Source organism: Helianthus annuus, chromosome 17 (assembly GCF_002127325.2).
Source record: "Helianthus annuus cultivar XRQ/B chromosome 17, HanXRQr2.0-SUNRISE, whole genome shotgun sequence".
NCBI lineage: Eukaryota > Viridiplantae > Streptophyta > Magnoliopsida > Asterales > Asteraceae > Helianthus > Helianthus annuus.
In genome coordinates, this window is record NC_035449.2 from 189,968,296 (window position 1) to 190,019,799 (window position 51,504).

Genomic DNA, 51,504 nt, shown 5'->3' on the forward strand with positions numbered 1-51,504 from the left:
ACATGAAACAATGACTGTATTATTATATGAACCAAAACACATATATAGCACAATTAGAATATTGCAAAATTCCATGTTCATTACCCTACATGATTCGGGCGTATACAGTGACGGATTTAGAAAATTATTATAGGGGCAATGTTTCAAAGAAAAAGGGGTAACGAAATTGAAAAAACGTTAATTTTTTCCAAAATTTACACTAAATTTACATACCATCGGAATATCAAGGGGTAACGGAGGTTACCCCTTCTTGAAGGGTAGATCCGCCCCTGGGCGTATATAAGTTGAGTTCAGCTCACTAAAAACTTGAATCTTGCCGAGGTTCAGCTTCAGCTTATATATGTAAAACTATAATTAAATAGTTAAATAATATACGTTGTGTTATATATATAAATTTTAAATGATAAATATATACAATTAGAGGAAGTTTAAATGAAAAAGTCCTTTAATGTGCGAAGTGTACGCGACCACCAAATAACGTGCATAATTATGCATATAACGTCCCGGTTAAATTAGAAGGAATTTTAAGTGAAATTAAGGTTTTGAGTTTCTTGTGGTTTTCTAAACGGTCGAGGCATTAAGGGATAGACTGGAAAGAGGGTTTCATTTGTAAATATGTAAAGTTTGCTTGGTTTGTCGGCCCGGCTTGGGTCGTCGTTTGTTGTTAATGAAAGTTTACCTTTCAAAAAAAAAAATATAACATGCGTAATTAGGTTTTACTCATGTGCGTGAATTGTGTTTTTGTCTATGCGTGATTTTGTGTTTCAACCTACACGTGATTTTTTTTTACCACATGCGTAATTAGGGGTTACTCATGCGTGATTTCTGTGTTTTGTTCATGCATGATTTTGTGTTTAACTTATGGGTAATTAAGGTTTGAATTTTATAACGTAATTAATTTACAAATGAATATACGTATGCTTCGCACGTTAAGCGGCTATTGTTTTTTTTTTTTTTGAACGACAAATTTGGATCACTGACGGACCACTAGAGTATCATCGTGCCACCAGCAGAACCACCCGATTATATCCATCTCCACTAGGCAATAATGCCTATACACCAATTCAGGAGGAAACCCAATAGATCTGGGAAAAACCCCCTTTGTGGGAATCGAACACATGACCTAATATAATGCCATGGGTAATTAAACATTTCCCTATTTAATTAAACATTTAATTAATAATTAATGAGCTGAAAACAATAATTCCCACAAAATTTAAAATATAATTGATAGAAAACATAGTGTAAAAGGCGGCTCCAACGTGCTAATGCTGCACCCATTTAGTTCATAATTGCAACAAGTTCTTCCTTCTTATTACATAACATTTTTATTATTATCTTTTTTGTTGATATAACATTTTTATTATTATCCTTTATGTTGATATTAGGTTAGAACCCCTTGTATTACACGGGCTGAATAAATATAATTTTATATACTAAGTAATAAAAAAGTTACATCTTTAAAAACCCGTACATTGCAAGATTGAATAACCACGTGTATTACATGACTTAAATACGAATAATGTAATCAACTAACACACACAATTATCAATATATGTTTTTAGAAAAAAAAATGAACTTTGATGTAACACGTTACTTTATTTTTTATTTATTATTAAGTTAAATTAGATGCTTGTGTGTTACATAAGTTATAACATTTTACTTTATTTATTTTTTTATTAATAGGTTAGAAACTTGTGTGTTATACGTGGTTGAATCAATGTAATATTAAATAGTTATTAATAAGCAAAAAAAAAAAAATAAAAGACAGATTTAAGAAAAAAAATATTAAATATATAAGAGACAAGCAAAAAAAAAAGAAATAAAATAATTATAGAGCAATAATCATTGAAATTATTATTCATAACCCGTTATATTAATCAATATATTGATTGACAAAACGATCCATCTGTATTAATTATATAGATAGATTATTCAGATGTTTCTTAGCTAAAAGAACATACAAAAGTATGTAGGAATAATATATGTCATGTAAATAAGTGAGGTTGAGAGGGTTAAAAAAATTACATAGTTAGTCCAAATGTTACAAAATGAAAAGTTAATACCCTAGAAGGTGATTTTAAACTATTAGTACCTAAGTCTGTTATTTTGTGCAAACCACAGGGACTAACTATATAATTAACTCGTTAAAAAAAGTCGATGGAGAATACTGAAAATCACATGTATTAATATTTTATTTATATAAGAGTTAATTACATAGTTAGTCCATGTGGTTGCACAAAGTATGTAATTAACTCTTTATATAATTTAAAGATAATTTTATCTAAAGTGAATAGATTATTTTTATATATCTTTGAATTTTAGTCTTATCATTTATTAATATCTATATAATGAATATTTTTAATTATAAAAATAAGTATTTATAATTAAGTAGGAGATAATTAAGGAGGAGATAATGGATATATTTAATTATATAAAAATATGTATTTATAATTAAGTAGGAGATAATTAAGGAGGGAAAAGAGGCGGGAAAACAAAAAAATAGATAGTTCCAATGAATGACACATGTCCGCTACTGGTTTACTTTATTATATGTATTTATATAAGAGTTAATTACATAGTTAGTCCATGTGGTTGCACAAAGTATGTAATTAACTCTTTATATAATTTAAAGATAATTTTATCTAAAGTGAATAGTTATTTTTATATATCTTTGAATTTTAGTCTTATCATTTATTAATATCTATATAATGAATATAAAAATACGTATTTATAATTAAGTAGGAGATAATGGATATATTTAATTATATAAAAATATGTATTTATAATTAAGTAGAAGATAATTAAGGAGGGAAAAGAGGCGGGAAAACAAAAAAATAGATAGTTCCAATGAATGACACGTGTCCGCTATTGGTTTACTTTATTATATGTATAGATGATTAAATATAGACAAATTGCTCACAGTGTTTATCGTAAGTTAAACTGATTAATTTCAAATTACCAATTTTAAATGCATATTTTGAGGGTTAAATATTAAAATTTGGTTATTATATTAATTGTGATCTTAAATTCTTAAATCAACTGACAATAAGATATGGTGATAAAATAAAAGGTTATAAATATCTAAGCAAAAATATTAGACTATGTGTAGTAGAATAACTAAAAGTTGTAAAATTTTATGTCACAGTATCACATAGGTAGTGGAGTTTTAACTTATCAAACCCTTAAAAGCATGTAGTGGTCTAACCCAAAGTTATATAGAAGAAAAAAAGTATGATTGATTGATGAAACTAGTGGCCCTGTACCCTTATGCCCTCGCGCTCGTTAACGTGGTAACGCCTAAAGGGGTTGTGAGCCCTTGAGAGTGACACCCTTCCGTTTTGGTTTGGCGCTCTTATTTTAAGTAATGACCTCTTATAGAATTTCAGTTTTGGGCCAGGCCCATGATCACTATGCCATTTTAGCAAAGCCCGTTTCACTTGGACAGGTTTTCCAATTTACATTACCATTTTTAAACTCAAAGTACACATCACTCCACAGCATTCAACTTCTCTTTCTAATTTCCTATCAAAGCAACAGCAACAACTATACCTAGTAAATCTCATCAATAACTTACTGGTAGGGTCTAGAGAGGGTGGGATATAGACAAACATTACCTCTATTCATATGAATAAAGAGATTGCTTTCAAAAAGGCCCTGACTCGAAACCAAACTGCATGCAAATAATCTGAACTAGACATATAGCAATATAAATCTACTGGTCACAAAATACGTGGTGACATAGTAACATAGCTGAATAGAAACATATATAACACCCTAGAGCAACATATACATACACACACATGATAAGAAATCACAATGTAATTTCCTATCAAAACTACTTTTCTTAGAAACTTTGTTGAATAAGAGTGATTGAGCTAATTAATAGAGTACCGACAGCTTCTTAAAAGTGACCAGGCTAGTTGTTTACCGGTTCACTGGTCGGACCGGTTAAGCTGACTTGGCATGATCCAACGCGTGTAATTTGGTTCAACTCGGTCCATTAGTTTGTTAGTCCAACTCATTTGGACCGAAACAACGATGTGTTTGATTCCATGTCCAACCGACCCATGTTTTATATCATTGATAATTAGTATAAGTAAAACTAAAAACCACGTCAATATATGTTCACGTCATCACAAAAAGTTCAACTTAGCATCAACATCATAATGCACCCAACATTGATACTCAAATACACATGTTGTGTATTTCAAACCAAGTTGTAAGAGGTTTGTATTTAAAATTCTTGTTTGAAAAACTTTTAAATTATTTTTAACCTATATATAGACTATTTATAATATTTACGGTTATATTTTATAATGAAAATGTCACAAAAAGTAACAATAATACAAAAATGATATTATACAAGCATATCCCTTGAAGAGTTGAAGCTAACTTGCACCATACCATCTCCATGTGCATTAATGTCTCCTACTTGTTAGAGAGACCACCCAACTAGCTATCAATTCCATTAATACACTCACAATTGGTGCAAGTCAATATCATCACGACACCAACGATGACCAAAACCACAACCACAACCACAACCACAAAGTTTCCATAATCGAAGATAGAATCTTGATGCTATCTTCTTTTTCAAGTGAAATGAAATATACCCATCTAGATACGTAGTTGAACGAGTCATGTAATTGTATATATACGATGGTAAGGCATACGTGTGGTAGCGTATGAGGAGATTCAACGAAAATAACATGATGTGAAGCTATTAATCATTAAAGCTTGACGGATTCACGTGTATTTAATGAGAAGTGTTTATCGAGTTAATTACACATATAATAAAAGGTCATTGAAAAAAAAAAATGGGATTTTTTTCTAGGAATCAAACACATATTTGCCTTGAAACATAAGGTTCAATATGTATGAGACCGGTTAACGTACACGACTACCTTATCGTGCAAAGCATACGTGAGCATCTCAACCGTACATATGACCTACCCTAGATATTCAGTTGAACGCGGTGGCACAACAGTAATTACCTTGACATAATTACGCACATTATGGTGTAATTACGCATGGGTTGAGTTAAACCCTAATTACGCACGTTATTTGCATAATTACACACGTTATAATGCGCAATTATGCACGTTATAAAAAAATTAACACGCCACTAAATATGAAAATTACGCAGGTTAAACTCAAAATTACGCATGGGTTATTTCAAAACTCTAATTATGCACGTTATATACATAATCACGCACGTTATAAAACAAATAAGGAATGACACGCGTCTCAATCTCCTGCTCACATATCTTTGCACGACAAGGTACCATTGTATTCTATACTTTCTCCAGTATATATAATGTATCTAGACCGGATGTTACAAAGACGTAAAAGACACATAGGGATATTATGATACCATGACTTGATTGAAATAGTCCATGTACGCAATCCAAATTTCAACAAGTTTGAATGATTGGATATGTTTTTCTAGTTTTGGTTGTTTTTTTTAACGATGAGAATCTTTTAACTAAGCGTGACGGCTTTTATCTTGATAAAGTAGATAATATAGTGATCTTGGACTCTTATAATAGTGGTACTTCTTTTCCTCTTTGATAAAAGCTAGATAATGTGGCATGATTAGAGGACCTAGTGAATCGGGATATCAAGTTACGTCAACAAACATTTGTTCTTAGGTGGTCCTCGAATATTTGATCTACAAACTATAAAGTCTAAAATTTTTGTTTTTAAGATACTATATATATAGATTAAAATAACACACAATATGATTCATTTTAATTTAATTTTCCTAAAATTTTTGTTTTGTTAAATACTATTTATATATATAAATAATATACAACATGTTTCATTTTAATTCAATTCGCCTAAGATATTTTCTAAGATATTTTCGAATTAAATGCTTGGAAAATAGTTGAACACTATTTTAAGAATTGATTGCACGGTCACTATATGTGATTCATTCATTTTATTATTTTCATACCTATTTATTAAAAATTACATATTTTCATACCTATTTATTAAAAATTACATCATTGGTATCAACTTTTACAAATAGTTTCACATTAACCGTTTGTAAAAGTTGGAATCGATGGTCTGATAGTGTAATTTCCATTATATATGTATGAAAATAGGTAGGGCTATAAACGAACTGAACGTTCAGCGAACAGTTCGTTTGTGTTTCATTCGTTTAATAAATGAACGAACATGAACAAAAAAATTTCGTTTATTTAGCTAAATGAACGAACATGAACAGAGGCCGTGGTTGTTCATTTGTATTCGTGAACATTCGATAACCTGTTCGTTTGTATTCAATATTTCATTAATGTTTTTAGTTTTTATATTTTACTTAAATAACTAAAAGTATCATCAAATAAAATATTTAAGAAGTATCAGTGTATTATGTATTCGGTTTGTGAACGCTTGTTTGTGTTCATTCGGCGAGAAGTTCGTTTGTGTTCGTTCGTTTAATAAATGAACGAACACAAACAAGAGATTTCGTTTGTTTAGTTAAATCCGTTCGTTCGTTTGTATTTGTGAACATTCGATAACTTGTTCGTTTATGTTCTTGTGTTCAATTGTTCATTAATGTTTTTATTTTTACTTAAATAACTCAAAATTCCATCAAATAAAATATTTAAGAAGTATCAGTGTATTATATATTCGGTTCGTGAACGTTTGTTTGTGTTCATTTGTATTCATTTGTGTTCATGAGCATTAATTTGTGTTCATAAACGTTCGTTGCCTAAATTAAAAACGAACACAAACATAAAATCTCGTTCGGTAGGTGTTCATGAATAGTTCGTGAACACATATATTTCTATAACAAACAAACAGCAACAAGGTCTTATTTGTGTTCGCTCAGTTCCCTAAAAATGGGTAAACATTAACCGTATACTTAATTCTTATTTTAATGAAACCAAACCGAATTATGGTCCATTTATATAAAATTACCAATGAAGTTTTTTAGGAATTATTATATCATGATATGAGAAACTACTAGGAAGATGATGATGATGATAAAACAACGGTTAGTTTGTAATTAACTCTATGTTTGTTTTCAAAATTTTCAAAGGTTAAGCGTGTCGTAGGGGGTGGTGAATGGGTAGGTCCAAAGTTTGCCAACAACAGGTTTCTTGGGTTATCGGTCTATCCAACAAAGCGCGTTTACGAGGCTAAGTCTATTGCATGACTTTACCAAACTACCCTTTCTTTAGACTTTTTCCATTCTACAATATGACCAAACTACCCCTCACATCATGGGTTCATTTGAGCAAATATAGGCTATATATTAATCAAATATGTCATCCTTTTCTGAGAAAATATAGGCTATGTATTAATCAAATGTGTCATCCTTTAAGTAGGACTTGACTTGCTATGTACCAAAGCGCATTTGTTCCAATGTTATCCAGGTGTGTAAACGATGTCCTTTCCTTTTAGGTCGTGGGTTCAGGTCTTGTTGTAAACTGTACATCAGATTCGGTTGTTGTGTAAGTTGTTGTTTCGCGAAAAAAAAAAAGATACCACACTAAAAATACCAGTTTATAAAACAACGAACTTAGATACTGCACAATGCTTAGATTTGCTCGTAGTTTCACTAAAAACTGAATCGTATGTTTCTTTATAAACAACTTTTTTTATGGAACGTCAAACATATATCAAAAACTTTTAACCAATCTTGATAATTATTGAAAAAAACACATATGCTTGCTTAAAAAACGTCATATCCGACTTGTAATTCTTACGTAACTAAAACAAAACCAAAACCTAAGATTTTATCGAACAAATACTGGTATTCAATTGGATGGCCTAACTCAATTAGATCCAAAAGGTTAAACCTTTTGCTTTTTGATGCCTAAACTACGAAACTAATTTGCCTAAAATATCTCAAATACCAAACCTAACACATTACATTACATTTCGGTTAGATCAAACTAAAAAAGTAAAAATACACAATATCATTAAAGAGTAGAGGATCATCTTCATAATATAGAAACCAAAATCAACAATAAAGCAGAATATAGCGGGTTAACGCCCATTTACACTTCAGCAATCTTTGGGCGCTAAACATCGCATGGTGGGCGCCAAGGGCGAGGCATGAGTGATATAACAGACGTGAATGTGAGATGCCTGGATATATGTGTGGATTTTTCTTACAGCTAATCATTTCAAAACTCTACATTTGAAGAGGAGCATCAACCCGCTAGCACTAATAAATAATATAATTTACTTTGAGTAATCCGTGTAACACACATGTATTTAAACTTACACCGTATACAATAAAAACCAATTTGCATAAAAATAAATAGCAAGAAATATTCAAACTTTAATAATAGAAATAGAAATGGAAGACATGAACAACAAGGGCAATTTGGTCAATTCAAAATATTATTCTTTTATCAACATCCATGTATATATACAACCATACATTACCTTCAAAATGTATATATTCACATTCATTCATTGATAGAGTAATTTACAGGATACAAAAGAAGAGGTAGAAGACAAGACAATCAGCCACCCAAAACACCCATTTCATCATTCTTCATTTTTCTTTAATTTCTGCACTCAATTTCTTCAATTTTTATCTGCTTCAAAATCTTTATAAAAAAAAAAGATAATTTAAAAATTGAATTTTGGGTCACCCTCTAATTGGTTATTAATTTGGGGGTGATCTGGTTGTTCATTTGATCGAGAATTTAGGGTTTGAATGGCGCTTAATTCGTCGAATTTTCTAGAGAAAGTTTATATTATGGCAGAAGGCGGATCTCGTTATTGTTCTAAGAAATCAGATGATATTTGCAGCAATATTTGCAATGAGGTAATTTTATATTTTGTTTAAATTAGTTTTAATTTTTGGGTTCTCCATTTGCTAATTGCATTGTTGATTTTAATGAAATTCCCCTGTTTTTTGTTTGATTTTTCCCCAATTTTTTTAGGGATTTGATCATTGATATATATGCTTTTTTTTTTATTTAAAAAAAATGGTATTTATCTCAATTTTGTTGAAAAATCTGCAAAATTTAGTTGGTTTTTATCTGCAAATTTCTAGGGTTTTATCATTTTATGTTCATTTTACACATTAAAAGTTTCTAATTAGAACCAAAATTTTGTTATAGAATCATAGTTTTAGGAATTATTGGTCATTAATTTGTTATGAGTTAAATGCCATTTTAGTCCCTGTGGTTTGGGTCATTTTGCTAGTTTAGTCCAAAGGTTTCATTTTTAACCTGTGGGTCCAAAAAGGTTTCACAGTTGCCATTTTAGTCCACTAGGTTAACTTCATCCATTTTTTCTGTTAACGAGAAGGCCAATTCGGTTATTTTATATGGCTGAATTGCCTTTTTAGTTAACAGAATTACATACAAAATGACCAAATTTGCCTTCTCGTTAACAGAAAATATGGATGAAGTTAACCAAGTGGACTAAAATGGCAACTGTGAAACCTTTTTGGACCCATAGGTTAAAAATGAAACCTTTGGACTAAACTGGCAAAATGGCCCAAACCACAGGGACTAAAATGGCATTTAACTCATTTGTTATTTGCAATAAAAAAAAAATCTTGATTTTCATTCAAAAATTTCAGTGTTATTTGCAATGAAAAAAATCTTGATTTTGATCCAAAAATTTCAGTGTCATTCAATGGATTCACATCTATCATGAAAACCGAATTCTTCGATTCGGTTTTAAACAGTTTCGGTTAGGTTTTCGGCTTAATCCGTTTGAAACCGAATATTGAACACCCTTATAGGCTGCAAATGAAAAAAAAAAAAAAAAAAAAAACCATTCTTTGAGTTTTTGATGATTAAAAGTGTACATTTTGATTTGCAGGATTCGGGTCAATCTTCAACTATATCGAGAGTAAAATGCATTCTTCGCGGGTTAGATTTAAAAGCCCTGATCTTTATATTCGTGTTGGTACCATCGGTTATCTTTGCGCTATACGTTCACGGTCAAAAGATATCGTACTTCTTACGCCCGTTATGGGAAAACCCGCCAAAGCCGTTCCACGAAATCCCACATTACTATCACGAAAACGTCTCGATGCAACATCTCTGTAAACTTCACGGATGGAAAACTCGTGAATTTCCACGACGTGTTTTTGATGCGGTTTTGTTTAGTAACGAGGTTGATCTGCTTACGGTAAGATGGCACGAGTTATACCCGTACGTAACTGAATTTGTACTGCTGGAGTCGAACTCGACGTTCACCGGAATCCCAAAACCGCTAGTGTTTTCCAGCCATCGTGATCGGTTTAAATTTGTCGAACCGAGGTTAACTTACGGGATGATTCCTGGAAGATTTCAGAAGGGGGAGAATCCGTTTGTTGAAGAGGCGTATCAACGGTTAGCGTTGGATTATCTTATAAAAAAAGCTGGGATTGAAGACGATGATCTGTTAATCATGTCGGATGTTGACGAAATCCCGAGTCGACACACGATTAACCTTTTAAGATGGTGTGATGATATCCCGCCCGCTTTACATCTTCGGTTGAAAAACTACTTATACTCGTTCGAATTTCTTTTGGATAATAACAGCTGGCGGGCTTCCGTTCATAGATATCAATCGGGAAAAACAACGTACGCTCATTTCCGCCAGTCGGATGTGATCTTGGCGGATGCCGGATGGCATTGCAGCTTCTGTTTCCGCCGTATAAGCGAATTTATCTTCAAAATGAAGGCGTATAGTCATTTCGATAGAGTGAGGTTCAAAAGGTTTTTGAACCCTGATAGGATTCAAAAGGTCATCTGCAAAGGGGCCAATCTTTTCGATATGATCCCCGAGGAGTATACGTTTAAGGAGATAATCGGGAAAATGGGACCCATTCCGCATTCGTATTCAGCGGTTCATCTTCCTGCGTATCTTCTTGAAAACGCAGACGATTATAGATTTCTCTTGCCCGGAAATTGCATGAGAGAAAGTGGCTGAACCTGACCTGACCTGACCCGACCCAACCCAAGCCTGAACCTGAAGCCGAACCCGAGGGTTAAAAAAAGACTGTGACTTTAAAGTTTATAGAAATACCTCTTTAGTATTTATATGTTTAAATGCTAATGGAAACTGATATAGAGTAGGATGAGTTTATGGATTTATGTAAATATTCTCTCGATTATTCATTTGTTAGTCTGGGAGGTCGTCTGTCACTGATCAGACTGTTTAGGACTGACCATTGATCTACGCCTCCCTTATTATATATTAGAAAATTTTGGACCGAGATTGATATATATTCATCTTTTCTTCAATTCGTGTTTCGATATATGTATGATCGCGGGTACAAGTAGAAAATCATGATAATATGATTCTTTTAAGAAAGAAAATTTTGAGAATAATCATTTTCTTGATATACTTTTACATCAATGTATGTAATTTACTAGAGATGTGTATCCAAAAGGGAGTTAAGGTTATATACATTTTAAAAAGGATTATTGGATTTTATTACCCCCAACTATTGGCTATTGGCCGCTGTCACCCCCAACTATCACTTTGACGCCCGTCACCCCTAACTTAACGCTTAGTATGTTCTGTCACCACGTCGTTAACTGATTAATAACTTTTAATCCTGTTACTATACTTTTGGGGGGTGTCATAGGGATCTTAGGAAGGTTTTAGGGATCTTAGGACACCCCCAAAAGTATAGTAACATCATCAAAAGTTAGTGATCAGTTAACGAAATGGTGACAGAAACACTAAGTGTTAAGTTAGAGGTGGCGGGCATTAAAGTGATAGTTGGGGGTGGCAACAGCCAATAGCCAATATTTAAGGGTGATAAAATCCGATAACCCTTTTAAAAAGGGAGTTAGGCTTATACATTTGAAGGAATTTTTGATATGTGAAGATAAAATAAATACGAATATTATCTATATATATATATAAATGAGATGGATTTGGGCAATGTGGCATTTGTCTTTGGCCATGTAGGATGATGTGGCAATGTGATTTAGGAGGGAAATCCCATTTCTCAAATTCTCAATACACAAACAAAAACACGGACGCGGGATCCGGCTGAGGATGGGTCGGACTTTGGGTTTTCTATTAAACACGCTTCTTCCCTTGCACAAACCCTAATTTTGATATCCATACTTCTAGCCGTTTCACTCCGAATCTCAATGAAGACATCAGTCATTCATCATCGCGAACCCTAATCGCATCAACAATCATCGAGCATGAGCATATTCTGGTGTAAGTTATTGATTCTTGGAATGAAACATCTCATCAACTTCATCATTCGTCCACCAGGTGATTGTTTACATTATCTCCCCTTTGAATTTCGCTCATCCTCTTCATCGTTTCTGAAGTGTTAATTTGTTGAGTTTTGCCCTTTCGTTGATCATCTATCCTATCTACTGATGGCGCTTTGTTTTCACATTACTTTCCTAATAATGTTATGTTCCCCTCTATGTTTTCTCGATTTAGCGTTTTTTGATTGAATTGGATATGTTTATCTCTGAATTCATCCATTTCTCCATGTATCTTGCTATTTTCTCCATGTGTTTGGATTTATCATTCAGGTTTGTGTGTTAGATAAATGTCACAAGATTTCAGTTTTGATTTTATTGTTTGAATGTGTTATAGGATCGAAGATTAAAGATCCGGCTTTTTTTTCCATTAATCGTCGGTTTCATTTGAATCCTAAACTGATGGTTTTGTGGGGATACCGCATAAGGCGGCGATAGAGGTGGAGTTGTTTGTCGGCGGTGGTTTAGCGTCATCTAGGGTTCCAATAGACAAGGTTTTTTTAGTGTGTTTCTTTTGTATTTTTTCTTTTGGTTTCTAAATATACTTGGTTGTCTTTTTGAATTCTATGTATGGTTTTTTAATAATCCTAAGTTTGTAATATTTCATTTTTTTAGTATAGTTTTGTTAATAAATTTGTGGGTTTTGCTTAATTTACAGGGACTTTGATAGAGTTTATAGTGGTGAAAGGCAATGTGTTACGAGTTCGAATTTAGTAGCCTTTTCACTTATTCAACTTCTCTATATCTACTACTATAAATTCGTAACATTTATTTTAGGAAATAAACTAACAATCATAATTTAAAATTTCTTTTTAGAACCATAATGTGCATATCGTGTTATGTACACAAATATGCTCATGCTTACAAGTTCATTCATTCATTATTGTTCTCTTCAATCTTGCAGACTAATAAAGTGAGGGACGAAGTCACCGAAGACATTCTATACGACAAGCAATATCAATTATGTTTGAAAGAAATCCAAAACTAAGGTATATTTAAATAACTAATTCTCAAATATGTTGTATGACGCTACAAAGGCTGCATTTATTTTTGTTCTTATAGGTTGGAGGGGCTTCCTTGCAAGGTGTTACAGTGGTACTTGTGTAGAATGGAAGGTTGGTTTGCTGCAAATGCTAAAACTATCTCTCTTAAATGCTCGGACAAGGCATGTTTTCTAAACTTCCGTTATATTTATAATAAACACAACATTATTATTTTAAATTTTGTGATCGGATAGTCGTTATTTTACATATAATGTGAAAATGCTGCTGATATAACCACATATTTTGTTATATATGTAAAAATCTTGAATTTGTAGGTTTGACTAAAAAACGTTGAAATTTCAAATTTTTTTACAACAGCATATTCTACTCCTGTATTTTTGATATGCAGGTAGAGTTCTTTAGCATTGATCGCAAAGAAAATCGCGAGTTTCACTCGGGATTAAAATTTCCATCTGCTATCATTATAAAATGCAATCTCAGTAACAAAGGTGAGTTGTATTATTTATTATGGAACTTATGAATGGGCCAATTTTGTTTATGTTTTATCTCTCATGAGTCAAATGGGCAAGATTATAAAAAATAGTGATAGCAAAATGGGTCAAGTGGGTTGAAAGTCGGCCAACGTGCTTTTATCTAGAGGTGTACAAAAAAAGGGGTTGGGTCCAACCTGACCCGATGATTTGGTATAGGTTTGGGTTTTTGTGTTAAAAATCAGTTCCAACCTGAATCAGTTTGAACCCGCCTAAAAACACTGGTTTAAACGCTAAAAGCGGTGCTGATCCCAATCCTAATCGGTTTGGGCCGGTTGGTGTTTTCAACCCTAAAACCGATTATAACTCGAACCGGTTTGGAAAATTGGTTTTACACCAAACAAAAATAAACAAAAATATTTACAAACTGAACCGGTTTGGATCCAAACCGGATTTTGTATGCCTATACTTTTAATGGATTCAACCTTTTAAATCATTTTTTTAATGGATCCACACCAACTTTGATTTGCTACTTAAATGATCTCTTTTTGACCATGCATTTGCTTATTAATAATGTTTCAGTTTGGATTATGCAATATCATTAACACTTCAAATGGGTACAATATAGTTACGTGTTGAATGATTTGGATTAACTCTCAAATTATTGCATATAAAGTCATATTATTGTTGTAATACTATAGTCTTTATTATCATTTCTCATACTTATTTGAGAAGAAAAAAAATATAACAAATAGTATTGTTGGTTAAAACAACATAATGCATTCTGACTTTCTATCAAATTAAACAATTTTGACTGAACCTTTTACTTACAAATGGATCATTTTGGGTTATATTTGATTTTTAACAGGTCTAAAGAGTGAGATAAAATATAGATTATTATTATAAAGATAGTTTTTGTGATTATATCAAGCACCAAGTATTTTAGTAAAATGAATTGGACATAAAATTGTTGTGGGTTAACTTAGTTTGGCCTATTTTATCTTGCAATCAAAATTACCCATTTTGATCACCTTTTACTCAACTTGCCTGATCCTTTTGCTGATATTTGTTTTAATAAAACAAGAGAAGTGGCTGCTGCATTTGAGAAACATACGAAAGTGTATGGTGGTTTGGATATTTGTATTATTTGTCTGGATACTGTTAGGTACCGAGGCAAGTATGGTCACAGGTATGCATATGGACTAATATTCTGATGTTCCCAAAACTGCATTTCTTTGGACGGTGTGGTGGCACATTTCGAGAGTAATAGGACGTCTAAGGAGGGAAAGAAGGTGATGAACTTAATTGTTATATGGCAGCACAGGTTCGATCCTTCACCCGAACCATTTCCCCCCTCTATTTTGGTGCTTTTCGATGGCTGTTTGGTGAAGGAACCCTAACGTCGTCGACGATTACCTGGCCAGAAACCCGATAGGGTCCAACCACTCTCTCTTTCGTTACAGATCATCGGTAACCAATTTTGGCTTTGAATGTGACTTTTTATATGGGTTTAGGGTTATATCTCTACTCTTGTGAAGATTCTTTTAAAACTCTTGATTCGGTCTTGTGAAATCAGTGGTGACTTTGGCCACTGTGGAGGCATAAGTGTTGTTTTAAATCTAGATTTGATGTGTTTATATTAAAATTATGTGTTAACTAATGTTAGAAATGCAAGCTAAGTTGGATATGGACTAAGGTGCAGTTGTGGAATCCTCAAGCAGAGGATCTCTAAAGGACAAGAAGAGATGTTATGTTAGAAGATTGGCTAAAGGTCTGTAATACGCCTATAATGTCATTTATTATTTGCTCATTGTTAAGTTTTTTTCTTTTCTTTGAAATAAAAAAAAATTAGTCCCTGGGAGGTTGTCTGGTCAGGCACGATTTGGCGTTTCCAGTTAGATGCATTGGCCATGTCTGCACAGGATCGTTCGTACATACATACTTCAGGTAACCTTTTTAACTAAGCTAACTCTATTCGAATTTTTTAAATTATTAGTTTTTTTTACCTATAAGTTCCTCGCACAGGATCGACCATAAGTATCTTTTTATGATTCGGTCCTGTTTATCGACATGTGGTCATTGGGTAATTAGATATAGTAAGTATAATTATGTATTGAGTAATTATACACAGTAATCATTCGCAAATAATATTGGTATCTTTGTGATTCGGGGCAGTTCATTTGGGGTCATGTAAATGACTGATATTAGCATCCTTCTCTTGTAGTGAATGATATTTAGATGCTTTTTAACCTCTTGATCTTACGGCAACGACGGTGGTGGTTTGCGTCATCGACGATGTCAATATTGGCGTCGTTGGTTGATGCGGTTCGATTTGTGGATTCCCGGCGACGTAACATGACTTTTCCGGTTGTTTCAGAATTTGACCTTTGCCGCGGCTATTATCGTGAGTCCATTTAAGGAAAACAACGGTGTGACGTCAACATAAGGAAAAGTAAAGGGGATTACTGGTTATGGTTTACAACCGTGTTGGTGGTTGGGGTGAAGCTGCCATCAGCCGTGGTGGAAACCGGTCATGGCTGGGGGTTTGGCTGGATTCCGGTAACCAGATCTATCCCTTTGTCATTTGATTTTGGGTTATTTCCCTGTTGTATGCATTATATAATATGGCATTTAGGCAACATCTTTTTTGCTTTGCAGATCTGGTACGAAGAGGGAGAACCGTAAAGCATCCATCTTCCTCAAATTCAGGAGAAGTTTATCTATTAACATAAATGGTAAATAATTGTATTGTTTTTGGTTTTAAAATTTCCTAAACATTTTCTGCATCTGTTATTTTGGTTTTAAATTTTAGTAAGGGTGAAGATGGTGACTCCCGAAAGGTTATTCTGAAAGGAATGCGTTACAGAGAAGTTGAACGAAGAATCGTCTCACAACTTTTGACTCTGATGGACGGGTTGAAATCCCATGCTCACGTTATTGTTATGGGTGCAACCAACTGTCCCAACCTCATTGACCCAGCTCTGAGATGATTCGGCAGGTTTGACCGTGAAATCGATATCGGTGTTCCCGATGAAGTCGGTCGGCTCGAGGTGCTCCGCATTCATACCAAGAACATGAAGCTGGCTGAAGATGCGGGACTTGGAGAAGATTTCGAAAGAGACACGTGGATATGTCAATGCTGAATTTGTAAGTGTTGGGGTTAAATACTTATGGTTTTGGAAATAATATAGTTTTGGATGAAGCCACTAATGCCCACTGTTTCCTTCATCCCATTGTAGCCCACTCTTTCGAAATAATATAATACGGTTTTGGATGAAGCTAAAGAGGCAATATATCTATAATGGAAATTCTATATACTTTAAAAAGATGGTGTTAAATACTTATGGTTCTATGGAAAAGGATATTGTGTAAAGTGTACTTGATTAAGTTTTAGATATTTATTAGGGGATTTGACCTTTTTAAAGTAGTAGTCTATATTTTGGGGGCTGAAAGTTTGATTCTGTTGTTAAAGATTATTCTGTTAAGCTACTTATGGTAAAGTGAATTACGACATTTATTATCTTAGTTTTTCTCAGTTGGACAAACTAATAATATTCTGATTAGGATGTATTGTGTCGTCGTTCGTTTATATGGGTCTTGATTTGTCGGTCTTGATGTTGTACCGTTTTTGCTTCAAGATGTTTTTGGGATTTTGTAAAATGTTTTTAGTGTGTAGGACTTATTTTTCTTACACTGGATGGGATTTTGGGATTACATCAAGTGCTTCCAAAATAAAAACGGAAAGTCCGAATATAGGGAAAATAAATTACCAAAATTAGCGTAGGCTTTGGTCTTTAGAGAGAGTAAACTGCAAACCTGTTACGACGGACAGAAAAATTAGTTCGTTTATATTTTTATATAACATATGTATTATAACATACCTCAAAAACTTAATTATATACTTTCATATAGGCTTTCTATGTTATTTCATGTAACGTTTCTTCCATGTGTAGATAGAATTTATTAATAATTTATGACATGTATTATTCATGCCATTGTCTACGAGTACAAATCCGGCAAGACGAAGTGTTAGTATTGGGTCTATTATGTGCAGCTTTTATGGAGCATATGAGGAGTCTACAGAACATCTTTTAGTATCGTGTGGGATGACGCAAACTATTTGGGACTTTATTTATACATGGTACATGCTTTATAGCTTCTTTTTCTTTGAATTCGAGGACCAGTTGAAGTTTTATAAGCAAGCGAGAGGCTCTGTGAAGTGGAGAAAGGTTGTCTACTCCATTATTCTAACGGTCGTGTGGTGCATTTGGCGAAGTCAAGACAATATTATCTTCAACCGTAAACAACCTAAGGTGGAGAGTTTAAAGTAGGAAATTAGAGTTTTGGCATACCTATGGGTTAAACATTAGTCAGAATCCGTTGGTTTATCATGGGAAATCTGGCAAAATTTCGTGTTAATTTTTTTGGGTCTATGATGTAGTTTGTTATCTGGTTGTTTTTGGATGTGGATTAGCATTAATCTGTTTTTTAATAAAATTTGATTTGTTGGCTGTTTAAAAAAGGAAATATATCTCAATTATCTTCTTTTTATGTGTTTAAAAGTTTTGTTGTGGAAAGTTTTGCATATGGACTAATATTCTGATGTTCCCAAAACTGCATTTCTTTGGACGGTGTGGTGGCACATTTCGAGAGTAATAGGACGTCTAAGGAGGGAAAGAAGGTGATGAACTTAATTGTTATATGGCAGCACAGGTAAAAACATAAGTGCCTTTATTTCTTTAGGATTATGGTAAAAAAAAGTGGTTTGGCTCAACTCATTTCTTCATAAGTGCTTTGGCTTAACCGGTACCGTATCGCATAGCATAGGGGTGCACATGTAAAGAAAACGAAGGAGGCGCTCCATGGAAAAAAAAGTGTTATTTTACGGAAAATAACGTTTGAAAACATGTCTTTTAATTTCAACTTTGGTACCGCATAGTATCGACACCAAATTTTAACTTATTTATTTAAACACTTAATAACAATAACATTAAGAACTCACGAATTCGTTCATTCTCTCTCTATCTCTCAAACGTGTTCATCAAAAACCTTTGAAAGCATGTGTTTTTATTTTATTTAATGACAATTCGATTAATGCAAATTAAATTTCCGATCCGCGAGTATTCGCGGGTTATAACCTAGTGTGTATATAAACGAGATAGAGAATTATGTGGAGAATAAAGAATCTGATAATTTTTATGTGATTTGAGGCTGGCATGTCTTTGATATAATAAGTTTATTCTTCAAGGAATTTGGAATCTTGGAAACTGACATTGTTTGTCTTTCTGGAGTATGTGTTTAAAATTATATTATATATTCTAATAAAAATACTTATCACGTCAATGAACTCTAGATCAAGTGGTGTAGGGCTTGCATTTCTCTTAAGAGATGCAGGTTCGACTCCCACTTGGTGCAGAGTGAGGCATTGGTGGGCAATGATAGGAGACCTAGGGAAACCTGGGTTGGATCCTTGAGCCAAACGGGTTTTACCGGTAATTTCAGCGTCGTGCCTACGGGCGGGCGGGTTACCGGGTTTTCCCCGGAATTGGTGGTGGACTCGGGTTACTCTCGGAGTACTCCGTTTGTCCAGTGGGTGCCCCGAGAGTACTCGGGATTGAGTTTGTTGGCCGTTCAAAAAAATAAAAAATAAAAATACTTATCAACAAATATATTATACTACTAGTCTAAGTCCCCGTGTAATACACGGGTGGCTAAACAATAAAAAATTTATACTTTAATACGTAAATACTTTATTACAGGTTTGTTCGAATATTAAGATAAATAATATCTTATAAAAATTAATTAACGACTACATTTCATATTAATTATCATGTGTACGTCTATAAATAATTTTTTGAAATGAATGAAATGTTGTATTAAATCTATAAAAAATAAATAAATTGGATTTAAATCACAAACCCGCTTTTCCTAGTTTTATATAAAAATAGTTAACTCTTACCTAATAAAAATGTCCACATTAAATCACAAACCCGCTTTTCCCACTTTTATATAAAAGCATCAAGTTGCATATTATAACCTTATTAATAAGCAACTTATTTGTGCATATGATACTTGTACAATTGGCTTTGGGAGTCTTTCAAAAAAAATAGAAATTTTCCTTTTTAACCTTAAAGTTTTAAAGTTTGACAATTTAAGTTTAAACTTCTAATTTTTGTTTCCTTTTTAACCCTAAAATTTTAATCTTTAACAATTTACCCTACAATTTTAATCTTTGACAATTTAAGTTAAAAAATTTTTAATATTTCTTTCCTTTTTAACCCTAAAGTTTTAATCTTTGACAATTTAAGTTTAAAGTTTTAATCTTTGGTAATTTAAGCCCTTTGATTAATTTGATTCTTTTACTTCTAATTCAAAAGTTTTCATCTTTTACGATGTAATCACTTTGATTCTTTTTTACTTATGTGTTGTAATCTTCACTTTGGTGGTTTTTCAAAGAAAAAATAGTTATGCATATGGTTGTTGTAACTTTGGCATTGGAGGTTTTTCAAAAAAAAAAAAAGATTTTTTTTTACTTTTCATCCAAAAGTATTTCATAAATTACTTTTAACCCAAAACTATTTGTTTTTTAGTTTTAACATTAAACCTTTTATCTTTTGCAATCTATACTCACAACTTTTTTTACTTTCAACTTTGGTCCTTTATAGTTTCTCATTTTCCGCAAATTTTTCGCTTTATGCTTCGTTCTAAATTTTGTGACTTAAAACATCGCAACGTGCGTCTTTGGTTTAGCGTTTTCACGTTTCGGTCTAAATTTTGCGAGTTAACACGACGCAACGTACGTGTGTGGGTGAACGTTTTTACATCGTCTATTTTTTTTCCTGTTTGATAGGTTCAACATAACGTGTGCGTCCTAAATCGACTTAGTTATAACTAAAGAATCCCCGCCGCATTGCGGCGGGTCGTATGTTGAACAACACACGCACGTTGCGCCATGTTAACTCGCAAAATTTAGAACGAAGTGTAAAACGAAACGTAAAAACGTTGAACTACGCACGCATGTTGCGCCATGTTAACTCGCAAAATCTAGAAAGAAGCGTAAAACGAAACGTAAAAACGTTGAACCACACACGCACGTAGTACCATGTTACCTCGTAAAATCTAGAACAACACGTGAAACGAAAAATTTGTATTTTGGTAATCTTACCCTATATTTATTATTATTATTATTATTATTATTATTATTTATTTATAAAGTCAAACTAGAATTACGACCCGCCGCAATGCGGCGGGGATTCTTAAGTTATAACTAAGTCAATTTAGGACGCGCACGTTATGTTGAAACTGTCAAACGGGGAAAAATAGACGATGTAAAAACGTTCACCCACACACGCACGTTGCGTCATGTTAACTCGCAGAATTTAAAACGAAACGTAAAAACGTTAAACCAAAGACGCACGTTGTGATATGTTAAGTCATAAAATTTAGAACGAAGTATAAAGCGACAAATTTGCGGAAAATGAAACTATAAAGGACCAAAGTTGAAAGTGCGCCGACCTTTTGGCGACGCGGCAAACAAAACGAATCGGGGACATGTTGTCGACTCGGGAAGAAGAGAGAGAGTGAGGGAGCAGGAGAGAGAGAGGGAGTGTATGGGAGAGAGGGTGTTGTGGGGTGGGGTCCATGCCATCTCTCAACCAATCACACCTTTTTTCCTTTTTTTTAAAAAAAAAGTTTACCACTTCACCAAGTGTTTAAACCATTGCCAACACTTTTCACCCATCAAATGGTTTTATAAAAAAGAAAGTGAACAAATATTTAATGTCCAAGTCCAAATCAATGGTGCTTTTCTAAAATATGTTACATATCTTTATAAAATAATGTTAAAGACAGTATGTTAAAGACAGTATGTGTTATGTTTATAATAACTATAATGATACAAGTTTTTGTCTATGTTTATATGTAAAAATATTATGTGAACAAATATTTGATGAATTCACATTCGCATTTTAGTTAAGTATACATTAAACTTGTCGACTGATTAAGTATTGACACAAGAGAAACATAACTAACACAGGAAACATTAATTGTTTCCAATATACCAATTAAATAGGGAAATGAAGAAATTATTAAATTCACATATACATTTTGGTAACTTACTACTCTTTAAAGAAATTTAGAAGTTATTAGTCAGCCATATAATATATGTTTTTTTTTTTAAATGTTAACAAATCTATTAGTCATCAAAACTGGGAAACAATAGTTAACCCAACATTCATACAAAGTACATCAAAAAAAAACACACAATATTACACCAAAAACAACATTACATCAAACCCCCATCAGATCTACTAACATCAATAATTTATCTTAATAAAAAACGAAATTATGACATCAACATATACATGTGGCATAGCTAATCACCCGCGAACTTCGCGGGTCGGAAAATTTAATCTACATTATCACAAAGTGTATAAATAATATAAACACAAAGTAACACATTACATAAATTATTTATTGACAAAGTGAAAATATAATTAAAATGCATTAAAGTATAAAACATTATATTTTTTTACTTTTATTAAGAATTAAGGTGTCTTCAGACAAACAACAGTTACCCTTTCTCAGAGCCATCTAGAATTTCTTGCTACGACCATCACTATACATCTGCAAATTAAAAGACAAACGTTAAATAACATCACAAGGTAAGTAAACTCCTAGTGAAAGATATGTTCACAAAAAGTATAAAAAAAACAGGTTGACTAATAAGATGTGCATATTTTCCTAATATTCACATGTATATCTATTAGTATTAGTTGATAGGCTAGCCTTCAATAGACCCATCTTTTATTCTCTTATATGTATCATGTACTAATAATTAATATCTAAGTACAAATCAATGGTTCTCTTCTAAGTCCTAAATAGGAATGGCAACCAAGTGGCCTGGGCGGGTTTAGGATGTGTATTGGTGATACCAACCTAATGCCTAAAAAATATAATATAGGTTTAGCATACCCTAAAAAGTGTTAAAAAGAAATTAACATATGATGTCTTAATTTTTTAGGTATGGTGTTATACGCTGACACCATGTTAAAAAAGAAACAAATCTAATACCATGTTAACACAAAAAAAGCTCGGAAATATGCCTAAAAATTAAGATACCATGTGTTCTTTTCCTTTTTACAATCTTTAAACATTACATAAATTATTTATTGACAAAGTGAAAATATAATTAAAATGCATTAAAGTATAAAACATTATATTTTTTTACTTTTATTAAGAATTAAGGTGTCTTCAGACAAACAACAGTTACCCTTTCTCAGAGCCATCTAGAATTTCTTGCTACGACCATCACTATACATCTGCAAATTAAAAGACAAACGTTAAATAACATCACAAGGTAAGTAAACTCCTAGTGAAAGATATGTTCACAACTCAACCTTATATGTATGTTTATCTTAGAAAAAAAAAGAGTTTTCATTATATAAAAAGAGAGTTTTAAGTATATGACAAAGTATTTATGAAGTTTGAATTGGATGAGTAGATTTTTAAAGGGAAAGCATTCGTTTTAATTGGAAAGTAGTTAAAGATTGTTAATATTTCAAATAAAAAAAGTTAAAAATTAGTATATAATTGTATACCTTTTCTTTACCATATAAGATGATATTAAGTTGTATATAAGAAAAAAAAATGATGAGGTGGCAGACGATAAAAAAATTATAAGGTGACATTCTATGTCAAGAAAGCAGTCTACTTGACATCCATCCACTAAAAAAAGCCACATACACAACTTCCACATATTAAACCAACGTGCCATCAGCCAAGTACGTTTCTTGTTGATTTCACAAATACGATCATTTTAAACAACTTTTAGTATACTAAAATTGGATAAAGAGACTTTTTACCACAAAGATATGAAAGTATACAATGGTTTTAAAGTTTATCAACCCTATTAATAATATTAAACCACTTGATGAAAACTGAAAAAAGAAGAGATATGTGAAGACATACATATATCAAAGAAAAAAAAACCATCGTGATGTGGAGTCACCTCTACTCCTGTGATGTGGAGTCACTTCTACTCCTATTATCACAACTCTTAAAAGATCCTTTCTTCCTTCTTAAACCCTAACATATATCATATCTGCAATCAAACAACAAAAATAATTTAATCCAAATGTTAAAAAAAAGAATTAGAAAACTAATCGAGTGTTAGCAAAACAAACCAGCCAAATTCCTCTCAGGAATCCTCCATTCTTCATAAACTTTTTAGCCCATTTATTGGTGGCTGCAAATTGTTAAAAAAAGAATCATTGGAAATTGAAAATTTCATAAAATAAACAAATAAAATAAATAAAGTTGAAAATACACTTGAACGTAGGGATGAGCAAATGGTACCCGATATCGGTACCGAATTTACCGAACCGAGTACATTTTCGGTACCAATTTAGTACCGACTTTTGACATTTTCGGTACCGGTTTTTTCTCTCAAATACCAGTATTGAACCGTATCGGGTATATTCGGTACCGGTACCCACTTTTGGAGATTTTCGGTACCGGAATATTTGATACCGGTACCGGTCAATACCAAGCTTATCCCTACTTGCCTGTCACCATAATGATTTTGATTTTATATAGCACTAAATTGAATAGTCCTCAACAATATCAAACTTCTTGAAGTTCATATACTTCCTCTTAACATCTCTTGAATATACTTCGATGAAGCCCTAAAAACATGGAATCAAATCCCTAGCCTACACAAACCAACACCATATAAAAAATCACAAATTAGCATAGTCCAAATCCACTCTGAATTATAAAAAATTACACCTATGAATCGAACAACATTAAATTAACATCAATCATAAACAAATTTATCAAGAGAGAGGATAATGGAGATTACCTTAATCGATGAGAAGGTTGAATTCAATTCCCATTGCTTTTCACCTGTACAAAAAATTGCTTTCACTTTATGATATGGGCTTTTTTATATTGACATTACTAACCATTGCATTAACAATACATAATTCATGTTTTCGCATTAGCTTATCGATTTTAAAAGGAAACAATGGTATTTTTTGTGAACGTCGAAACAATGGTATTACATGTCTAGAATCTTGCTAATCTCATGCCAATTAATCTAGCGCACACATTCAAGCATACACAAACCACCATAAATGTTCATACAGTCAAAGTTAAGAGTGCGTTTGAGTCCCCTTCACAGCAACGCAAGCCCTACGTATCAAGTCTAGTTATCCAAAACGTATTTGTTATACTAATCATCCACTTGCAAGTGTCTTTCTGACCAAAAGCACCTTCCCAGCCTATGCATCAAGTCTACTTACTAATCTCTTTAATTAACACATAACCAGATCTATAAAAATGAACTGAATAAACTAATCTCTTTAACACAAGTTCGTTGACCTAGAAATCGGACCAATTACCGTTATTTTTCGCATATTGATCACAAATAAACATAGATTAAAGACGAATCATGAAAAGAATGTTAGGTTTACCTGACCCGTTACCCCCCCCCCCCCACACACACACACGACCATTCACATTCAAGATATAAAAGATCAACGCGAACCTGAAATGCACAGGAGAAAAGCTTTGGAAAACAACTTGTGTCTTATTTGTATCTACTTCTTTACTGATCCAATTCAAAACTGTATCGACTGATTTTTGGTATGCAGTTTCGATGCTCATATTCTTTTTCACATCAGTATTATCAAGCAATACTATATTTGAAATCATTTGAGGATTAGCAAGTGGTAATGTTTAGTTATTAAGATGGTTCAAACAGAATACTTGTCAGAATATATTTTTCATTCCGCAAGACTTTATTATATAAGCGTCTAAACCATTAAACATTAGAGAAGGTTTTTTGTATTCATAAAGAAGAAAACTGCTAGATTAAAAACTAAGTACCTTGATGAGCTAACCAATTAACTTCATTTTCAGGAGGGTAAATACCTTTTGATGAAGAACATGAGAAGCTTTGTTGGCTAAATAGTGCTTAAGCATGTCGGCCTCATCGTCTGCAATCATAAAAACCACAGTCGTCAACCTCTAAACCAATAATATCCAATAATCAATTGTTTGTTTTTTAACAGCCACAAGTTATAGGCATCAGTAGTACATCACTAACCTCACAGTTATCAAGAATTAAAGATTTAAGCAAGGGTATCCGCATCCACTGCGATCACTAAAATCCTCACAGTATACTTACCACCAAAGTGTATGTCCCAATTGAGTTTAGCAAATTTTGGTCGGATTGACCCAAGAACATACACTTGTAAGAACCTTTCAAAGCCATATCTCGCCTTAAGGCTCCAGCAAGAACCTTTTCTACTGCCTGCACATATGCTAAAACATTAATAAGACCAATAATGAAAAAAAAAATCACCTTGTTGCATACAGTAGACCATAACCAAAAGTCTAAATCCCCTAATTACCAAAGCTCCTAAAAACTAATCCGAATCTACTGAATAATAATATGAAAAAACGACAACACCGTCATCAATTTGAATACAGTCGACCAAAACCACAGCTCTCAATGTTACTGTTAATATTCTTTTCATATTTTTTAACGGGTCAAATAAAAAATTAGCTAAAAAATTTGACAAGCAAGTCAAATAGTGTCGATAGCCATGCATTAATGTGTATGATCTATATAAAGTTTTAAAATCAACCAATCAATCAAACAAAACACAATTTGAAACTATATAAATCGGTAATTACTAATAACCTCTGTTTTACAAAAATAACGAAATGACCTACCAGTTAGTCCCCGATTTGTATGAATTCGGATTTGTTCATAAAGAAGAAAACTGCTAGATTAAAAACTAAGTACCTTGATGAGCTAACCAATTAACTTCATTTTCAGGAGGGTAAATACCTTTTGATGAAGAACATGAGAAGCTTTGTTGGCTAAATAGTGCTTAAGCATGTCGATCTCATCGTCTGCAATCATAAAAACCACAGTCGTCAACCTCTGAACCAATAATATCCAATAATCAATTGTTTGTTTTTTAACAGCCACAAGTTATAGGCATCAGTAGTACATCACTAACCTCACAGTTATCAAGAATTAAAGATTTAAGCAAGGGCATCCGCATCCACTGCGATCACTAAAATCCTCACAGTATACTTACCACCAAAGTGTATGTCCCAATTGAGTTTAGCAAATTTTGGTCGGATTGACCCAAGAACATACACTTGTAAGAACCTTTCAAAGCCATATCTCGCCTTAAGGCTCCAGCAAGAACCTTTTCTACTGCCTGCACATATGCTAAAACATTAATAAGACCAATAATGAAAAAAAAAACATCACCTTGTTGCATACAGTAGACCATAACCAAAAGTCTAAATCCCCTAATTACCAAAGCTCCTAAAAACTAATCCGAATCAACTGAATAATAATATGAAAAAACGACAACACCGTCATCAATTTGAATACAGTCGACCAAAACCACAGCTCTCAATGATACTGTTAATATTCTTTTCATATTTTTTAACGGGTCAAATAAAAAATTAGCTAAAAAATATGACAAGCAAGTCAAATAGGTCGATAGCCATGCATTAATGTGTATGATCTATATAAAGTTTTAAAATCAACCAATCAATCAAACAAAACACAATTTGAAACTATATAAATCGGTAATTACTAATAACCCTCTGTTTTACAAAAATAATGAAATGACCTACCAGTTAGTCCCCGATTTGTATGAATTCGGATTTGTTCATAAAGAAGAAAACTGCTAGATTAAAAACTAAGTACCTTGATGAGCTAACCAATTAACTTCATTTTCAGGAGGGTAAATACCTTTTGATGAAGAACATGAGAAGCTTTGTTGGCTAAATAGTGCTTAAGCATGTCGGCCTCATCGTCTGCAATCATAAAAACCACAGTCGTCAACCTCTGAACCAATAATATCCAATAATCAATTGTTTGTTTTTTAACAGCCACAAGTTATAGGCATCAGTAGTACATCACTAACCTCACAGTTATCAAGAATTAAAGATTTAAGCAAGGGTATCCGCATCCACTGCGATCACTAAAATCCTCACAGTATACTTACCACCAAAGTATATGTCCCAATTGAGTTTAGCAAATTTTGGTCGGATTGACCCAAGAACATACACTTGTAAGAACCTTTCAAAGCCATATCTCGCCTTAAGGCTCCAGCAAGAACCTTTTCTATTGCCTGCACATATGCTAAAACATTAATAAGACCAATAATGAAAAAAAAACATCACCTTGTTGCATACAGTAGACCATAACCAAAAGTCTAAATCCCCTAATTACCAAAGCTCCTAAAAACTAATCCGAATCTACTGAATAATAATATGAAAAAACGACAACACCGTCATCAATTTGAATACAGTCGACCAAAACCACAGCTCTCAATGTTACTGTTAATATTCTTTTCATATTTTTTAACGGGTCAAATAAAAAATTAGCTAAAAAATTTGACAAGCAAGTCAAATAGGTCGATAGCCATGCATTAATGTGTATGATCTATATAAAGTTTTAAAATCAACCAATCAATCAAACAAAACACAATTTGAAACTATATAAATCGGTAATTACTAATAACCCTCTGTTTTACAAAAATAACGAAATGACCTACCAGTTAGTCCCCGAGTTGTATGAATTCGGATTTGTTCATAAAGAAGAAAACTGCTAGATTAAAAACTAAGTACCTTGATGAGCTAACCAATTAACTTCATTTTCAGGAGGGTAAATACCTTTTGATGAAGAACATGAGAAGCTTTGTTGGCTAAATAGTGCTTAAGCATGTCGGCCTCATCGTCTGCAATCATAAAAACCACAGTCGTCAACCTCTGAACCAATAATATCCAATAATCAATTGTTTGTTTTTTAACAGCCACAAGTTATAGGCATCAGTAGTACATCACTAACCTCACAGTTATCAAGAATTAAAGATTTAAGCAAGGGCATCCGCATCCACTGCGATCACTAAAATCCTCACAGTATACTTACCACCAAAGTGTATGTCCCAATTGAGTTTAGCAAATTTTGGTCGGATTGACCCAAGAACATACACTTGTAAGAACCTTTCAAAGCCATATCTCGCCTTAAGGCTCCAGCAAGAACCTTTTCTACTGCCTGCACATATGCTAAAACATTAATAAGACCAATAATGAAAAAAAAACATCACCTTGTAGCATACAGTAGACCATAACCAAAAGTCTAAATCCCCTAATTACCAAAGCTCCTAAAAACTAATCCGAATCTACTGAATAATAATATGAAAAAACGACAACACCGTCATCAATTTGAATACAGTCGACCAAAACCACAGCTCTCAATGATACTGTTAATATTCTTTTCATATTTTTTAACGGGTCAAATAAAAAATTAGCTAAAAAATGTAACAAGCAAGTCAAATAGGTCGATAGTCATGCATTAATGTGTATGATCTATATAAAGTTTTAAAATCAACCAATCAATCAAACAAAACACAATTTGAAACTATATAAATCGGTAATTACTAATAACCCTCTGTTTTACAAAAATAATGAAATGACCTACCAGTTATTCCCCGATTTGTATGAATTCGGATTTGTTCCTACCAGTACCGAAATGGCAGAACCCTAGTTCGTCTTCTTTTAGGACACCACCAGTCAAGATCTAACACCAAAATAAAATGAAATCACAAATCAAAAGCACACATAAAAATTGATGTATATAAGTGAAAATGAAAGACCCATGTTGGCGAATCAAATCAAACCCATAAAAAAGGCTAAAAATCCCAACTTTTTTTTTTAACCGAAGTTGAAGATTACAACAATAGATTTTTAAATATAGCTGAAAATGAAAGACCCATATGAAAAACGTATAAAATCTATGAATCAAATCAAACCCATAAAGGAAACAAATACTAAAAACAGTAAAAAAAAATTGTAATCTAACTTTCAAATTGTTCATATGATTAAAAAGTATAAAAAGTGAATACTGGGGGGGGGGGGGGATTCAGTTTCCAATGCTCTTGGTCAGATCTTCAAAATGAAGTCTAGAATAAACATCAATAAACACCTACATAATCAAATATTCAGATCAGAAGTCAATAAACATCAATTAAGGTAAGTTAAAAAATTACCTTGTTACATTTTCTCTGACGAAATCAACTTCTTGACTCCTTCCCCTTCATAATCTTCTTTGTTTTCGTCTTCATAATCATAATATTCGATTGAACCTACCAAACGCCCAATTAACAACCAGAACTTCAAATCAAACTTGTTGACAGTTACTTGCTGACTCAAAACTGATTTGAAAATCGATCTAGGGTTTCAAACTGACTCAATTCTCGTTTAACCCTTGAAAATTAGACACATAACCCATTTGAAAATCGAATCTCTTTCAGAAATATTACCTTGTTCGATTGAGCGACAAAATCAAAACCGATTCGACAACTCTATATCTATATCAATGATTAACATATTAAACATTGATTAAAGCTAAAAAATCAAACGTTATCAAATTACATCATAAAAATCAAAGAAAACATACCTAGATGAGAGTTTGAATGCTTGAGATTTAGGGATTTCTAGGGCCAGGAACAATCGCTGCTAGAGATGAAGCCGTAGATGAGATTTAGGGTTTGTAAAATTGAATGTGTGATGTTTTGAGAAGCCGTGTGAATGTGAAGAGAAATCAATTTGGCAAATTGGAGAATGATTTCAACTAATTGATTGAGAGAATTTATTAGGTTTCCAAATTGAAGAGTCGGTTTCAAAAAAGCGAGCGTGGGAAGGAAGGATGAGAGATAGATGAGAGAATGGCGCCCAATTTCCCAATTCTCTAGCCAAAGAGAATAGCCACCTCATAGTCAAATAGTCAACCATTATTTTGCTTTAGTATAATAGATAGATTATCAATTATGATAATTTTACATTTATTTGGTTTACCCCAAGAAAAATCAGATTTTCTGCAGAATAACAAGTAGCATCATGGTTCTAAGGATATGCGGTATGATGATGGTCCTCCCTTAGAGGATGATCCGCCACTTAGGCGTCACGTAGATCGGGTGTGAGGATGGGGCAAAGAGGATGGAGGTAAGAAAATGAGGGATGGGCCTAAAATATATGCATATGTTGTATGTATATATGTGTGTGTGTGTGTGTGGGGGGGGGGTTCCTCTAGTGGGACATCTTCATCGTCCTGTTGAAGCCGTTTGGGACGCCGATTGGGGGGGGGGGGAATGGATGGAGGTGCGGCGCCGGTGGGGGACGGTCAAGGCTGATCCCCACACCGTGAAGCCTAATAACCCAATGACCAAGAACTAGTTTAACACCTATGATAATCGGACGTCTAGATACCACCTAATCTCGCACCTAAGAGAAATTTTAACTCACACCATACCACCAGATCACCAGGTCATAGGTCCGTTATAGCATGTACGAAACATTTATTACATTGTGATACAATAAACTCTTACAAGTAAACAAAACATCCGAACCAGCGTAATAAATCTTTACATATAATGCACTTTACCTATAGATTTTGATATAGCTTGCTATTTACACAAACCTAATACAACAGCATCAGTTATATATACATATTGCCAATAAGCATGAATGTATACAACACATGTATGGATATAATGTTTCATTTTAAGATGTCTGTTACCGGGAGCATTTTGGGCAATCCACATCACGAGCCTTAATCCTTATGCCGCCTGAGCAGGGTAGTCTAAACTATCAGTCGAAGAAGAGTAAGAGGGGAGCCATATTTCCACACGGGTCCCACCCGCACCAAGTGCCGCCTCAACCATCCGAGGGGAAATCACTCTGAGGACACAACCGTAATTTTCCAATATCTCGCGGGCAACAGTTAACCCTGCTATAAAGTTCCATGTCATGTTGTCTTCTACCATACCTTTTGACGAAAGATCCGCTCCAAATGGTGTAAGCGAATGCATTTGCGTCTGCAAAATTAAATAATATAAGTCCTAAAGTACATAATTAGTTGAGAGTAGGTCGGTAAACGGTTAACATACCATGTAGTGCATGTCGGGTCCATCATCATCGATTATGATAAGAACACCACCAGCTGGCGCTGACGTGGACACAATCTCAACCATTCCTCCAACATTCGTGCGCAATAAAGCACCCTCGATTAAATTGCTTAACGCCTGGCGCAAAGCAGGTTCTTCAACTGCAACCTCCAACAATTCAGGAATTTCACATGCTTCTACGATACGTTGTTGTTTATGAGCCAGCGGTTTGAGTGCACCCACAAGATCAGAGAGTACATCAGATGCATTGCATGGCCTTTTTTACATGAAAATTAACTATTAGCATTTCAAATTTTTGGAAAAAATGCGGAAAAAAAAACTATGTAACAAACATCCTTGTACAATCTTCAGTTTATGTCGTAAGTGGTGGTGTATTTAGTAAAGTTGGCGGTGTACAAATCAATAACGTGACTTTTTGTCTTACAATAATGGATGTACTAATGATAATCGGTATATCTTTAAAGAATTACAAGAAACTATTAGCAAAATGCCATTTTCGTCCCTTAGGTTTGGCCAGTTTTGCGACTTTCGTCCAAAAGTTAGTTTTTTCGCATCTGGATCCAAAAGGTTTGAAATCTTGCTATTTTCATCCGGCTCGTTAACTCCATCCATTTTTCTCCGTTAAGTCAGGGGCATTTTCATCTTTTTATTAACTTAAAGGGCAATTCAGGATTTTTACCTACTTGTTTTGTTTTGTTTTGTTTATGCATATATATATATATATATATATATAGGTAAAGGGTACTGTACAAATTCCCTTATCGTACATTACGTACGCTACAATCTCAGCCGTCAGATCATCTTCCCGCAATGAAAATCGCATGTTATTTTTTTTGTAATATTTTCGCATGTGATGAATTTGATGAAATAGCATGTGTTTTTTTGTAACAATTTCGCATGTGATAATTTTGATGAAATAGAAGGTTGTTTTTTTTTTGTAACAATTTCGCATGTGATAATTTTGATGAAATAGCAGGTTGTTTTTTTTGTAACAATTTCGCATGTGGTAATTCAATTTCGCATGTGATAATTTTGATGAAATAGTATGTTGGTTTTTGTAACAATTTCGCATGTGGTAATTTTGAAGAAATCGCATGTTAAAAAACCAACATGCGAAATTGTTACAAAAAAACAACATGCGATTTTCAATGCGGGAAGATGATCTGACGGCTGAGATTGTAGCGTACGTAATGTATGATAAGCGCATTTGTACGTTAACCAGCCCCTATATATATATATATATATAGAGGAAGGTTAACATACAAAAGTCCTTATCCTACTTCACGTACGCGACGCGCTCAACCATCAGATCTGGGCAATAATCACGCATGGGAGCCCTAATAACGCATGGGAGCAGTTTTTGGGTGATAATCACGCATGGGAGGTGATAATCACGCATGGAGGTGATAATCACGCACGTTATAATGGTGAAAAAAATAATTACGCACGTTATAAATTCTGTCGCGTATGTTAATGTAGGTTAAGCCATTTTGTACATTATACTTTCTATATATATATATATATATATATATATATATATATATATATGCGCTTGTTAGTGAAAAAGACCGAATTGCCCTTTAAGTTAACAAAAAAAAAAAACAGAAATACCCGTGACTTAACAGAGAAAAATGAATGGAGTTAACGAGCTGGATGAAAATGGCCAAACCTTTGGACGAAAGTAGTAAAACTTCAAACCTTAGGGAAAAAAAAAGACATTTTACTCTTGGTTCTTTTTATGCTATTAGCCATAAATGTTATTATAACTAATATATACTATTGCTAGATTTTAGTGCAAGCATAAGTTTTAGATGATTGAAGCGCCTATAAACCGTACCTAATATTCTGATTTAACAAAGGTGCAAGTGCCATAGGTGGCATGGGCATTTCCAAATCTCCGGATTTTGAAGAGAGAGAGAATGGCCCACCATACTCACGCCCCGTGGGGGTAGAAGTGTCATTAGAGAAAAAATTGGACAACTGAGACCTCATTGACTCGTGGGTTGACTCGTCTATTTTCACTAGATTTTCTTCGTTGTAGCGAATTATATTAGTCTGAAAGAGAACAGAAACTATTAATAAAACCAATAAACATTTAACATTTATATAGAAGCAAATATATATGTATTCATGCAGGAGCAAACCTTTGTCATATGAACGGCGTCTTGCAGTTGTTGAAGAGTGTCTCTCATACCATCGCTTATTACCATTATGTCCTCAGCAATATCATATGAAATCTATAATAACGTATTCAAGAAGTCACAAAGTTAACCTCTGAGAAACAAAAAAATGTGAGGATATTAACAAAGTTGAGCGCACACCTCATTTTTCTTCACATTGACAGACAACATTTTGCTTAAAGTACGAATGCTAGAAAGTGGACCACGAATCTGTAGAAAAAAAAAAAGGATTAATAATCATAATACTGTCTTAAGAAGTTTTGTCCATAATATGTAGAGGGATGAACAACGGTTTTAAGCCATATGGAATATAAACATGACTTCATACTTTTTTTCCAAGTCTTAGCATCCAACTTTTCATTATGCACGTTATATAAATCAACTTATGACTTATTACTGATTTTAGCAGCCAACCTCATTTTTAATGGTTTTACCAGCAGTATATTGATGTCACTTGTTGAGACCATGCTAGTCACCGCATCATATGGGCACATATGCAATATAATGCTTTAGGTGGAAAAAAAAATACATATATATATATAAGGGAGGTTTAAATGAGAACGCTAAATATTGTGAGAACCGTGAGAACGAATGAAAAAACCACGAGAACCTGGTCAAAAACAATTCAAATTCAAAAAAAAAAATTCACACTTATCATTATTATTCGAATACAATGTTAGAAATTTATTTTACACGTCAAAATTTACGTAAATTCGTAAATAAAGAAAATTTACACATGTGTAAGTTTACCATTTACACATGTGTAAATTTGTTATATTCACACATGTGTTAAAAATCTAATAAGAGTGATTTTGAGAGGTGAATTATTTGATGTTATATTTTAATTACAATGAGGTTGGTATTTAAAAAAATGGTTTTGATTGGTTTTTTCATTCGTTCTCACGGTTCTCGCAATATTTTGCGTTTCTCAAGATAACCCTTCCCTATATATATGGAAAATTAGATTTTAATAATCCCAACTGTTACATATTGGCCGGCAATAATCCCAACTAACGAAATGTTTTGTGACAGTCCCAACTTTAAACCTATTTTGTCCCGACGATCCCATACTAACTCAAAGTTAACCCGGTTAGTTTTGCTGACGTGGACCGCCACATAATCCACCCATGTCATCAAAAACTTTGCCACATAAGCAGTCCACATCATCAAAAGGTTGTCTTTTTGCCACATAAGCAGTCCACATCATCGGAAATTCGAAACTTTGACTTTTTGCCACATAAGCAACCACGTCAGCAAAAAAAACTAACGGGGTTAGACCTCAATTAGAAAAAGCTCGTTGAGAGAAAATCGGTTAGAAGTTGGGACTGTCACAAAACATTTCGTTAGTTGGGACTGTTGTCGGCCAATAGGTGATAGTTGGGATAATTTAAATCCAATTCTCCTATATAATATCTACAAGTTTGAAAAATAAACTTTATTTATTTATACTTAAAAAAATAAGGTAACATTAGACACCACGTAGCAAGTACACATACAATAAATTATAAATAAGAAGTCACGCCAACAATTATTCAAGAGTCAGTAAAAGATGACCTGCTACCACGTAATAAAATGTAACTCGGTTGCTAAAATTGATAATAAAACGTAAGTTGGTTTCTATTTGGGCTTAAATAAAAGTTGGCAGCTAAAACAGAAAAAAGTGTAAAGTTCATATCTAAATCACGTCGTTTGCCCTACAATTTTTATAGTCAGTACTCAGTAATGTGAAACAAGAGTATAAAGTCTTACTTGCTCAACAAGATTACTCATCCTAACATTGTTTTGCCATGAAGATTGCTGAAGTAACATTGCTTTCTGTGGAGGAACATACACAAATGAGTACTCTTCTAAAGATCGTTTTGAACTAAACTAATAGAGTCGCCTCTAAACATTTGGTCGATAATATTAATATATTACGCATTAATCAACAGTTTTTATTAATAAACTAAATTGGTAATTTACCTGGTCCATAACATATGCCATAGCGATGGAGCGGGAAATGTTTATCGCGTTTAATCTCTGTTCAGCGGAAAAATTGTGCAATTCCGGTGTCCTATCTACAAAATTTTGAATTTCCCATGATTTTGAGATTGCATACGGGTATGCGCCTTGTTTTATATCATCTTCTTCTTTCTGTATTTCTAGTTTCGGAATTTCAGCAACCAAAAAACCGACAACAAACGGGTGCTTCACCATCGGGAAAACCAAAGCCCGGGACTCGGGAATAAATTCTGCCTACAATCACATTAATATGTATCCTAAATTGAACAAAGAACAATCAGAAACAAAAAAAAAGTATATTCTATTCCTACATTTAGTACCGTAAAAATGTACCTGCTGTTTCAAGAGAGAAGCTTCTGCTGCTCTTAATCCTGTTGGGATGCTAAAATCACCGACTAATATTAGTATTTCAGCCGCATTTCTTCCAGGATAGACAGTAACTCTACGCAGCTCTAGTCTGTCCATAACATAACTACCAGCCGGTCTCACATAAACCTGAAAATCAATAGCATGTTAAATTGTTAATCAGGATTCAAATTGCGCAATAAACACCAGAATAAGATAATGTTAAAGGCAACAAGCTAAGATGCTCCTTATGATTAAAATCAACTTTGTAATTACAAACAATAACGTATAGACCGATGAATACTACGCCTCTAAAGATAGACGGTCACTTTGGTTTTCTATAGAATTTCCACTATTATTAAACCTCCAATGGTAGTGAGTTTTAGTTGTATTCTTTGTTTTGCAAACCCTAGGCTACCACTAGGTTACATTATTGTTACTATAACTAAAATCTACAACCAACTCAATCAAATTCCACCGGTTGTAACTGTAACTGTAACGGTAAGGAATGTTGCTTAATCAAACAACAATATCACAATAGCTTGCAAAAGAAGAAACTAACCTAACGCATGTTAATCAGGATTCAAATTGTGCATTAAACACTATAATATAAGGCTAAAAGCAAACCCTAGGTTGCCATTATGTTACATTATTCTTACTATAACTACAATCTACAACCAATTCAACCAAATTCCACCTGTTGTAACTGTAACTGTAACTGTAAGGAATGTTAATCAATCAAACAACAGCTTGCAAAAGAAGAAACTAGCTTAACAGACAAAATTACCGATAACAGAGCGTCAGGATCCACAATCCGACGAAACAAATCCATCTGTTCAACACAAAGCGTCTGAAAATCAGAACTCGGAAGCACAAGCGCTTTATTATTCCCGTTCTTCTCACTCCTCTGCACGAATTCCACCGGGGACGTTGACGCTTTACGAATAGCGGCGGCGATTGCGGTGGCGGAGGTTACCATGACGTCATCATCTTCGCATTTGTCAGTGTTATTATTACCATCATTATTGTTATTATTAGTACTGATACTGACTTGACGGAGTGCTGCAGTGGTGTTAGGGTTGTTGCAGTGAACGGCGGTGGTTGTGGTGGATGATTTGTAAGCCACGTGAGTCACGTGACGACGGAGATGGTGGTGGTGATGAAGATTGTGGTGAAATTGAGGTGAGATTGAGAGAATCATTGCTCTGAGAGCGATGGAAGGTTCTGGAATGTGGAAGAATTAGCGACGGTTTTCTGTTGTGGCAGTGGTCGCCGATTTGCCCAAAGTGGATAGAGAGGGAGGGTCACGATTGTGGACATAGCATGTGAGAGCATTCACATCCTAACCATCAAATTATGTGAGGAGGGGTTTTTATATTATAAAGGGTATAAAAAGTGGTTGTGAGTAGAGGAGAGAGAAAATGTTACTGTTCATCTGTATATTTGGGGGGACACTGTTCACCCGTTATAATTTTTTAATATATTTTGAAAATGGTTATGAGTGGAAATGAGAGAAAAATGTAATGATAATATTATTTAATTGAAAGGAGAGAGAAAAAGTATTTGTTTTTAGTGGAAATATATTAATATAGGACTTGTTTTTTAGTGAAATGTATGTATAATTTGATGGATTGGATGTGAATGCTCTGACACAATTACACTGTTTTTCTATTTTTTTTAAGTAAATTAAATTTGTACCAAAACTAGTTGATGCCCGCCCGTGTTGCGGGGCGGTAACCGAATAATTCTCAATCAATTAAAAAAACACTATTATAGTTTTGTTAGGAAAAAAAATTAAAACGATGACAAGACCGTAGTTCTGAGCTCAGGGCAAAACTGTAGTTTGTCAGGATTAATAAGCGAGTGTTAGGCAGCTCATTGACATGGAAAAAAAAATAAATCCAGTCAACCAATTAGAAAAAACACTTTTATAGTTTTGCTAAAAAACTAAAACGATAGCAATACTGTAATTTGAACTGAGGCCAAAGTTGTATTTGTTAACTTGGGTAAAATCGTAATTTGCCAAAAGTTAAAGTGATAGCAATACCATAAATTTAAACCAGAGACAAAATCGTAAATAATTTTGCACTAAGGACAAAATTGTAATTTTACGTTGGGGACAAAACTATATTTTTAATTTGAACTGAGGGCAAAATCATAATTTTGAATTTGGGGGGCAAAACCATACTTTTTTTTGAACCGGGCAATAACATAATTTTAAACTGAAGGCGAAATCATAATTTTTGAAACGAGGCGAAAATGCAAAATCGTCAGTTTTAGTTTGGGAGAAAAGCAAAACTTTATTTTGAACTGGGGATAAAATCATAATTTTGAACTGATGGCAAAAATGTAATTTTGAGCGAGGGACAAAAACATAATTTTATTTTGAAGTGGGGACAAACCGGAAAAATATTTTAAATTAAGGATGAAACCGTAATTTTAAAAACGAATATAAAATAATAAAATGGTTGGTCCAATGAGGGAGTGTCAGGCAACTGCCTGGCACTATTCCCCCATTTGGTTTTTGTATATGTAGGAAATTCAATATCCTTTCACTTTAAAATTTACGAGTTTTATACTTAACATCAATTTTCAAGGTGCACAAAACTTGTAATTTACTTTTTTAAGTTAATAATTAATTTACGACGGGGATGACGGCACAGTTTGTTGCCCATCTACCTACTATCCTTATGTAATTTGTCTTGTTAATTGAAATGAAATCTGTTTTATTTGAACAAAAAAAATACCTGTTAGGATTTTCAATAATATGTTTTTTACTTTCCATTATTATTTTTATAGTTTTTTATATTTTTTTATTTAATAACTATAATGTATAAAATATAAAAAAATACATATATAGAGAGGGAGTTGGGTAGAAAGCCTAAGTTTCCTAAAAAGTATAGGAAGCAATAGGGAGGTGACATATGGCTTTTAGTTTTTTTATTCAAAAGGTCATGATGGTAATTTGATTAATAATTTAATTTTGGAATATTATATATCTTAAACTAACTATCCAGATATTTATGGAAACGTATATCTCTTTGACAACTTGAAATCATTACGACTTCAAAGGGGCAATTACTTTAAATTCCAAAGTTCAAATCATTAACAATTTCTTCACGTTGTGTTTTATCCGTTACTGGGATCATCACAATGTGTTTTAAAAGTGACTGGTTTCACTTAGTTATTGTTGCATCACAATGTGTTTTATTAGTTACTGGTTGATATGATTTTTGGCATTCTTGATGTTGTGTTTTATCAGTTGTTGTTTATCAGTTACTGGTTTCATCACAATGTGTTTTATCAGTTACTAGTTTCAGTTACTGTTTCATCACAATGTGTTCTATCATTTACTGGTTGATGTGATTTTGGCATTCTTGATGTTGTGTTTTATCAGTTACTGGTTTCATCACAATGTGTTTTAGAAGTTACTGGTTTCAGTTACTGTTTCATCACAATGTGTTTTATCAGTTACTTGTTCATATGATTTTTGGCATTCTTGATGTTGTGTTTTGTCAATTACCGGTTTCTTCGCAATGTGTTATACCAGTTATGATTCATGAATGGCATGCTCTTTTGTATTTTATCTACTGTTTCATCACAATGTGTTTTATCAGTTACTGGTTGATGTCATTTTGGCATTCTTGATGTTGTGTTTTATCAGTTACTGGTTTCATCACAATGTGTTTTATCAGTTACTAGTTGATATGATTTTGGCATTCTTGATGTTAGTGGTTCACGTTGTGTTTTATCAGTTGGCATTCTTGATGTTGTGTTTTAGCAGTCAGTCACTAGTTCGTCACATTGTTTTTTATCGCTAAAACACACTACTATAAACACATCTAGATCTGATTTATCGTTATTTTTGTATGATTTCGTGTTTTCAAATGTGAGGGATTAGAGAGAGAAAAAAAATGCCACATTTTTGGAGGTGGTTTTATGATTGGTAGTTATTTCCTTATTTAAAACAACTTAAATGACACATTTACCCCCAATCAATTAAATTAGCCTATTTTAAAGACACGTATATTACCAAAATGCCACCAAAATGATCTCAACCATTAAACACACTCATCTGATGGCCCAGATCGCTTTCTACACTTTCTATGAAAAATACACTTTCCGTAGGATCCCCACTCACACTCACACACACACACACACATATATATATATATATATATATGTATATATATATATGTCATCATTATAAAGTTTTTGAAATATCTACAATATGTAAGTTTCATAACAATATAAATCTCTAAAGATAACTTTATATCCCGTAATAATATAATCATAATACATATCCTAAGAGCATTCACATTGAATTTATTTTTTTATCTATATAATTACATTAAAACACACTATTTTTTCTTTCCCCTTTTCAGTTAAATAATATTTTTTATACCTTTATCATTGAACGGATCGCTTGCGGTATGCGTGTATAACGTATATATGTGTGATCGCTCGGGGGGGGGGGGGGGCAAAAGTGAAAGTGCACTAAATTTAACGTTATTTTACTAATTTCATGAAAATAACGTTAAAAGAGGGGGATGGTTAATCATGCATCATGTGGTGGCGTTGATAGCCAAACGACAAGGGGGTGCATGCACTAATCGTCAGTTGTCTCAATTGTTGAGGTTATGTGCCTTGTGTACAAGGGTCGATGCAAAACTACTATCGAGCCAGTGGTCTCATTGGAAGCAGCCTCTTTATTCCTATAGGGTAGAGGTAAGACTGTCTACATCTTACCCTCCTTAAACCCTACCTTAGCTTTGCTATTTGTGGGATTTACTGAGTATGATGATGATGATGACCTTTATCATTACATTTTCTCTCTACTCCACTCACAACCGTTTTTAAAAATATTAAAACATTTATAAGGGGTGAACAATGTTCCCGTATATTTACAGATGAACAGTAACATTTTCTCTCTCCTTCACTCAAACCACTTACAACCATTCCTTATAATATAACTAACCCACTCACATAAATATAAGAAATCCATTGTGAATGCTAGGGGTGCTCATCGAATCGAATATCGAATTTTCGAATTATTCGAATAATTTTTATTTTTCTTTGAATTCGAATTCGACTCGTATTCGATTAAAACCTACCCAATTCGTATTCAAATTATTCGAATTTGTATTCGAATAAAAAACCCAATTCGTATTCGATTAAAAATTCGAATTCGAATAAATTCGATTTGATTCAGTTTCTTTTAAAACATGTAAATAGCTATTAAAATGAAACATAAGTTTTAAAGCAGCCATAAAACATTCCAAATAAAGTACCATAAGTCTGACATACAAAACGAGAATTCGGGAATAACCACTACAAGTTAATATTTATAGGGTTAGAAATCTACTGATAGATTTGCTACTTAGGTTTTAGTTATGAGTTATGTAGTGGGTTTGGTAATTGGTAATTTTAATACTTGGAATAAATTTTGAAAATAATTTATAGTATAGCCCAATAAAAGTTATATATGTATTATATATAAAAATAATAAATAAAATGTATAATTTTTATTCGAATTTCGAATCGAATCGAATCGAATTTGAAATTATAAATTCGTATTCGATTTACTTGACTCGAATTGAATCGAATTCGAATTCTTATAATCGGAACGAATTCCTGATAACCAAATCAAATTTAATCGAATTTCGAATTTTTCGAATTCGAAACGAATTCTGAACATCCTAGTGAATGCTCTAAAAGAAAAGAAACAAAATACCTTTTGCACATAATGAAATTACTGAAATGAAGCATTACAAGCAATAGTTACGAGAAAATAAAATAAAAGATAATAAATATGGGTATCTTATTCGTGTATATGGTTCAGGTAAACATGTATATGGTTTCAGGTAATGAGGTTGGGTACTGTAAGAACCGTTCGCGTAATTAAATAAAATAAACAAATTTTATTGTTGATTACAATACAAAGAAATAAAGAAAACAGAATTACAATACAAGTTACAACTGAAATAAATCAAAATACAAGAAAGGGGTAGAAGCAGAGTGGCTGAGTCACGTGTTCAACACGCTTCCCTTAAAACAATTCCGAGTCTCCCAAGAGTACTCGTTTTGTTTCCCAGGGTACAACAGCCGGAGCAGCGTACTGCCGGAGAAAGCCTACAACCCGAAGGTTACCTTGAAAGCTGCAAGAAGAGGATCAGAAAGTTCTAGAGAGAAAGTTGTGATTGCTGTTGTGTTCCTGGGTTTTCGTAGTATGTTCTACAGCAAGGTATAGAGCTGTATTTATATAACTCCCAGTTTGAAACAGCCAAAAACGAATTAAATGAGAGGTTTAAATTGCATTAAACGTCTTCAATGCAATTTAATACGTCATTTAATTCTCAGTCAAAACCTATTAACTCGTCAGTTACGAAGCTGGACAGAAACTGCACTATCATTCAATGTTGGAAGCTTCTGCGCGCGCGCGCAAGTCACATTGGTGCGCGCGCGCCCAGGTCTGCATGCCCATGCGCGGTGCGTCCTCTTGGCTCACTACCATGCGCGCATGCGCCACGTCACCATGCGCGGTGCTTCCTCTTGGCTCAATTCCATGCGCGCGTGCGCCACGTCACCTGTGAGCCTATACGAGCGCGCCACACAGTCGCGCCGTAATGGCTCACTTGGTCCTTGTAACCCTTGTGCTCCACCACGCGCACGCGGTCAAAAATACAAAGGCGGCTCTCAAGCGGCTCGCGGCGATGCGAGCGTGCGAAGTGTGCCATCAAAGCGCCACATTGCGCCTCATCACCCACGCCACGCGCGCGCGCGAGCGTGTGCGAGTGCGAGTTAGGGTGCTCCGCACCCTTCGCGAGGACACTAGTGTGTGCTTCCATTAAACAATAAGGATGGAGAGTTCCACCTTAAATACCCATTTAAGTTCCATCTCTCCTCCGATGTGGGACAAGGTGCTACTTTTCCTCTTGTTTCAGCATTCAATGTTTCAAACACCCAACTTTGAGCATCGATATCTCATTCATCTTAGCTCGGTTTTGGACGTGGTTTAGTTCGTTGCGAAGCTCTTCCAACATAGAACACAAAACCACAAATAAGTACATAAAACCCGCTCATTTTATTATATTTATTTCTAGTCCAAAATAGGAAAAAATCATTTTCCTATATTTGTGAAAAATGTTATTTTCACCTATTTTTCCAACAATCCCCCACATAAAAAATGCTATTTTCATCAAATTTCCAACAATTCCCCCACATGTATGGAAATCGATCTTTTCCTTTCACTTTTCAACGATAAACTTCGACAGTTGAGTATTGCAAGATAGGTAGGTTGAAGCCTTTGAACCTTCTTTTGTGAAGCGCACTTAGCTTACTAGCGGTGTGTAGACGCGATGTCCTTGAACATACCCCCATTTGTGTAAACGACAATACACTTCACACAATACTCTCCCTGGTTTGGCCAACTCCTCATTGTCGTGTCGTATTATGGTCCTGGAACACTAGCCTGGTTCTGCGAGGGCTCTAGGATTTGCGCACCCCACAAATCCATTTGAAGCGACCCCACTTCTCTCTAACATAGGTGATTCCCATGAGTCATTAAAAGCATCATGGTTATTTGATTTCCCGAAATCGATAACCTTAATATGCTTAACCTCACTTCAATGTCACTGATTGGAATGGACTAGGAAGTATATTTAACTCCCTTTTAGTTTTGGTTTGGGGTACTCCCCCACAGTGACTCCGTTTTGGTAATATGATTAAGTTGTCCTATTGAACTTAGATCTTGGGATCTCCAGTCAACTAAGTTCGGTTTCCCTCATATTCCCATTTATCACGGGCTTTAGTCTCATTCCTCTTGACGACGTTTCTACTAACTCTCTGCTTAAGCCTTTTCCGCTGATCTCACATAATCAATTGTGATAACACCCGTTGAGAGTAGTTGTCGTATCGTGTTATGCCTAAATCGCATATGCCTTGATCTGCCATTGTACATCAAGCTTTGAGCTCTACCAATCGCTGATTGGCTATCACAATGTACACATATGGCTGGCAAAGGCTTTGGCCATCTTGGAATATATTCCACGAATTGACGTAGCCATTCCGCCTCCTCGCCTGACTTATCCAAGGCGATAAATTCGGATTCCATTGTGGATCTTGCTATTACCGTTTGCTTAGAAGACTTCCAAGCAATAGCAGCTCCTCCAAGTGTAAACACGTAACCACTTGTTGATTTGGAATCTTTATTATCCGATATCCAGTTTGCATCAGTGTATCCTTCGATCACTGCTGGTTGTCGGGTATAATGCAGTCCATAATCTCTTGTGTATCTAATGTATCTAAGCACCCTCGTGATAGCTTTCCAGTGATCCGCGCACAGATTGCTGGTGTATCTACTTAGCCTACTCACCGCGTAAGCCAAGTCAGGTCTGGTACATGTCATTAGATACATTAGACTGCCAATAATTCTTGAATACTCTAACTGAGCAACTCCATCTCCTTTATTTTTCTTGAGATGTTGTGAGGTATCAACTGGAGTTCGAGCTACACTCGTATCTCCCGAGTTGAATTTTTCAAGAATTTTATCCACATAGTGAGATTGACTTAACACAAGACCATCTTGGGTTCTTATGATCTTTACTCCAAGAATCACATCCGCTAAACCCATGTCTTTCATGTCAAATCTCGCTTTCAACATGCTTTTAGTAGCTTTGATAATTTTATCATTACTTCCAATGATAAGCATATCGTCTACATAAAGGCATAATATCACATAACCTTCATTTGTGTCTTTGAAATAAACACATTTGTCGCACTCGTTTCTTTTGAATCCATTGTCAATCATGACATGATCAAACTTTTGGTGCCATTGTTTTGGTGCTTGCTTCAAGCCATACAAAGACTTGACGAGTTTACATACTTTACCCTCTTGACCTGGGGCGGAGAAACCTTCAGGTTGCTCCATGTAAATCTATTCTTCTAAATCGCCATTTAGAAATGCGGTTTTAACGTCCATTTGGTGAACTTCCAAATTTCTTAAAGTCGCTATAGCAAGAACCAATCTAATCGAGGTTATGCGCGTCACAGGCGAGTAGGTATCAAAGTAATCTAGACCTTCCTTTTGTTTAAATCCTTTAATCACCAACCTAGCCTTGTATTTATCAATACTTCCATCAGTTTTCATCTTCCTTTTGAATATCCAACGATATCCAAGTGGTTTGCAACTAGGTGGAAGATCTACTAACTCCCAAGTATGATTTTGCAATATATAATCTATTTCATTTCTTATTGCCTCTTTCCGTTGAGGTCCTTCTGAAGAGGAAACCGCTTCGCGATATGTATTGGGCTCGCCCTCAACCATATAGCTAACGAAGTCTGGACCGAAGGATTTTTCAACCCTTGGTGTAACGACTCACACAAAAATATCCTAACACGCTCCGTAAGTGAAAACCCGGACCCTGAAAACCCTACTGTGCATGGAAAATCAAGAAATCAAAAATTCTGGTCTTCAGGCGGGCCGCGTAAAAGTAAGTATAGGTTTACGCGGGCCGCGTCAACTTAAAATCATTCCGGATAAGCATTAAGGCTTCACACGGGCCGCGTAAGGTGTTCCTCCAAGTTCACGCGGGCCGCGACAGATCAATGATAAGAGAAAGTCTGGTGCCGCCACGTGTCAATGACTCAGCAACCCTTAGCCGCCTTTATAGCCCTCGCGGGCCGCGTAAGATATATCAAAGGGTTTACGCGGGCCGCGTAAAACCTATTTTTCAGCTATAAATAGATTCGATCATGAGCAATTCAGTTGTGTCGAAATCTTTCCCTCAAATCGTTTCTTTCTGCTTAAATTCGAAATTCTAGATAGGGAAACGCTACTACGGATACAGGGTATTAACTCGATCACTGTTCAATTCTTTTCTTTCCGGCAGCTTTTATTTTTTGTAAATAATAGCTCGGGATTATACCTTCTAAATCCCGAAACTCTGCCCGTTATTAGGGTAATAACTCTAATCACTGATACGATACTTTATCCGATCGATTGAAACTATCCGATGGATGTTTAAGTGCTGCTCAAACTCGGGTTATACTTTGTCATTCGTCGTGGATTCGATGGATGTTTAAGTATCGCACTTTGTCATTCATTGTGAGGGTTTCTATCTCGTGATTATCGTTAAAGCTAAATTGAGTTAATACACTAATACGAGTTCCATTGTATCTAGAAATTAGAACTCGTAAGCAGGTAGCTGTTAGAATACTTAATAGCTAAGTAAACTTAATAGTTAAATAAACTTAGCAGTTAAGTTAGCTGAGTAGATTAATTAATCTGTTAATTAAGTTAAATATGATTATTAATAAGTTAATCAAGATTAATTAGGTTAATCAAGATTAATTAAGTTAATCAAGATTAATTAAGCTAAGCAAGATTTATTAAGCTACTAAATAGATAAACATGAAAAATAGATATATATGGGGTAGATATTATCTAAAGAAGATTTTATCTAAGGAAAGTATTACCTAGGGAAGGTATTATCTAAGGAAAGTGTTATTCGGGGAAAGCTTTATCTGGGGAAAACTTATCTAGGGAAAATTTATATAGGGTAAGGCTTATCATCTTGCCTATAAATAGGAAGCTTAGGGATTCATTTCCTTTGCTCATTTCTTCTATTCTCTCTATACGTTGGTGTTATAACCAATAATCACCAAAGCGATATTCTGTCCGATTGATTCAGGAACCAACTAACGAATGCCAAAGTGTTGTACTTTGTGAATTTCGGTAAACGGAATCCAAAGTGCTATACTTTGTGAGTTCATTAAATGGATACCAAAGTACTGTCTGAATAAGACTATACTTTGTGAAATTCGTTAAGGTTCGAATCTCGTGATCATCGTTAGGTTTGATATGGTTTTACACAAATACGTATTCCATTCTGTTAAACTATATGTTTAACCATCAGAATACTCCGAACTACACACTTACAATCAAACAAGCTGTTAAATCATCAGAAGATCCGGAACAATAAAGTTATGCTTAATTATCAGAAGGAGTAGAATCAAGTAGGGATGAGATCGGTACGATACCGGTACCGTACCGGTACCGATACCGTAAATACCGTTACCGAAATTGACGAAATGTGGATACCGATTACCGTACCGTATTTATAGATTCGGTACCGGTACGGTACCGGTATCGGTACCGGTATTTCGGTACTTTACCATATTGGTACCGCTTTGGTGTTATCCATTATTTTACCTAAAAAAAATTTCATGTGCAACCCATCCATCCATTATTAACTGAACTAGAGTAATATATAGAGCAATGTAAACAAAAGATAAATATATTAAGTAGTAAAAAAAAATCAAAAAGTAAACATTCATGGGTTCGACTTTTAACATCCAAATTCCAACATGTCTAAAAAATCATCATAATTGATTAAAAATAACCAAACAAAAGAAATTTGATATTGGTTTTTGTAAAAACAATGTTAAAGAAAATATAACTTCATAGTGGGATCTAAGATAATAGCAAAATACATAAAGTTATTATTAAATTCGGTATTAATACCGGTATTTACCGAAAAATACCGGTACCGATACCGTTTTTACCGATACCGAATTTCAAAAAATCTATTACCGATACCGGTACCGTTTATGATCGATACGGTACGGTATCGGTACGGTACCGGTATGGTACCGGTACGGTACCGGTATTTCGGTAAAAAATCTCATCCCTAGAATCAAGAAGCTTGTTAAATCAATACTGCATGCTTATACAGTGAGTCATTCTCTTTTTACCAAACTTGCTTTACAAAACTCCAAACTGTTTTCAAAGTTATAATTACATGGATTAAGTCTTTGTAGTCTTCATTACAGCCGGTATGTGGGGTTTTGTATACATTACTTGTTAATCCATCACCATTGGACAACGAGATAGCCAAGGGGTGATATGACCATAGTCACAGACACTATTGGACAACGAGATAGCCAATAGGACACCATTGGACAATGAGATAGCCAATGGGTAGTCGAGTGACAAATACCATGGGTATATGGTTGACATGTAGAAACATTGTAATCGCTCTTAATACTGTGAATTATAACAAATATGTTTTTGTACAAAATGAATGAACTCACTCAGTATTTCCCGCTGACAAAACCTTTTTAAAACGCTTTTCAGGTAATTACAGTAGATTGGAGTAAGAATTAGATACGGCACTGAAGGGCTTCAAGAAGTGGCTTATTTTATTAATTAAATCAAATTAAGAAATATTGTTTTATGTAATTGGGTTATCCCTTATTAAAGCTACCATTGTAAAACATGGGTTTTATCCTATCTATTTTATAAATAAAAATCCGGTGTTTCTAAACTCTGATATGTTTCCTAACTCACGGTCCTGATGAAATTTCCTCTGCAATGTTTTTTCAAAAATAAACCACCGGTACCACTTGGCTGCTCACGGCTCCCGATTCCGTCTAGGTGGGGTCGGGGGTCGTGACAGAAGGTGGTATCAGAGCCACTGACTTAAGCCAATAGGTGTTGTGATAATAATACCTAAGCTTAAATAAAAGAGTTAGGAAATTGCTAGTAACTGGTAGCATACATGATAGCATTTAGACTTGAACTTAAGAAAAGATGCCTTAGTATAAGCTAAGTCACTTGTTTGAGCAATTAGGTGTTGCAGTAATACCTAAGTTTAAACAGAGAGTTAGCGACATAATATTATCTGGTAGCACTCAGGATAATATTTAGACTTGAACTTAAGAATTTTGCCTTAATATAAGCTTCAAGATAAATTACTTATATAAGTATAATGTAATGGATATGGGTATGCCATAAGAATAGTGATTAGAACATTATAAGGTACGATAAATAAAGCAATAACACTTAATTACTATTAATTCTTGCTTATTGATATTACTTGGTCTAGAATAAGATATATTATGGGAATACAAATTTCCTTGATTCTGGATAAAAGCCCTAATAAAAGAGGCACTTTTAAAAAATCTTGAAAAGATACTATTTATGGGAAATAGAAAATTTTCTCCGGCAAGACTGGGTATGGTGTAGCAGACTCTCCAGCTTGTCGTATATACTGAGGTTACCTCTCCGGCGCGAACCGGATAAGACGGGGTAAATAATATGTCAAACAAGTGACAAGGTTTCCCTAAATAATATCATGACCTGATATCTGACTTGTTTCTGGAAATATGAATCTGTTAAATACATTGACCTTATAGAGGGTATGTATATTGCAGCATATGAAATATATGATTATATAAATATGTATATCTATAAGAAATTCCAAAAAGTCACTTAAGAATAAGGCACAAGCATATGTGTCAATAATAAATCTAGATTCCTTTATCAAGAATCTCTTACATATATCGATATCAAACATTATTTCGTCTGATCATCTACCTCGTAACTCGAGCGACAATAATAATAATGGAAACCCATTAAGTTGGTACGCCATCAAAAGTATAAGAATTTCCAAAGGCATTACCATAAACTATTAACGCAAGTAAGAAACATGTAAAGTTGTGCTAGTACACAAGAAAACATGTGAAACTTAAAATTATATGTCCACAGACATCGAAGTATATCACACACGACTTTCGAGGCAAGACCTTTGGAAAATATGATTGGGCACGACGACACCAATACTAATTTCGTCAGTGGAAGAACTACTGATAAAAAAGCGGCACTTTGCCACATGATCCTACAAACGATCTGAATATCGTTGAGATACGTTGGAACAAGATTTCACAACCATCGATGCACAGTCTAATCAGAGTTACAATTCCTGACACTGCAAAAGAAGTCACATACCTTTGCAAATTCTCTATTTCATTTTATTCGACATTCCCTGGTAATGTCACTTAACAACGGTTATCACCCAAATTTTCCAGATAAAGTCCTTATATTTCTTTCATTTCTGCATATAATGAATTGATCTTCGCATTTCTACTTCCCCTAATGGTCATCATACCATGAGGATTTCTTTCATAGTAGCAATTATTGATCTATTTCATTTCAGTATAAATCCACACGTTACACATGCATTGTTTGTTGTGCATGTGGTTCATTTGAGTTATGAAGACCATAGGAGGGCTTCAATCCAATTTGTTGTTTTATCAAAAGTTCAAATCTCGCTTCGCTATACTTGATCTTTGCATTGTAAACCGTATTTTTGCAAAACGATAATTCTTTGATATTGAATCAATGAATTTCCTGAAAAACTCGATTTTCTTTTGAATGGTATACATGGTTTTTGTGGTAACCATGTCAGAACTTCTTGGACTCGTTTTGTTTAAACCAAGTTCAACTGTTTGAACTTGCTTGCAGTACGTATTCAATTCAAGGTCCCATATGATGGATTGCAGCTATCATATTCAAAATAATCCCAACAAGCACTTCATTTTTTTTGAACCATAACATGATTGGTTGGTCTCTGACTTCATTAAATTGTTTCTTTAATCACGATCACCTTGTGGTGACGTTTTCACAAATTTGAAGCTTGCGCTAATCTCGTTGCTCACACCATGCTCGGATTTAATTATTCAATTATTTATTGTGTATTGATATTAAATCCGCTTGTTCGATCTATGTATTATCAGTCTTAATGCAATTGTGTGTTAAGATAATGGTACCCCAGTTCGTGTTAAATATTTCGGTGTACCTCTTAACGGTTCTTTAGCCATCGAGCGAACATTTCGAGATATTTATTGCCTTTCCTCTTCGCTCAAAAATACTGATTATTTGTTCCATTTTCAGTTGTAGATCCTACGAAATATTTGAAACAAATATTCAGATTTACTTTGTGAACCCTTTGCTTAATTTCAAAACACGGTAATACTTGTTTGATCACTTCTATTATTGCCTTGTTTCAATCACTACGACACCTTGTGGTGTTGGTATGAACTTGCAAATTGTGCTAAATTAATATCAGTCGTTTCATGCGGAACTATTTATACTTTTCGTTTGCACACATTATATACGGATTTAATTTGTACTGAATCCGCTTTGTTGGTTTATCCTATAAAAAGCCATCTTAACACAATCGTGTGCTAAGATAATGATACACAAATTCATATTATATTTCAGTGTATCTCTTAATAATTCTTACAACATCAATCGAGCATTTCGTGATTTTTATTGCTTATTCATTTTCAATCGAAAAACATTATTCGATTGTTTCATTTTCCTACTAGATTGTTTGAAACAAACATTCGAACTTACTTCGTTGAACTTTCAATTGGCTTCAAGCATGGTGGAACTCATTCAGTCACCATTACTATTATTTCAATCACTCCGACACCTTGTGACG

General features: G+C 34.0%; 2 protein-coding genes and 3 long non-coding RNA genes across 16 annotated transcripts; 2 read left to right on the forward strand and 3 right to left on the reverse strand.

Annotated features, from left to right (window-relative positions):
* The first annotated feature begins 8,419 nt into the window (after nucleotides 1-8,419).
* On the forward strand, nucleotides 8,420-11,191 carry LOC110921502 (beta-1,4-mannosyl-glycoprotein 4-beta-N-acetylglucosaminyltransferase). The gene is made up of 2 exons (XM_022165838.2): nucleotides 8,420-8,797; nucleotides 9,808-11,191. Exons 1-2 carry the CDS (start codon nucleotides 8,687-8,689, stop codon nucleotides 10,903-10,905), a joined length of 1,209 nt encoding a protein of 402 aa, XP_022021530.1. The 5' UTR covers nucleotides 8,420-8,686; the 3' UTR covers nucleotides 10,906-11,191.
* Nucleotides 11,192-11,967: 776 nt separating this feature from the next.
* LOC110921053 lies at nucleotides 11,968-18,208 on the forward strand. 11 transcript variants are annotated; one of them, XR_004885486.1, is made up of 9 exons: nucleotides 11,969-12,213; nucleotides 12,550-12,706; nucleotides 13,117-13,201; nucleotides 13,275-15,156; nucleotides 15,353-15,457; nucleotides 15,562-15,633; nucleotides 16,064-16,245; nucleotides 16,345-16,421; nucleotides 16,499-17,199. It is a non-coding gene; the product is annotated as an uncharacterized LOC110921053 (long non-coding RNA). The 11 variants fall into 11 exon arrangements; XR_004885487.1 differs by having other exon boundaries at nucleotides 15,389-15,457; XR_004885485.1 differs by having other exon boundaries at nucleotides 13,275-13,327; nucleotides 13,605-15,457; nucleotides 15,539-15,633.
* Nucleotides 18,209-23,547: 5,339 nt separating this feature from the next.
* LOC110925765 lies at nucleotides 23,548-28,776 on the reverse strand. Of its 2 annotated transcripts, XR_004885488.1 has the most exons (11): nucleotides 28,574-28,776; nucleotides 28,399-28,463; nucleotides 27,648-27,854; nucleotides 27,473-27,537; nucleotides 26,721-26,927; nucleotides 26,546-26,610; nucleotides 25,796-26,002; nucleotides 25,621-25,685; nucleotides 24,548-24,591; nucleotides 23,871-24,398; nucleotides 23,548-23,788 (listed from the first exon to the last, which is right to left on the reverse strand). It is a non-coding gene; the product is annotated as an uncharacterized LOC110925765 (long non-coding RNA). The 2 variants fall into 2 exon arrangements; XR_002584717.2 differs by lacking the exons at nucleotides 23,548-23,788; nucleotides 23,871-24,398; nucleotides 24,548-24,591 and having other exon boundaries at nucleotides 25,413-25,685.
* Nucleotides 28,777-29,651: 875 nt separating this feature from the next.
* LOC110923186 lies at nucleotides 29,652-30,398 on the reverse strand. Its single transcript, XR_002583814.2, has 4 exons — nucleotides 30,185-30,398; nucleotides 30,048-30,095; nucleotides 29,775-29,870; nucleotides 29,652-29,710 (listed from the first exon to the last, which is right to left on the reverse strand). It is a non-coding gene; the product is annotated as an uncharacterized LOC110923186 (long non-coding RNA).
* A 672-nt stretch (nucleotides 30,399-31,070) lies between these two features.
* Nucleotides 31,071-37,568, reverse strand: LOC110921162 (chloroplast sensor kinase, chloroplastic). Its single transcript, XM_022165437.2, is given in 10 exon segments — nucleotides 31,071-31,544; nucleotides 31,547-31,601; nucleotides 31,674-31,947; nucleotides 33,529-33,746; nucleotides 33,836-33,928; nucleotides 34,013-34,081; nucleotides 35,621-35,686; nucleotides 35,834-36,106; nucleotides 36,206-36,367; nucleotides 37,005-37,568. Coding segments are annotated over 10 exon segments (1,728 nt in total). The 5' UTR covers nucleotides 37,419-37,568; the 3' UTR covers nucleotides 31,071-31,440.
* Between the last annotated feature and the right edge of the window lie 13,936 nt (nucleotides 37,569-51,504).

Excerpts from the sequence above, each read along its gene's own strand:
- LOC110921502 (XM_022165838.2), top strand. The coding sequence starts at position 8,687 with ATGGCGCTTAATTCGTCGAATTTTCTAGAGAAAGTTTATATTATGGCA. Across the intron at positions 8,798-9,807 it reads GCAGCAATATTTGCAATGAG|GATTCGGGTCAATCTTCAAC; the intron begins GTAATTTTATAT and ends TTTGATTTGCAG.